Raw genomic sequence first — 72,089 nt, 5'->3', positions numbered from 1 at the left:
CTCCACAAGAGCAGGAAATTTTGAGATTTTTCCAATGGTATCGGATAACTAAACCAGTTTCTTTATATGAAAAAACCCATTACACCATTCTACATCAAAAAGAGTGACCGTGGTATAATAAATAATACAGAGCCATCAGTGGAGACCTGTGGACTGAATCTGAACAAACTTTAATCAATAATAGGTGACCAGAAGTGAACAATTTTTCATAGCTCTGCCATATATGTCAGGGGTCCCTAGTAGTGATGGTTGAACCCTAACTGTAAGTTCGGGATCCATACAGGATACCTAGTGTCCGTACACGGCCCCCGAACATGGACTTATTAGGGAAGTCCATGTTACTTTTCAGATTCAGCCACCCGGATAAAAATTAAAGAAAAAAGGAAGCAAAATGTGGATTAAAGCAGGGCAATTATATTCTACAAGTTTCCATGTGGATGTCATACTGCTTCCAGGTCCGCTCATTAAATCTCACTGCTTCCTGAACCCACCCTCTGTGACAGCGTCTGTGATTCGATGCAGTCACACTAGCTGTATGGGTTCCCAGAGTGAAGTGTAAATGTAACTAGAAAAAATTCCAGTAAAGGATCACGTTGAAATATAAGATAAAAAAATCACCTTTTATTATAAATATATTTAAAAAAACAAAACGTACTGAAGTAATCCTGGCAATGCGTTTAAATGCATTGACCATGGAGTGCATTTAACGTATTGCCAGGATTAATTCAGTACTTTTTGTTTTTTAAATATATTTATAAAAAAAGGTGATTTTTTTTAATCTTATATTTCAACGTGATCCTTCGCTGGATTTTTTTTTCTGTTGCATTTTCACTGCTGTGCCCCTTCTGAGCGTGGATTACTAAAGACTGAATTCCATCCAAATGATTGAACTGGTGAGCTGAATATATTTTTCTGTTTATTTCAGAGTGAAGTGTAAAAATAAATAATTGGGAAAAAATGGTTAAGGGTCCCCTGCAATTTGATACCCAGCACAGATGAATCAGCCAGTGTGAGACTGCAGCCCACAGTTCTGTTATCTTTGCTATGTATCAAAATATGAGGTAACCCGTGCGGCTTTTTTTTTATTATTTATTTAAATAAAAAAAATTGGTGTGCGGTTTCCCCCCTCCAATATTGATACCAAGTCAAGATAAAACAGTTATTGGGCCCTACCCAGTCTACAAATAGCAGCCCGGAGATGCAGATTTCTGCACTAAATCTGCATTTGGCAGAAAAATGCCGCAAAAAATGTGAGGCGGTTTTGATGCATTTTTTTTTGCCAACAGATGCTGATTTGGTGTAGAAATTTCTGCAACCAAATACTCAACATGCACACATAGCCTAAGCCAGTAATCTGCCATTGAGTTTACCTCAGTGAGTTCACCTGAGGTGAGTTCTTGGGGACCACCAACTGTGACTTACTTGAGGTGAACTTACGTCACCACTCTCACAGCTGCGTCTCAGTCAGTGTTCCTGACGCTGCAGTGATAGGTCACATCTCTAATGGGAGTTAATGAATTAAAGAAAGGTTGTTTTGTTTTTAAACAAAGGATTTTTCTGTTTTTTTTGTTTTTTTTCTTTTTTCTTTTTACATTACACAATCAATAATGGGTGGAGGGACTCATAAACTCTTACCCATTACTAACCTCGGGCTTGATGACAGATGTCTTTTTTTTTTTTTTCTTTTCTTTATAACAATTTGCAGCTGTCATTAACCCATTTTATTAACCCGATTGCCACAGCTTCAGGGCAGTTTGAATGAGAGGGGTAAAGTGCCAGGATTAGCGCATCTAATGGATGTGCCAATTCTGGGGCGGCTGCAGGCTGCTATTTTTTTGCCTGTAGAGGACCAAATAACTATGGGCCTTCCCAGCTTCAGAATACCAGCCTCCACTTTGGTTATTAGACAACTACTATGAGGGCAACCAATCACAGATGCTGTCACAGAGAATTGGTGGGGGAAGCAGTTGATATTCATGAGCTTTAATGAGCGGACTCGGAAGCAATATGCCAGCTGCATGGAAACTGAGTATACTTGTCCTACTTTAATCCCCATTTTCTTTGCTTTTGCAGCCCCTAGCCCTTAAACCATTTTATAACACTTAAGTTCAGGTCCCTTAGACTTAGATGGGGCTCAGAATCCTGGGTCAAGTCTGGTCCCAAAGTGGACTTTTTTTTTGTTCCATAAATCGGCTGAACCCAAACATCTGCGTGGTCGCCCATCTCTAGTCCCGAGCCTATGGCTTGGGAGCCATATGTGGCTCCTGGGCACGTAATGCATGGATTGTGACTGTGCCAGCATCGTGCATTAGCACCTGGTAGAACAAACTGCTATGAAGAGAAGGTCTGCAGATGGTGAAGAGTAGATCAGGATGTACATATAAATTGCAGATAGGACGATATTGCCTGTTAGAGCAAATGCTTGAAACTGGATGCAATAGTTTGTTTTGTGCACTTGCTGCACTTGCTGTAAGAATACTGAATGGGGTAAAGTGAACAATGTCAGATGTAAATACCCTGCTTATGAAGGACAGGGGCACCAAGTCACAATGTGCTTTTTGTGAGGAAGCGTACGCTGTCTATATACAAGGGTCTCATTGTTGTCTCTACTGTGGGGGGAGAGGGTGCAGAATGTGGCTCACAACCTTTTTTTTTTTTTTTCTCCTTTCAAAACTGAATGTGGGTCCTGCAGTAAAAAGATGGGGGGCCACTAAAATGTGTATGAGAACCTTTCTCTTCTAACATCAATCAGAACATTAAAGATAAAAGGAAGCAGGGCTCTGTTTCTGTACCACTTAGAGAGAATTTTTCACATTTTCTCCTGCAGTTTGTAAGATATAGAGGATCTTTGAGAACGGGTTAAAGTGTTACACCAATCTTCTGAGGAGAATGACTGTTGTAATTCAGTTTCCCAAGCAGTTTTAAAAATAAAGGATGCTTTAGTCCACCTCTCTCTTAGGAATACATAGAGTAGCAACACTTTATGGGAAATGGGATAGTTGTGTCATATAGTTTTAAATAATGATGTTTCTTGAGAGTAAGATAATCATGGTGACAGTTTTAGAAAGAAAATTACACAGTTGACAGTGTAGTAGAAGCCAAACTTCCTTCTTGTCCAACTGGAAAAACATCAAGGGGTGTCACCCTACCTTCTTGCATGAAACATCTGACTTGGGGAACCTCTAATTCAGATAGACTCAAAGTGTGACCATCCCATCTGTTTAAAAAAACAAAACAAAAAAGTATATTTACTTGCCATTGAACCCTTTCTATCAGCCTTCGCCTCAGTTCTAACAATAGAAATAGAGTTCGATCTACGTAAATGCCTCATGTTCTCAGATGATATTTTGCTTTTACTCACTGTGACAACTCAGCGTCTGGCCAATTGTTTGGGGGGGGTGAACTGTTCTTAATTAGGCCAGACATATGGTTCCTTTTTTAGCTAAAGCAAGATAAGTTAGGCATTCTCTCATCAGACTGATCGGAGACCTATTATCTGTTACATACGGATTGTGTGTTAAATGTGTATTGTCTCAGTGTCTGTGCCTACATAATTCAGAAGAAAATTATGCAGATGAATTGAACAATCGATTAGTGATGGGTGGACCCGGACTCTCAAAGTCTGGATCTGAGTGGTACTCAGGGAACTCCGGGTAACAATCCTGGTCAGGCAACGCGGGTAATTTAAAAAAAAAAAAAAACAAAAAAAAAAAAAGGAGGTAAAACAGGTGCATTATACTAACTGAGTTTCTCATTTGGCTGTACACTTCTTTCGGGGCTGCTCATTAACCTCATACATATGCAATGCTTCCCAAGCCCACAGGCAGCCCCCGTGTCTCTGGTTGCAATTAGACACGCATCCACCCTGTGTGACAGGAACCATGATAAAACCAACAGCTGGAAGCTGATATTGTTAGGCTGGGGAGACCCATGCTTATTGGGCCCCCCAGCCTGAAAATAGCAGCCCACAGCTGCCCAGGATTGTTGCATCGCTTAGATACGACAATCCCATGACTTTATTCAACTCGTTCTGAATGCACTGGTGCAGTGGCAATTGCGGTAATAAAGAATTAAAAACAGCTCACAGCTGCCACTAAGCCCTAAATTAGTAATGGGAGGCATCTGAAACCCTCCATTACTAATCCTTAAGTGAAAACAAACACAACTGAAAAAATCATTTATTTGAAATACCACACAAAAAAAACCACCTTCTTACACCCCTTTATTAACACCCCAAAACACCTAGGGCTGACATAATCCACACAGTCCCATGACAATTCCGGCTCTGCTACATTACTGTAGGCACAGCGTGCGGGAATAGAACAGGCAGAGACTGAGTCACGGTGATGTCACTCAGGTTATTAGTGGTTACAGCTGGAGGTTCCCACGGTCCTCCACCTGTGACCACAAGTAACCTGACCTTAGGTGACCTAATTGAATTAATGTCAGGTGAGGTCACTGAGTTCACAAACCTGCATCTCTTGATCGAAAACCACTTTTTTTGCCAAGAAATGCAGATTTGGAGCTGACATTTCTACACCATATTCCTGCACCCAATCTACACCTCCTGTAAAAAAAAATGCATCAAAACACCATGCCTTTTTTTTGTCAGAAGGTGTAGATTGAGTGCAAAAAATATAGTGTAAAAATCTCACCACCAAATCTGCATCTCTTGGATAGAAATGCACAAAAACGATGCAGACACTTACACCTCCAGAAAAGCGCACCAAAATGGTGTAAAAAAAAAAATGTTTTTGTGCATTTTTTTGGCCAAGAGATGGAGATTTGGTGCTCAAATTTTTACACCATATTCCTGCACCCAATCTACACCTCCTGGCAAAAACAAAATTGCATCACTACAGCATCAAAACCGCATGGTTTGTTGATGTATTTTTTGCCAGGAGGTGTAGATTGGGTTCAGGAATCCAGTATGTAGAAAATTCAGCACCAAATCTGCATCTGTTGGCAAAAAATGGTGGTTTTCTACCAGGAGATGCAGGTCTGAACTAAGTGACCTCACCTGAGGTGCGGTTCATCGTTCAATGAATTCACCTGAGGTCAGGTTACCTGTGATCATAGGTGGGGGACTTTGGAAACCTCCTGCTGTGACCGCAAATAACTTGAGTGACATCACCGCTCGTAACAGTCGCTCAGTCTCTGCCTGAAGCTCACAGCTGATGTTCATCTTCTATGTCCGCGCTCTGTACCTTCAGTAATATAGCAGAGCTGCAATCGTCGAGGGACTTTATGTGAATATGTTGTACCTGGGTGTTTTGGATGTTAATGAAAGGGTGAAAGAGGGTGGAATTTTTTTTTTTGTACATTTTATTTTAAATAAAGGATTTTTTCGGTGTTTATGTTGATTTCTTTATACTTACAGATTAATAATGGGGGTCTCATAGATGCCTCCCATTACTAATCTAGGGTTTAGTGGCAGCTGTGAGTTATTAATCCCTTATTACCCCAATTGCCACCGTACTAGGGCAATTGGGATGACCTGCGTAAAGTTCTGGAATTGTCGCATCTAATGGATGCTACAATCCTGGGCGGCTGCAGTCTGCTATTTTTAGGCTGTGGGGGTCCAAGAAGCATGGGTCTTTCCAGCCTGAGAATGCCAGCCCCCAGTTGTTGGCTTTATCATGGCTGGGTATCACAACTTGGAGAGACGGCATGTTTTTTTGTATGTTTTTTTTTTTTTTAATTATAAGAAAAAAAAACAAAACGCATGCGGTCTCTTATTTTTTTTTTTATAGACCGCCAAGATAAGCACACAGCTGAGGCCTCTAGCCATAAGCCTTATCTGTGCTGGGTATCATAATATGGCGCCAATTTTTTTAAATTTATTTTTACAGCAATAGAGACACACACAGTGCCTCTGATTGAAAGCAGTCAGACATGCTGTATTCCAGTCTCTTTTTATTTTAATACACCCATTATGTAGCAATCATTGTGATGTCTGTCCCTCCATGTTATTTAAGATGTGTGTCTGTGCCTCTCCATGCTAAAATATAGTACTTTCGACTTACAGAAGGCATTTATCAGCTGCATGTATTGGTATTGGCTATCTGGGAGTGTGAACCTACTTTTGATCTCCTCTGGTGAGAGAGCCCACTTCTATTACACACTCATCAGATCCTTTGCTGTCATGATGCTCCTTTGCCACCACACCCTCTATTCACCATATAGGACCTTCATGTGGGCCAACAAAGGCATACCTTTAGAAATATAAAAAAGGGAGTCTACAAACTCTGAGCCTCTTCCCTTATGTCTATGTTGTCTCACAAAAGGGCTGAACATTTAATCAAATGAGAAAGATTTGCTACCTGTGTATGGAGTTACATAGGTTGAAAAAAGACCTAGGTCCATCTAGTTCAAACTTCTTCCACCAGTTCTACATTTGGTCACTAAGTCATTTATAACCAACAATGTTGTGTACTGCGGAAATCATCCAGCCCTTTTTTAAAAGCTGTTATAGTAACTGCCATTACTACCTCTTGTGGTAGGGCATTCCACAGTCTGACTGCTGCAACTGTAAAAAACCCTTTCCTATTTAGTTAGTGTCAAGGGGATGCCAACACTTTCTCTAAGGCCCCCCTTCACATGTCCGTTGCTCCGGTACATGTTTGGTCCGTTCCTCACGTGTTGGAGACATGGGCACACGTAGACTCATTAAAATCAATGGGTCTACGCGCACGTGCGTGTTTTGCTATGGACCGTGTGTACGTGTGCAGCATACGTGTGCCCATGTGCTCCACACGTAGACATGTCCGTTTTTCTTCGGCATCACGGGTGTCACACGGAACGAATGGATGTGATCCGTGTGACACGCACTGTAGAAAACACACGTGTTTGTAAAAAAAAAAAAAAATTCTATACTCACCTTCTCCAGCACTGCTGTCTCTGCCGCTGCTGTCACTTGCTTCTGAGCCCCGCTCATTATGCTCATTGCATATTCGCTCCACTGTGGGCCAGAAGCAGCAGCAGCGGGCAGTCGGCAGGACCGGAGACCGAAGATCAGCACCATGGACAGCAACGCCAGGGACAGGTGAGCAGAAAGTTCCCGTTCTCCGTGTGTTATCATGAAGAACACACGTTGTGCCATAAAAACGGAACGCTGAGGACAATGCGCACCTTTGACACGTCCGTGAAAAATGTGCGTGATTTTCACGGACGTGTGAAGGGGCCTAATTCAGCGTTTGAGAAATAGGTAATAACATGGATCCAGATGACATGTCTGAAAGAAACTAGCTAAATTATAGCTCCTAACATTCGGAAATATTAATCCTCCTTATGGTTGACATAACATTAGTTTTTTCAATCCTATGCAAGGTCTTTTGTTTGCCTAAATAAAGCATGTAAATGTATTTTTCTGTTCGGAATAGTGATGGGTAATCCAGAACTGTAACGTTCGGGATTCGTAAGGGATACCTAATATTTGTGCACAGACCCTGAAAACTGCCTGCTCAGGAAAGTCCTTGTTACTGTTTGGGCTCAACCACTTGGATAAAAATTAAAAGAAAAAAAAGTTAAAAGGCAGCCAAATGGAGAATTACACTTAGGCTGGGGCCACACGGGGACTACTGCGATCCACTTGCATGACACTTGGCTCGTGCTGGCAGTACAGCAGAGTCGAGTGTCATGCTTGTGTCCTTGCAACTGAGGTCCGTTCGTGCGAGCAGACCTCAGCTGCGGGGGGCAGGCCGGCACTCAGGAGGGGAGGGAGGGATTTCTCTCCCTCTCTCCTGCGTAGCCGGCTATTGCCATTCTCGCACTGCACTACTGGTACACCGGTGTACCTCGAGTGCAGTGCGATTTTTCTCTCGCCCCATTCACTTGAATGGGTGCGAGAGAAAGAGTCTTGCATTATAATCGCAGCATGCTGCGATTGTTTTCTCAGTCCGATTAGGGCTGAGAAAATAATCGCTCATGTGCGCTGACACACAGGCTAGAATTGGTCCGAGGGGAATGCGATGTTTTATCGCACTCCATTCGCACTGTTTTTCTCGCCGTGTGGCTTAGGCCTTACCGAGTCTCCGCGCAGCTGTCACACTACTTCCAGGTCCGCTTAAACTCTCATGTATATTCACTGCTTCTTCCGCCCACCCTCTGTGGCAGCATCTGTGATTGGCTGCAGTCAGACTGCTGGTGTCTGTGACTGGTTGTGGAATGTACAAATAAATAAATTTGCCTGTTTACAAATAGGTCAGTACTTTGAAGGCTCCATAGGTCCATTAACTGTTGATAGATCATTGGATTTAGGGCCCGCTCGCCCTGTCTTAGACGACTGTGACACAGGAAGTCACCCTTTGTGTTCTCTTTCCCCTTTATGTGTAATCCTGACAATGAGAGGTGTCTTTCTTCCGTTATTGCCATCAGACGCCTTGCGGCACAATGTAGGGATGCCAAATTTTAATGAGCCCATATTTGCCACTTATGACTACACATAATTATAATCTTATTAGCATATATAAAGCTATTGTTTATGCTTTGATTCTAATGCTATGGGCTCCTCATTGGTGACCCATTTTTCTAGCATAGTCTGTTTTTGTTCAGTCTAGGGAGTGAGGGACAGTTTCAGGGTCAGGCGTTGGTGAGTAGGGGTGCCATAGTGACATTTTAGGGTGCCAACCTCCGCTAGCAGGTAGGATTGTTTATTAATGTATAGTAAGTAGTGCCCTTTTTGACTAATTGCCTGTCTGTATTGTTCTATGCTATACTACCAACCCAACCTGTAGGAATACAGGCTGTCCTATTGGTCCATCCCTACTCCATTGCATTATTTTCTTTGCACTAGTCACTTTTTTGCACTAAATTTCACTTTATAGTTATCGGATGCTTTGAATATGAGTAAGTAAATTGCTGTTTTTTATTGTATATAAGGAGTTTTGCTATCTGTAACAAGGAAATTTTCCAGGTATGAGATTAATCAGAGTATCCTGTTCCCGACAGTGCGCTGTCATCTCCGCTACTACCTTTGTGAAAACTCTCTTGGCCATTAACAGACCGAAGTTCAAAGCCCTGAACTGAAAATGTTTGACGTGGTTTTTTAGACGTAGGACCACCCTTAGCTATTTATGATCCAGAGTTTGGATCAGTACATGGTAGTAAGCATTCTTCAGATCGAACACGCTCATGTAGCAACTTGGAAACAGTAGTTTTAACCCTAGAACGCATACCTGGGGCCTCGCAGGCCTGCTAGGTCATTTGTTTTTTATGGTAGATTGAATTGCTTGCGCGTTCTAGGGTTAAAGACAATTTTTATTGACTCAATTTTTTACGATCAATATACCAGGAATCTGTTCAGTCTCTTTAAATTGATGATAGTTCTGAAGGAGCCGTCTGGCTTCCTTATCAAGATTGGTGGAGAATCAAACTGCCTTCCTTCTTCTTCTGCTGGTACCTCTGTGAGTACCTGCTTCCAAATCAGATCCAAGACTTCTGTCTCCAGGGTCGACTGCTGTACCAAAGATCTTCTGGGGGGTGTTACAACAAATGTCCGTTGAGGCATCGTCTGGAATTCCAACCTCAGCCCTGACTCCACTATATTCAGGATCCAACCACCACATGAGATCTTTGCACAGGCAGGAAACGAGGGAGAATCTTCCTCCAACCCAGTGAACAGCATCACTGAGAAGACTTTTTTTCCCGCCTGAAGAGAGACCACCACACATGAAACCTCTGTTTTTACTTCTATTGTCATCCCACTTCTCTTGATCTCTAGGGGGGATTTTTTGCCAATATCTTCTCCTCCAAAGGGATCTCCTATATTCTGGGGCAGACAGGTTAGTAAATTCCTTCTTTCCATCACCTGATTTGTTCAAGATGTCATCCAGAACAGGGCCAAATCAGTACTCTCCATCACATGGGATAAAACATGATTTGGTCTTAAATTTAACATCCCCAGGCCAACATTTTAGCTATAGTACCCTATAGGCAGCATTAGATAGGCCCATTGATCTGGCAGCAAATATTACAGAATGCTGAGTCCTACAGCAAAAAGGCTGCTCCTCCCTACAGAAGAGGGAGCGAGTTCAGGATCTTATCCTTCTGCACATTGTTTCTTAGGCTGCTTTCACACTTGCATTGTGAGGCATCCGTTGCAATCCGCCACCTTGAGGAATTACTAGGTAACCGTTGCAGGAATCCATTTATTCCTCATAGGCTTAGGGCGGATTGCAACGGATGGTCTAGTGTTGCATCCGCCCGGCGGCACATCAGTTGTTTTATCGGTGACAGTCAGTGACCGTCGGGCGGAGGGAACGCAGCATGTAGCGTTTTTTTGAGCGGCGGAATCCTTTATTTTTTCACTGCGCATGCTCATCTTTTTTTATTTTTTTTTTAATTACAGAAACTTTAATTTGTCTCTCGGTGGCCGAACGATCAGCTGATCACCCGGCGGCCGGCTTTTGAGAGCGCTCAGCTGATCAGCCGTCTTTTGAGAGCACTCAGCTGATCGCCCGGCAGCCGGGTGATCAGCTGATCGTTCACAATAGTCTGTCGCCGGTGAAACAGTAAAAAAAAAAAAAAACAGATTCCGTTGTTTTGTACGATCCGTTGCATCCGTTGTGCCACTATATGCAACGCATCCATTGCATCTGTCACACAACGCAATGCTACGGATGCCGTTCAACCCAGCTGATCACCCGGCGGCCGGCTTTTGAGAGCGCTCAGCTGATCAGCCGGCTTTTGAGAGCGCTCAGCTGATCGCCCGGCAGCCGGGTGATCAGCTGATCGTTCACAATAGTCTGCCGCCGGTGAAACTGTAAAAAAAACCCAAACAGATTCCGTTGTTTTGTACGATCCGTTGCATCCGTTGTGCCACTATATGCAACGCATCCATTGCATCCGTCACACAACGCAATGCTACGGATGCCGTTCAACGCAAGTGTGAAACTAGCCTTAGTTGGCTCTCTAGCTAATCTATCCAGATCATCATGGATCTAGATGTGCAGGTTGCAGAGAGAGCTGGTTTCAGGGAACCTGCTAAGGACTCTCACGTATGTTTAAAGGGAACCTGTCACCAGTTTTTTGCCCTATAAGCTGCAGCCACCATCACTGGGCTCTTATATACAGCATTCTAACATGCTGTATATAAGAGCCCAGACCGCTGTGTAGAACATTAAAAACACTTTATAATACCTAAACCGGTTGCTGTGGTGGATGTGGCTCAAATGGACGTCTTTGCCCTCCGGGGCTGGCACCTCCTCTTTCGGTCATCTTTATCCTCCTTCTGAAGCCTGTGTGCATGACATGTCTATGTCATACACCCTCGCCGGTCCCGCACATGCGCACTACAATACTTTGATCTGCCTGCCCAGGGCAGATCAAAGTGCACCTGCTCAGAACCTAAATGCAGGCGAGTGTGTAAGACCTCGGACGCGTCATGCACCGCGGCTTCAGAGATGGAGGACAAAGATGGCCGAAAGAGGCGGCACTGGCACCGGAGGACGAAGACGCTCATTTGAGCCACATCCACTGCAGCGACTGGTTAAGGTGAGTATTAAAAAGTGTTTTTTATGTTCTACACAGCGGTCTGGGCTCTTATATACAGCTTTCTAACATGCTGTATATAAGAGCCCATTGGTGGTGGTGGCCGCAGTTTATAGGGCAAAAAAACTGGTGACAGGTTCTCTTTAAGGTACCCTTTAGCCTCTCTGGCTATGTGCCCACAGGAGAAAATACCTGCGGATTTATCTGCGGAAAATCCACGGATTTTCTGTATTTTCCAGATAAATTCGCAGGTTTATGCAACTATAGACATTCCCCATGTTATCCTATGGGACATGGGGAGTGCTGTGTCCACGCTGCGGATATGTGCAGCTGCGGAACATGCTGCGGATGTCCTGCAGCCGCACGTAATTGCATGTCAATTATTTCTGCGGAATTACCTGCGGAATTCCCAGCCCTCCACTATGCAGATAGAGGCCAGGATTTCCACAGGTAAGCCACATGAATGTCCACAGGTTTACCGCAGCTTTTTCGCTGTACTACCGGGGAGCAGCTGCGGGAAACCTGCGGACATACCTGCGGATATATCCACAGGTACAAACTCCCGTGGGCACATAGCCTCAATCTAAGGGATTTTTCAGGATTCCAATGTCTTTAAAAGGTACTGAAGATTTTCTGGAGGACTTAGCCACTGCCATATCTACCTTCAGTACCTTTTCCCAAACAGCTATTGTTAAGGAGAAAATCCACAGTTTCAGGTAAGAAATCTCCTCCTTAACAGTGAATGTCTGTTAAATATCAAATTGAAGGTCACTGAGAGCTGGCGGAGAAATTCAGACCACACTGGCATAAATTCCTTTCTCAGTAAGGTGCACATGTGACGTGCTTTATTATTACAAGCCATTTTATAGAAAAGTAATGGGTTAATCTTTTAGCAAAATTCCCAAGTTTGCCATTGGTTATATTAAAAGCATATGCAGAAAGCCTGTGATGTTTGTTCATTTTTAGGACTTCCTCTCCAGCCACTCCTGTTTTCTGACTCACCATAACGTGCAAGGTCCCTGTCATGTAACTCACGTCATAAATTTAGACTTGCGCAGATGCAGCCGGCCATTGTTATCAACATCTTCATTCTGTTCCCTTGTCCCATGACATCAGCTGCTGACCTTGATGTACACATGCTTACAAGCTCTATTTTCTTACTCGGATAGAAAAAAAGCTTAGCTATAGAAAAGTATATAGAAAAATATATATTGCATTTTCACAGTAGAAAAGAACATAGAAAAATATATTGGATTCTAACACTATCTCTTCTTCCTCAAAGAGGTATTTGTTTTTGACGATGAGGGTAGGTCACTCTTTTATCCTGCCATTCTTTTTTAATGACATCCTCTATTATTTCTTTGATGAGGAAGGTTTGCTGTTTCTTGTGTACTAATTACCCAGACATAACATATTGTACTGATCAAAGGATTTTAATTTCTGTGATGGCCATAGCGGCCCTTACAGCCTTGGATAAAATGTGTGTCTTCGACAGGGAAGGAAAGGCCTTCCCCCGGCACCACCATCAGAGGATGAGGAGGCGTAAGAATCCAACTCATATTCTCCCTCTGATTTCTCTATCTCGCTAGATTCAGAAGACACCAACTTGGATCTAGCTTTCCGCCACTTATCCCTTTTCTGATAGACCAGAGCTTTAAGGGAATTTTTAATCTCTGGGTTTATGACCAATGTCGTTTATTTAAATAATTTTTTGAAAAAAATAGCGCAGGATCCTCTCTATTTTGATATCAATGCACAGTGAAGTCCACAGGTGGGGGCTGCAGCCTGTAGCTGTTCTTTTACCTCTGCTGGCTATCAAAATATGGCGGGAGCCTATGTAATTTTTTATTTCTTTTACACTACTGTACAGCAAACTAACTGCAACCAATCATAGATGCGCACACAGGGTGGGGGGTGGGTATAGCAGTCTGCAACCAATCACAGATACTGGCACATGGGGGGGTGGGGAAGCAGTGAATATTCATGAGCCTTAAACAGCGGGCTCAGAAGAGTCTGACTGCAGTGTGATCCTCCGGGCAACACACTATGTATAACTATCCTGCTCTTACTACCATTTAACGTCCATTTGTAGCCCCCCAGCTCTTTCTATGGCCAATTTATAGCCCGAAACTTCTTGTCCCCATTGACTTCTATGGGATTCGTTGTCCGGGGTCAAATTCGGAGTCAATTTCGGCTGCTGAACCTGATTATTTATTATTTTTTTTACTTCGTGCTGGTTCAGGGAACCTGAATATCCACGGGTTTGGTCATCACTAGTCGCTGGCACCAGTCTAAAAACAGCAATGAAAAGTGATTAAAAGGAAAGCACCAAATTAAACAAAAAAAAATCCTCTGGTTGAGACGGGGTAATTTCAATTTCCTATAAATATTTCAAGTAAGACCACAAATAATCTCCATACAGAGCCAAGGGTAAAGCTCCAGGGCCACAACGTGCAGGCAGTGACCCCCAAACAGTAATCTATGGACCCTCAGAGCTTTGTCAGTGTCACGTGACTAAAGATAGCTAGCAACAAGGAGACTGAGCTCCACAACTCCACCTCAGCAGCACAGCTAGAAGAGTCAGACTCCTCCCACACACGTGACTGATCACATGGGCCTGACATCATCAAAGGTCCTTTATCCCTGCTCCCGTCAGTGATAGTGAGGCGTGGAACGCAGACAGGAAGTTTGTGAGCAGATAACATCCGGTGTGGAAGTTATGCTAGAAGCTGGAGCTTCGATGAAATGTCTCCTCCATTCAGGGGATCCTAAATAGCGGGGGCTGCAGGTGAGAGTGTGCGGAGGACCGCACCGCCTGTGCAAAGTGCAGCACGTCCTATACACGACATGTAATGTGCCTCCATCACACTGACTGGATGGACTTCTCACTGATCATTGTCTCCATAATGTGTGTGTACATTATACACAACACTGTGCACATTATTATGTATGTGTACATTATATACATTATAACGTGTCTGCATATTATACAGTGTAGTGCAGGTTATAATGTGTGTCCATTATATACAATGTGTCTACGTTATATACAATATAGTGCAGGTTATGTGTGTCCATTATATACAGTATAACGTGTCTGTACGCTATATACAGCATAACGTGTCTGTACGTTATATACAGCATAACGTGTCTGTAATATACAGTATAACGTGTCTGTACGTTATATACAGCATAACGTGTCTGTACGTTATATACAGCATAACGTGTCTGTACGTTATATACAGCATAACGTGTCTGTACGTTATATACAGCATAACGTGTCTGTACGTTATATACAGCATAACGTGTCTGTACGTTATATACAGCATAACGTGTCTGTACGTTATATACAGCATAACGTGTCTGTACGCTATATACAGCATAACGTGTCTACGTTATATACAGCATAACGTGTCTGTACGTTATATACAGCATAACGTGTCTGTACGTTATATACAGCATAACGTGTCTGTACGTTATATACAGCATAACGTGTCTGTACGTTATATACAGCATAACGTGTCTGTACGTTATATACAGCATAACGTGTCTGTACGTTATATACAGCATAACGTGTCTGTACGTTATATACAGCATAACGTGTCTGTACGTTATATACAGCATAACGTGTCTACGTTATATACAGCATAACGTGTCTGTACGTTATATACAGCATAACGTGTCTGTACGTTATATACAGCATAACGTGTCTGTACGTTATATACAGCATAACGTGTCTGTACGTTATATACAGCATAACGTGTCTGTACGTTATATACAGCATAACGTGTCTGTACGTTATATACAGCATAACGTGTCTGTACGTTATATACAGCATAACGTGTCTGTACGTTATATACAGCATAACGTGTCTGTACGTTATATACAGCATAACGTGTCTGTACGTTATATACAGCATAACGTGTCTGTACGTTATATACAGCATAACGTGTCTGTACGTTATATACAGCATAACGTGTCTGTACGTTATATACAGCATAACGTGTCTGTACGTTATATACAGCATAACGTGTCTGTACGTTATATACAGCATAACGTGTCTGTACGTTATATACAGCATAACGTGTCTGTACGTTATATACAGCATAACGTGTCTGTACGTTATATACAGCATAACGTGTCTGTAATATACAGCATAACGTGTCTGTACGTTATATACAGCATAACGTGTCTGTACGTTATATACAGCATAACGTGTCTGTACGCTATATACAGCATAACGTGTCTACGTTATATACAGCATAACGTGTCTGTACGTTATATACAGCATAACGTGTCTGTACGTTATATACAGCATAACGTGTCTGTAATATACAGCATAACGTGTCTGTACGTTATATACAGCATAACGTGTCTGTACGTTATATACAGCATAACGTGTCTGTACGCTATATACAGCATAACGTGTCTACGTTATATACAGCATAACGTGTCTGTACGTTATATACAGCATAACGTGTCTGTACGTTATATACAGCATAACGTGTCTGTACGTTATATACAGCATAACGTGTCTGTACGTTATATACAGCATAACGTGTCTGTACGTTATATACAGCATAACGTGTCTGTACGTTATATACAGCATAACGTGTCTGTACGTTATATACAGCATAACGTGTCTGTACGTTATATACAGCATAACGTGTCTGTACGTTATATACAGCATAACGTGTCTGTACGTTATATACAGCATAACGTGTCTGTACGTTATATACAGCATAACGTGTCTGTACGTTATATACAGCATAACGTGTCTGTACGTTATATACAGCATAACGTGTCTGTACGTTATATACAGCATAACGTGTCTGTACGTTATATACAGCATAACGTGTCTGTACGTTATATACAGCATAACGTGTCTGTACGTTATATACAGCATAACGTGTCTGTACGTTATATACAGCATAACGTGTCTGTACGTTATATACAGCATAACGTGTCTGTACGTTATATACAGCATAACGTGTCTGTACGTTATATACAGCATAACGTGTCTGTACGTTATATACAGCATAACGTGTCTGTACGTTATATACAGCATAACGTGTCTGTACGTTATATACAGCATAACGTGTCTGTACGTTATATACAGCATAACGTGTCTACGTTATATACAGCATAACGTGTCTACGTTATATACAGCATAACGTGTCTACGTTATATACAGCATAACGTGTCTGTACGTTATATACAGCATAACGTGTCTGTACGTTATATACAGCATAACGTGTCTGTACGTTATATACAGCATAACGTGTCTGTACGTTATATACAGCATAACGTGTCTGTACGTTATATACAGCATAACGTGTCTGTACGTTATATACAGCATAACGTGTCTGTACGTTATATACAGCATAACGTGTCTGTACGTTATATACAGCATAACGTGTCTGTACGTTATATACAGCATAACGTGTCTGTACGTTATATACAGCATAACGTGTCTGTACGTTATATACAGCATAACGTGTCTGTACGTTATATACAGCATAACGTGTCTGTACGTTATATACAGCATAACGTGTCTACGTTATATACAGCATAACGTGTCTACGTTATATACAGCATAACGTGTCTGTACGTTATATACAGCATAACGTGTCTGTACGTTATATACAGCATAACGTGTCTGTACGTTATATACAGCATAACGTATCCCTATATTATGCAGTATAGTGCAGGTTATGTGTACATTATATACAGTATAGTGCAGGTTATTACGTGTGTACATTATATTCACTGTGTCTATACAGTATAGTGCAGGTTATTACGTGTCCATTATATACACTGTGTGTATACATTATACAGTATAGTGCAGGTTATTACGTGTGTACATTATATTCACTGTGTCTATACATTATACAGTATAGTGCAGGTTATTACGTGTGTACATTATATACACTGTGTCTATACATTATACAGTATAGTGCAGGTTATTACGTGTGTACATTATATACACTGTGTCTATACATTATACAGTATAGTGCAGGTTATTACGTGTGTACATTATATACACTGTGTCTATACATTATACAGTATAGTGCAGGTTATTACGTGTGTACATTATATACACTGTGTCTATACATTATACAGTATAGTGCAGGTTATTACGTGTGTACATTATATACACTGTGTCTATACATTATACAGTATAGTGCAGGTTATTACGTGTGTACATTATATACACTGTGTTTATACATTATACAGTATAGTGCAGGTTATTACGTGTGTAAATTATATACACTGTGTCTATACAGTATAGTGCAGGTTATTACGTGTCCATTATATACACTGTGTCTATACATTATACAGTATAGTGCAGGTTATTACGTGTGTACATTATATACACTGTGTCTATACATTATACAGTATAGTGCAGGTTATTACGTGTCTATACATTATAGTGCAGGTTATTACGTGTGTACATTGTATTCACTGTACATTATACAGTATAGTGCAGATTATTACGTGTGTACAGTATATACACTGTCTATACATTATACAGTATAGTGCAGGTTATTACGTGTGTACATTGTATTCACTGTACATTATACAGTATAGTGCAGATTATTACGTGTCTATACATTATACAGTATAGTGCAGGTTATTACGTGTGTACATTATATACACTGTTTATACATTATACAGTATAGTGCAGGTTATTACGTGTGTACATTATATACACTGTGTCTATACATTATACAGTATAGTGCAGGTTATTACGTGTCTATACATTATAGTGCAGGTTATTACGTGTGTACATTGTATTCACTGTACATTATACAGTATAGTGCAGATTATTACGTGTCTATACATTATAGTGCAGGCTATTACGTGTGTCCATTATATACACCTGTGACTGGTCTTTCGTGCACTGCTTCAGGCAGAATAACAAGTTCAGCATTATATAGTGAATGTACACAGCTGACCATCATTGGTAGGGTTCTGGTTATACATAACTCATTAATGTTGATAACTATTTGCCAACAGGTTTACTCGTCCTCTAGAGACAATCTGCTACTTATAAAACTGATTTTTAGCAACACTGCAGCAAGCAGCCCATCGCTAGATGCGGGGTGTCTGTCTGTACATCATGCTGCTTTCATTGGGTGGCAATAATCTGGTAATTGACTGGTAATATTGGCGTTTAGATGCAGGGTGTCTGTCTGTACATCATACGGCTTTCATTGGGTGGCAATAATCTGGTAATTGACTGGTAATATTGGCGTTTAGATGCGCGGTGTCTGTCTGTACATCATGCGGCTTTCATTGGGTGGCAATAATCTGGTAATTGACTGGTAATATTGGCGTTTAGATGCGGGGTGTCTGTCTGTACATCATGCGGCTTTCATTGGGTGGCAATAATCTGGTAATTGACTGGTAATATTGGCGTTTAGATGCGGGGTGTCTGTCTCTACATCATGCGGCTTTCATTGGGTGGCAATAATCTGGTAATTGACTGGTAATATTGGCGTTTAGATGCGGGGTGTCTGTCTGTACATCATGCGGCTTTCATTGGGTGGCAATAATCTGGTAATTGACTGGTAATATTGGCGTTTAGATGCGGGGTGTCTGTCTCTACATCATGCGGCTTTCATTGGGTGGCAATAATCTGGTAATTGACTGGTAATATTGGCGTTTAGATGCGGGGTGTCTGTCTGTACATCATGCTGCTTTCATTGGGTGGCAATAATCTGGTAATTGACTGGTAATATTGGCGTTTAGATGCGGGGTGTCTGTCTGTACATCATGCGGCTTTCATTGGGTGGCAATAATCTGGTAATTGACTGGTAATATTGGCGTTTAGATGCGGGGTGTCTGTCTCTACATCATGCTGCTTTCATTGGGTGGCAATAATCTGGTAATTGACTGGTAATATTGGCGTTTAGATGCGGGGTGTCTGTCTCCACATCATGCTGCTTTCATTGGGTGGCAATAATCTGGTAATTGACTGGTATTATTGGCGTTTGAATTACCAGTTGTGATAAACTCTCTCTTCTCTACTGTGGATCTTAAAGGGAACCTGTCAGATACAATATGCACCCAGCACCACGAGCAGTTCTGGGTGCTTATGGCTAATTCCTGCCTAGCAGTCCCAGCCTATAGTAGCATAGCTAAAGGGATCTTTTCAAAAAGTATTTCTAAAGATCCCATAAGCATGCTAATGAGGCTAGCGACTAGTCGCAAGGGTGTTATTTCACTTGGCTAGTCGAGCCCCTTAGCATATAAGCACTCCCCTTTTGGGTGTGCTAACCTGCTAATTAATGGGCGGAATCAGAGTCATGGTCACTCTCACCTAGGTTGCCACGGATGGTTTTCAGCTCAGTGCACATGGATCAGAATGCCTGGCACTTCCGGTCATGCGCACTATGCCAGTTTGAAGCCGAGACGAGTACAGGCATTCTGATCCATGCGCATTGAGTTGATAACCAGCGTTGGCCACGATGAGAGTGACCATTCCTCTGTTGCTGTGCCTTCATTAGCATGCCCACCGGGGCGTGCTTACATGCTGATGGGGCCAACTAGCCAAGGGAACGAACGCCCTTGTGACTAGTCCCTACGCTCTTTAGCATATAATAAAGATTCTTTTGAAATACATTTTCTAAAGATCTCTTTATCTATGCTACTATATACAGGGACGGTTAGGCAGGGATTAATAATATGCACCCAGAACTGCTCATGGGGCCGGGTGCTTATTGCTCCTAACGGGTTCCCTTTAAGGGAGCAGGAAAGCTAGTTTGGGTCCCAGACAGTGTTAGCGTCACTTTTTTTTTTTTTTTTTTTTTTTTTCTTTTCTTAAACTGTATTGAAAAATATAATTTGCTGTATTCGTCTGTGCAGATAGATATTGTAATAAAATGTTCACCAATCACAGCAGTTGGTAGACTATGGATGCTGGTACAGTGGCATGTGTTGCAGTTTCCATTGGGGGTCTTTGCGTCATGTTATACTGATGTGAACAGAAGCCTAGATTGTAGGTGGCTTTTTCTACTTGGAATATATTTTTCCTTGCTCTGAGAAGGGCTTCATGGGGCTCTGAGATTGATGTTCTTCTAATCATTTGTGTGTCTGGTGCCCCTCCACCCCCCCCCCTCCCCCTCCCGTCATCCTCGTTACGTGACCTTTTTCTGTTCGTAGGTGTCAGCTTGATAGAGATCTGAAGGTGCGTCCTGAAGATATCTTATGTGTCCAGTGATAATGGACAAGGAAAGCAATCATGTGACGAAGATGATATTGAAGCTTACCTTGGAGATCATCTATCTGCTGACTGATGAGGTGAGGGATTCTCTCTGTCACAGTCACTTACCTTCTACTGGGTGTGGAGAGACAGGGTTCAGTGGGTGCTCTCTTCTGCTGGCCCGGCCGCCTTTTAGAAACACTGCATGGACCAGGGCTCATCCCATTTGAACGCCCAAACTCCATACCATTGGGCATACTCAGACAACACAGGGTGCGGGAACCACAATAATTAGACCTTATTGGATCCCCAATAGTCAGAGACATATAACAAAACAATGAAAACCACAACAGGCAACAGAGTCTCACCCTTCCGCTGGCTCACCAGGGACCAGACTATTTTTGCCTTCAGAGCTTCCAGGGCCACATACCCGAAACCAGCAGCACCCTGCTTTTGGCAGGCACCCACCGGGAACAGGAAAGTAACAAATGTAGGAAACTTCACGACCACAGCAAAGTCCGTAGCCAGGTAACCGAATCATCCGCAACCTGGGCTTCTTCCAGCTGAATCCTAGAATCCTTGGCTGTGCTCCTGCACAATGTAATCCAGTTTCAGACTCCCTAGCTAGCACCGAAGTGCCTAGGCTGGATAATGGACTTCCAACCTGGATCGAAACCCCTAGATTGCAGCCATGTAGCAAAAGAACAACCTGGTTGCTCCAAGAGTCCCTTTTTATATCTGGGTATGTAGTCTCACCGGATTGGTGGAATAAGGCTGTGCTCTGATTGGGTGGCATTTCAATCCGCATAGGTAGTTCTCATCTCAGTTAGGGTACTGTCACACTTTAGCGACGCTCCAGCGATCCCACCAGCGATCTGACCTGGTCAAAATCGCTGGTGCGTCGCTACATGGTCGCTGGTGAGCTGTCAATCAGGCAGATCTCACCAGCGACTAGTGACAAGCCCCCAGCGACGCGTGGAAGCGATGCTGCGCTTGGTAACTAAGGTAAATATCGGATAACCAAGCGCTTGATTACCCGATATTTACCTTGGTTACCAGTACAACACCGCTTAACGCTGGCTCCCTGCATTCCTAGCCAGAGTACACATCGGGTTAATAAGCAAACCGCTTTGCTTATTTAACCGATGTGTACTCCGGCTACGTGTGCAGGGAGCCGGCACTGGCAGCCTGAGAGCGGCGGACGCTAGTAACCAAGGTAAATATTGGGTAACCAAGCAAAGCACTTAGCTTGGTTACCCGATATTTACCTTGGTTACAGCTTACCGCAGGCTGCCAGAAGCCGGCTCCCTGCTCCCCGCACATTCAGATTGTTGCTCTCTCGCTGTCAAACACAGCGATGTGTGCTTCACAGTGGGAGAGCAACGTCCAAAAAATGAACCAGCACTGTGTGTAACGAGCAGCGATCTCACAGCAGGGGCCAGGTCGCTGCTCAGTGTCACACACAGCGAGATCGCTAATGAGGTCACTGCTGCGTGACTCGGCAGCGATCTCGCTAGCTATCTCGCTATGTGAGAAGTACCCCTTAGATAGACAGACAGGCTGGGGGAAGTTACATTAACTTAGCAATCCATGTTCTCAAACAATGGGAGGCTCTGAAAGTTCTGGGGGAAACAATGACTCAAAAACACTAGGTAACACCACAAGGATTCATGTCTAGCCAATTAAGAACATTAAACCCTTACAGACGTTTTACAGGGCTTTGTCTTCACACTGGGAACGTAGTGAATGGCAGTGCATGTTCTTTACATCTATTATAGGAATATACGCTTGTAAAGAAATTTGGGGAGTATGTGTCACTTAAGTCCATATTGGATCCTGAACTTCCATCGTGGGCACATGAGAGGAAGAATGATCAGAAGATCCTGGATCTCACCAAGAAGATCACCGAGCTGCTGACTGAAGAGGTGAGAGCTGCTGTGAACACTGGGTTGTTACTTAGGACCACTGAGGTGTTTGGATGGTAATTTGTTTTCTTTGGGTCAGGTTCCGGTAAGATGTCAGGACATCATGGTCTGTTTCACTATGGAAGAGTGGGAGTATGTAGAAGGACACAAGGATCTTTACAAGAACATCATGATGGAAACTCCTGAACCCATCCCACCTCCTGGTAATTTTGTTACCACAATTAAGATCTTTGTAATGAAAACATATCCACAACACTCCTGAAAGGAATTTTTTTTTAGTCTGAAAATGCTCCTTTAAATGATACATCGAGGCAAGTGTTAGTGATGGACCAACAACTCCCCCTCGTTAATATCAGCAATTAGCTGCACTCAGATATCCCATTAACCCTTTAATGACATCTGACCAAATATATGTTGGATGCTGATCCCTGGTCTGTTGTGTACATTTTCCACCAGTTTGTACATGTACAAAATGCTGTGATGGACAAGGTAAGATGCAAGCAGTAGGATTTTGTGCATTATACATGGGTATACTCGGCAGTATGTCGTCTCAAAGGACGATATGTACGTCCGACATACTGGATGTTACACTTGTCATGTCATTACATAAATAACAAAAGGGCTGCTGCAATTTAAAAAACAATCTGATCTTCTATTTTGTACTATTACGAAAACCCAAAGAAATGGATTTCAAATTTGTATACATGCAATGTGTACGAACATGTACACACTGGCCATTAAACAATAGGACAAATTATTTACAAGCTGATATGCAGATATTTGATATTTCTATTATTTTTTCCATGTATTTATTCTTTTGTTAGTGTCCTTCCTAGGATGCTCCTTTTACAGTACATTTGATTGTACTAGATGGTAAAAAAAAACTATTTTATAAATTAATTATAATAATTCGTCTCAGACTAGTTGAGAGGATGTTGGTTTCCCCAGACTAGTCATTTCACTAATCCTGTTATTACACCCTTGTGGGAGTGATAACCTGATTTGCAAGAGCCAGCAAAGCCTTCAGCTCTTTGCAAATCTCGCGCATGCACACAACTTTTGTTCTGTCATGTCCGTGTGCGATGAAGCCTGGTGTACGGTCCCCCGGCTTGATTGGCTCACTGCTCATGTATGGGGAGCACAGGCTACTGCCACTACTGATACCGGATTACCTTTAAGCGCCACCTTTTTGCACAGGTGGAACTGACAGCGGAGGGTCGATGTGTGAGATTTGCAAGGAGGTATTTGCTAGAAGATTAGAAAATGTGGTGATCCTGAAACGTGCAGACAGCGTCATATGTGCAGTATAGAAATGACAACCATTTCTGGAGTACTGCTGTAATTAGGGCAGCAGCCCATAAATATACAACTCATTCAGTCTCAGCATTGCATATTGGGGCTCTGTTGATTTTTCAAGTCACAGTATGCAAACGCTATCCTAATCCAGTTATGGTTTTGTGTCTTGATAGTGGACATAGCCTCTGTGGATATATCTGATGCATTGAAATCCGTTCCTCCATGCAAGAGCATTAATGACCAGGAATATGCTGCAATAGAAGGTAAGAGTTTGGGGATAATCTGCCTATAATGAGCATCGATCACTGTAAGAAGTAGTTTACTAACACTTGTTTACTTAAGCCTGCTTTACATGTTACAATTCTGCATACGATATCATATGCGATCGTAACCACCCCCATCGTATGTGTGGCATGTTCAATTTTGTTGAATGTGCCGCACAAACGATTAACCCCCGTCACATGTACTTACCCTTCCATACGACCTCGCTGTGGGCGGCGAACGTCCACTTCCTGGAGTGGGAGGGACGTTCGGCGTCACAGCGACGTCACGCGGCAGCCGGCCAATAGAAGCGGAGGGGCGGAGATGAGCGGGATGTAAACATCCCGCCCACCTCCTTCTGCATTACCGGCAGGAGCCGCAGGACGCTGGTAAGTTCTGTTCATCGTTCCCGGGGTGTCACACACTGCGATGTGTGCTACCCCGGGTACGATGAACAAACTGACGTTCAATTCATGAGGAATGAACGACGTGCGTGCAATGAACGTTTTACCGTTCATTCGCAATCGCACGTAGTTGTTACACACTGCAATGTACCTTACAATGCCGGATATGCGTCACTTACGACGTGACCCCGCCGACACATCGTAAGATACATTGTAGTGTGTAAAGCGGGCTTTAGAGTCAGCTGCTGCATTAAATGGAATCTGTCAGCAGGTTTTTCCTACCTCACCCGAGAGCAGCATAAACTAGGAAAAGAGACCCTGAATATCGTGTGTGTGTGTGTGTGTGTGTGTGTGTGTGTGTGTGTGTGTGTGTGTATAATGGCTCAATAATAATATTTATCTTTATTATTGCTGATTTTATATATATATATATATATATATATATATATATATATATATATATATATATATATATATATATATATATATCTATATCTAATGTTTTGTTATTTTCTTGTGAGTTGTGTATCTTACTAAGTGTTCATTGGAACCTTTGCTTCATTGACATGGTTACATACACAGTGTGCAGAATTATTAGGCAAGTTGTATTTTAGAGGATTTTTTTTATTATTGATAAACAACTATGTTCTCAATCAACCCAAAAGACTCCTAAATATCAAAGCTTAATATTTTTGGAAGTTGGAGTGTTTTGTTTTTTTTTAGATTTGGCTATCTTAGGCCCCCTTCACACGTCCGTGAAAAACACGCACGTGTGTTACAAGCCGTTTTTCGGGTCCGTGTCCCGTTTTTGTGTCCGTTTTTATGGTCCGTGTGGCACCTGTGTGAATTGCGTATGCTAGCCGTGTTTGTGTGCAGAACGTCCGTGTGTGCGTGTGGAATTAACGTGTATGTGTACGTGTAATGTCCGTGTGTAATGTCCGTGTGTGTGATGCACAATGTCGTTTATAAATGTCGGCTGACAGCAGACAGAGTTGCGCGATGAGAATGAACTCGGGTGAACTTCACCCGACTTCATCCTCATACCGCGGCTCTGTCTGTGTCGAGTACTGATTAGCGGTCACCTGTGAAGGATTCACCAGTGACCGCTAATCCCCCGATTGACTGAAGTTTCCCCCCTCTCTCATACTCACCGTTCCTCGATCTCCGGCGCAGCGCTGCACGGCATTCACACTGCTGCGGCGGCTTTTACTATTTTGAAAAAGCCGGCTGCTCATTAAACAATCTCCTATTCCCTGCTTTCCCCGCCCACCGGCGCCTATGATTGGTTACAGTGAGACACGCCCCCACGCTGAGTGACAGGTGTCACACTGCACCCAATCACAGCAGCCGGTGGGCGTGTCTATACTGTGCAGTAAAATAAATAAATAAATAATTAAAAAAAAACGGCGTGCGGTTCCCCCCAATTTTAATGCCAGCCAGATAAAGCCATACGGCTGAAGGCTGGTATTCTCAGGATGGGGAGCTCCACGTTATGGGGAGCCCCCCACCCTAACAATATCAGTCAGCAGCCGCCCAGAATTGCCGCATACATTATATGCGACAGTTCTGGGGCTGTACCCGGCTCTTCCCGATTTGCCCTGGTGCCGTTGGCAAATCGGGGTAATAAGGAGTTATTGGCAGCCCATAGCTGCCAATAAGTCCTAGATTAATCATGTCAGGCGTCTATGAGACACCTTCCATGATTAATCTGTAAGTTACAGTAAAAAAACACACACACCCGAAAAAATCCTTTATTTCAAATAAAAAACACACACAAATTCCCTCATTACCAATTTATTAACCCCGACAAACCCTCCATGTCCGGCGTACTCCACGGACCTCCAGCGTCGCGTCCAGCTCTGCTGCATGGAGGTGACAGGAGCAGCAGAAGACACCGCCGCTCCGGTCACCTCCACACAGCAAATGAGGTGAGTAGCGCGATCAGCTGCTGTCAGTCAGGTAACTCGCGGCCACCGCTGGATCCAGCGGTGGCCGCGGGTAACCTCAGTATTTAACCTCAGTTAAAGTATTTTACAAATATTGATGACTTTTTTTCAAATTGCTAAAAGATGTCATGTGATCACATTTTGTCTTTGTATAATGCTGCTCCTCCCCACACACTCTGGTTCCTTCATTCTCTGAGTTTGTTGGTCATTGATTATTGGGTAATTATATCCCTGCTGCTGGTCTTTCTTGGTATCTAGATTTTGGTGTAATGTATTTTTGTTGACTATTAAATGACTGGCAGTCAGTTGTAGCCGGCCGCAGACACATATCACTCATTTTAGCTTTTTTTTTTTGTATTCCTATATAGATGATTCAAGGAACACAAGTATGTCAGATGTATGCGAGAGTCCACCATATTCCCTCGATTGTTCAGTGGACGACTTCGATATTTCACAGGACAGCGATGATAAATATGGAAGTCAACCATTTAACCAAGAAATTGATGACAAAGAAGTGGAACAAAGTGATTATATTTCACAACTGAATAATGAAGAGGATCACTACGCCTCTGATGGCAGTGGAGAAGATGAGACCAACTCCTGTGACTGGAAACTGGAAGATGATTATATTCTAAAGGATTCTAAGGTGGAAGTTGGGGATCTAACAGAAGCCTGTAAGGAGGAAATGAACAATCTCATAGAGGCCTGTAAGGCGGAAATGGATCATCTCACAGAGGACTGTAAGGAAGAAATGGAAGAACTCACAGAGAACTGTCAGGAGCAAACGGAGGGTCTCGGAGGGGACTGTAAGGAGGAAAATGAGTATATCGGAGGGGACTATAAGGCGGAAACTGAGGATCTCAGACAGGATTGTAAAGCGGAAACAGACGATACCAGGAAGGATTGCAAACAGGAAAAGGCAAGAAAACGTAGGGACTGTAAATATGAAGATGATCCGGTTGAACAATATTTTGAGGTAGAGAGGAATATAGAGTATATCCTTTCCGTAGTGATATACCATGATGTCGGCTGTTGTCTGATGTGATCTGCAGGGAAATCGCGTTTTAACCATGTTTGGCTGTGTAAGTGGTTCAAAGACTCTACAGGAAGAAAATGGTTATATTATTCTTCCTGTAGCCGCTCACTTCCAGTCATCAAGGCAGTGCACTAGGATGTCAGTCGCTGCTTACTACACAGCCTACATGTGCATATATGTACAAGCATGCTGTCTGTGAAGGAGCAAAGGGAATTATAACATCTTCACTGTGTAATGAGCAGTTACTGTTACAGCTCCATGCTTCGCCCTGATAACTGGAAGAGAACAGAAGCTGCAGGGAGAATATCACTTAATTTTCTCCCTTAAGCCTTCTTCCAGTTACACTGCCAGACTTGATAAAAATGCTATTTACCTGCAGCTTACCAAAGATTTTCCAGGTAAATAATGCTTTTGTAGGTGACAGGTTCTCTGAAACTCCTTAGTGATCTTCCTGAAGTTTTTGAGTGTTTTTAATGCCTTGTATTGATTATGGTGCAGCAGTGATTTGGTTGCCGGCTGTCACAGCAGTGTGTGTGTGTGTGTGTGTGTGTGTGTGTGTGTGTGTGTTAGCCAGTGCATGACAAAAGTGAGTGCATCCCTCAAATTTTTGTAAATATTTTACATCTTTTGCGTGAGACAACACTGAAGAGATGACACTTTGATACAATGTAGTCAGTGTACAACTTATATAACAGTATAAGTTTGTGGTGCCCTCTAAATAACCCAACACACAGCCATTAATGTTTAAAGCACTAGCAACAAAAGTGATTACACCCTTATGTGGAAATGGCCAAATTGTGCCCAATTAGCCATTTTCCTTTCCCGGTGTCATGTGACCCATTAGTGTTACAAGGTCTCAGATGTGAATAGAATGTAGGTGTGGTAAGTTTACTGTTATCTCTTACACACTCTCATACTAGTCACTTGAGTTTCAACATGGCACCTCATGGCAAAGAAATCTCTTAGGATTTGAAAAAAAAAAAAAAGTTGTTGCTCTACATAAAGATGGCCTAGGCTATAAGAAGATTCCTAACACCCTGAAACTAAGCTGCAGCACAGTGGCCAAGACCATACAGCAGTTAAACTAGACCCGTTACATTCAGAACACGCTTCACCATGGTTGACCAAAGAAGTTGAATGCATGTGCTCAGCATCATATCTAGAGGTTGAATTTTCAAAATAGACACATGAGTGCTGCCAGTATTGCTGCAGAGGTTAAAGGGTTGGGGGGGGGGTTAACCTGTCAGTGTTCAGACCATATGCCGCACACTGCATCAAATTGGTCTGCATGGCTGTTGTCCCAGAAGGAAGCCTTTTCTAAACACGATGCACAAGAAAGGCTGCAAACAGTTTGCTGAAGACAAGCAGACTAAGGACATGGATTACTGGAACCAGGTCCTGTGGTCTGATGAGACCAAGATAAACTTATTTGGTGAAGATGGTGTCATTGTATTGATGGCAACTACGGTTGGTGACGAGTACAAAGACAAGTGTGTCTTGTTTACACTCAAGCATGGTAATGGGAGTCTCATGGTTTGGGGCCGCATACGTGTTGCCAGCTGTGGGGGCTACAGTTCATTGATGGAATCATGAATGACAACATGTACTGTGACATACTGAAGCAGGGCATGTCCCCTCCCTTCGGAAACTGGGCTGCAAGGCAGTATTTCAAAATGTTAAGAACTCCATATACACCTCCAAGATGACGATTACCTTGCTAAAGTGAAGGTAAAGGTACTGGACTGGCCAAGCATGTCTCCAGACCTAAATCCTAATGAACATTTGTGGGGCCTCCTGCAATGTAAGGTGGAGGAGCGCATGGTCTCTGTCATCCACCAGCTCCTTGATGTGATCATGGAGTGCGAAAGGATCCATTGGCTCCTCAAATCTCTACTGAACTCCATGCTCAAGAGAGATAAGGCAGTGCTTGAAAATAATGGTGGCCACTCAAAATATTGATACTCTGAGCACAATTTAGCCATTTTCACTTAGGGGTATACCCCCTTTTGTTGCCAGTAAGTTAGACATTAATGGCTGTGTTGGGTTATTTATAGGGCACACCAAATTCACTGTTACACAAGCTGTACACTGATTCCATTACATTGTATCAAAGTGTCAAATCCTCAGTGTTGTCCCATGAAATGCTATCCTGAAATGTTTACAGAAATGTGAGGGGTGTATCACTATACACAGTCATATGAAAAAGTTTGGGCACCCTTATTAATGTTAACCTTTTTTCTTTATAACAATTTGTGTTTTTGCAACAGCTATTTCAGTTTCATATATCTAATAACTGATGGACTGAGTAATATTTCTGGATTGAAATGAGGTTTATTGTACTAACAGAAAATGTGCAATCCCTTTTTCAAGCATAATGGTAACTCCCGCTAATATTTTCAAGAGGAATAACTGCAGAATAGATTGGGGAATTCTACTACACTACTTACAAAAAGTCAGGAACATTTGACTTTTGGGTGAAATTTATGTAACACGTAAAAAGTTCACGCTACAGTGATACTTTGTCATGAAAGTAGAGTATTATTTAAGTAAGGGCATTCAATGGATGATTTCCTCATCTCAAATAACTTGACTGAGACAAAAGCCACCAACAGTGGTGGGTATACCCCCCAAAAATATCAATGTCTCAATAACTTGCCATGTGGCTTGAGCATCAATTACAGCTTGATAACAATTCATGCTGTTCTTAAGTGGAGTTATTGTCTGCTGAGGCATGGCATCCTACTCTTGAAAGGTGACCGTCAGGTCATTGAGGTTCTGAGATAGTTATGAGCCTCTACATGGCAACTCATCTGATCCCATAGGTTTTCTATGGGATTCAGGTCTGGAGAAAGTGCATGCCACTCCATTTGAGGTCCCCCAGTCTCCAACAGCCGTTCTCTAATGATGTGACCTTGATGAGCTGGAGCATTGTCATCCATGAACATGAAATTAGGCCTGTGTTGTTCATGCAGAGGCACATGACTGCATTAATGATGTTATTCAGGTAGTAGGTGCTTGTCACAGCACCTTTCACAAAGTTTACAACAGTTCTGTACTGACAAGACACACTTGCCCACACTGTAACACCACCACCGCCACCAAAGGCTCGTCTGGTAGTAACAGTGTCTGATGCATAGCTCTCTCCCTGACTTCTCCAACATCGTTGCTGGCCATCATTTCTGCTCAGCGTAAATTGACTTTCATGAGTGAACAGCACTGAGGCCCGCTGGTCCCTCATCCAGCTAGACAGTGACTCCTTCCTGTGCCTGGTGGTTTGGTCGGGTACCCTTGCAGGTCATCAAGCACACAGACCATATTGATGTAAAAGGTTTTGAATGGTCTAACGTGACACTTGGGTGCCTCTCGCCTCTCTTAAATGTGCCTGGAGTTGTGTGACATTCATAATCCGGTTCTGAAGGGCATTATTCACAATGAATCTGTCATGCGTGTGGAATGTGGCGAAATGATGTACGCTTCTATGCCTTTCTGTGACTCTTCCAGTCTCTCTGTATCTCTGTTAAAACCTGCTGATGACACTCTGTGAGACTCTAAGCTCAGTGGTTACTTCCATTCGAGAACATCCTGCTTGAAGTCCCGATCCTGCTTGAAGTCCCGCAATGACGAGGTATTGTTGATCAATTATTAGGTGTCATCTTGGTCTCATGATGTCAAAATATGAACAGCATGATGAGTAGGACTGTTTCAGTTCTAATTGAGCCCAGAAATGTATTGGGTGATTCATCGATTAAACACCTGTTGTTAATTTTGCCATTAAGATCCTTGTTGGAGAACAGCAAGTTTTGCAAAAAGTGCTGAACCTTGAACAGTAGGACATGTGCATTCAAATATTTAGAAAAGGTCACATTAAGTTCTACTGAAAGGGTTATAGTGCATTTTAGGATCATCCTGAATGTCACCCAAAAGCCAGATATCTCTATTGTTTTGTGAATAGTGTATTTACTTAAAACGGACATGTTAGGAGTGGTGGCAGATCCTTGTAAAGAGGGAAAGGCTTAAATACAACTGAAACGGTTAAAATACCTTTTTATGTTCATTAGGAAGAGATGTTAAAACATGTGAAAATTGAGGTGATATCGGATGATGATTGGGAGGAAGAAAACTCTTGGTGGGGTGAATCAGGAAGAGATCTCTTCATTGACGAAAATCCTGAAGATGTCCGCCCAGGTCGGTGTTCATTTCATTACTATCACATAAGTGTGTTACATGGTGTACTCATGAACCTCTGTGATAAATGGCTCCAAATATAATTCCGAAGAATAATTACAGTATGAGGCAAATAACTACTGATATACTAATTGATTTGGTCAATAAAGAGCTAATCTAATTTGATCAATGATGGATCTAGATATATTTTTCATACTATAAGACACACTTTCCCCAAAAAAAATTTAGGAGGAAAGTGAGGGGTGCTTCTTGTAGTCTGGATGTGCCTGGCTTGCTTTGGGTGGGGGAGAGCTACAGTGGTGGTGGAGCAAGTCACAAGAGGTAGGAGCGCAGGAAGCGGCAGCTAAGGCGCTGCCCCGCTTACACACCAAAGTCTGTTTCCGGCATCAGAAGAGGACGCCGAGCATCGGGGAAGCGGATGGAAAGTGAGTGGAATAGTTTATTTTTATGTGTATGGTGTAATAGGAGGCATATATACCAGGATGGGCCCATGATGGGGGACATATATACTAGGGTTGGGGACATGTACCATGATGGACACAGGATAGGGATCATATTCATACCAGGATTAGGGACATATATACCAGGATGAGGGACACTCATATCCCCCATCCTTGGCCCCTTCCAGGTATTAGTACAGACTTGAAGGACATTACCCTCATAACCGCGTCATCAGCAGATTTTTCCATACGCAGACCAAAGAGATCCTTTTCTAAAAATTAGGTTTAAGGTGTGACATTCAAATATGTTGGCCTGCAGTCTCACGCAAATTTCCTGAAGAAAAAGGGCACAAAAACAAATGCTAAACTCAATTCTAATGGTCATGTCACAGCGACGACGACGTCACTGCTAAGTCACCATTTTCTGTGACATAGCAGTGACCTTGCTAGCGATGTCGCTGTGTGTGACATCCAGCAACGACCTGGCCCCTGCTGTGAGGTCGCCGGTCGTTGCTGAATGTCCTGGACCATTTTTTGGACGTTGCTCTCCCGCTTTGAAGCACACATCGCTGTGTGTGACCGCGAGAGAGCGGCGATCTGAATGTGCAGGGAGCCGGCGTCTGGCAGCCTGCGGTAAGCTGTAACCAAGGTAAACATCGGGTAACCAAGCAACGCGCTTTGCTTGGTTACCCGATATTTACCTTGGTTACTAGCGTCCGCCGCTCTCAGGCTGCCAGAGCTGGCTCCCTGCTCCCTGCACACGTAGCCAGAGTACACATCGGTAAATAAGCAAAGGTTTGCTTATTAACCCGATGTGTACTCTGGCTACGAGTGCAGGGAGCCAGCGCTAAGCGGTGTGCACTGGTAACCAAGGTACATATCGGGTAACCAGCGAAGCATTTTGCTTGGTTACCCGATATTTACCTTAGTTACCAAGAGCAGCATCGCTTCCACGCGTCGCTGCTGGCTGGGGACTGGTCGCTGGTGAGATCTGCCTGATTGACAGCTCACCAGCGACCATGTAACGACGCAGCAGCGATCCTGATAAGGTCAGGTGGCCCGTCGTGATCGCTGTTGCGTCGCTACGTGTGACCCTAGCTTAAGGTACAGACTTGTCAATACATAACCTGAAAAGTGAACAAACCAGATCCTATATAGGTTTCCTTATTGTTCTTTTGCTAAACTAATATATTCTTCTTTTTTTTTGTGTGTGTAATACAGATGTATTGAATAACAAAATGATTGCTGATCAACTTTCACAGAAATTTTACCCGCACTCTCAAAAAGGAGATGGCAGTGTATCTCGGGATTACCAGGTAATCCACTTATCCAGAACGTATACCGGTAATCACTCTTCTCATGGCTTTGACTCTTATAGCATGAAGGCGGACGCCTTAACCTTGACCACCTTTTAGGACATTTTTTTTTCTTAAATGCATGCATTTGGAACTTTATTTTTGTAACTAGTTTTCATAAAAAAGTGTGCTGTTTTGACTTCTATAACCTTTGTGTTGCTCTTGCTTATTGCTGGCTGAAAAATAAACTAAATGAAAATGCATCTGAGCTTATTCTGATGGTCATATTTGAACGTTTAGAATTTTTTATTTCTTCTTCTGAACGCATCCCAGCTGATTTACTACTATAGACCACATCACAGTTGAATGTGCAGGGGAAAAAAAGCCTGTACTAACCAAACGATGCCACCATTTTTTTTTCTGAAACCCAATCGCAAAAATTATTTTTTTTTATCCCAAAGACATGTATTTAAAGGGGTATTTTCAGGTGGTCTCTTGATCAGCTTAGGTAGCGCTCACATCAGCGGTAATTTGCCACAAAACCGGATTCGTCATAAATGCATTTCAGTTCCATTCATTTTCAATGGACTCGCGGCAAGATACGGTCACATGCGGTTGTGTATGCCGCATGTAACTGCATCTTGCCGTGATTCCATTGTAAATGAATGGAACTGAAACTCATTTGACGCATCCGGTTTTGCAGCAAAATACCGCTAATGTGAGAGCGGCCTTACAGTTCTGCAGTCTCCTTATTTTCTGGGTTCCAAATGGAACTCAGTCGGATGGAGATAGTTGAATGGTGTGTTAGTCTCCACCGATGCACCCAGTGTCTGACATTGGATTCAGTGTTACTGTCATGTTGACAGAACAGCTGGTGTTCTGTCAAGGTGAAGTCAGGGCCGTAGCTAATGCCAGACACTGGAAAAGAAAGCATTGGTGGAAACTCGCTGGTGGAGCTATGCACGATGAATACTGTGTTTGTCTCTTTATAATAACCTGCAGCTGAGGACATTCATTTTTTGAAGAACAACTTCATTAACTCTCCTCTTGGAATGTAACTACTACATACACTTGACCAGGGTCTTGACAGGCAATAATGGCTGAGCATCATTGAAACAAGCTGTACACTACGTAAGATAAAAGCTCTCCTATCGGAAGACCCACAGCAGGTAGAAGAAGCAAGTCAATTGCAAAATTACCGTATTTTTCGGACTATAAGACGCACCTGACCATAAGACGCACCCTGGTTTTAGAGGAGGAAAATAAAATTTTAACCAAAAAATATGGTCATGACACACTGTTATGGGGCGAGGATCTGCTGCTGACACTGTTATGGGGGTAATGTCCCCAAATTCTCTACTAAGGTACCCCATTCTGATAAGGATCCTCCTGCCTTGTATATGATCCTGCTCATATACCCCCCATCCTGCTAATAATATACCCCCCATCCATCCTGCTAATAATATACCTTCCATCCATCCTGCTCATGATATACCCCCATCCATCCTGCTCATGATATGCCCCCATCCATCCTGCTCATGATATGCCCCCATCCATCCTGCTCATGATATGCCCCCATCCATCCTGCTCATGATATGCCCCCATCCATCCTGCTCATGAAATGCCCCCATCCATCCTGCTCATGAAATGCCCCCATCCATCCTGCTCATGAAATGCCCCCATCCATCCTGCTCATGAAATGCCCCCATCCATCCTGCTCATGAAATGCCCCCATCCATCCTGCTCATGAAATGCCCCCATCCATCCTGCTCATGAAATGCCCCCATCCATCCTGCTCATGAAATGCCCCCATCCATCCTGCTCATGAAATGCCCCCATCCATCCTGCTCATGAAATGCCCCCATCCATCCTGCTCATGAAATGCCCCCATCCATCCTGCTCATGAAATGCCCCCATCCATCCTGCTCATGAAATGCCCCCATCCATCCTGCTCATGAAATGCCCCCATCCATCCTGCTCATGATATGCCCCCATCCATCCTGCTCATGAAATGCCCCATCCATCCTGCTCATGATATGCCCCCATCCATCCTGCTCATGATATGCCCCCATCCATCCTGCTCATGATATGCCCCCATCCATCCTGCTCATGATATGCCCCCATCCATCCTGCTCATGATATGCCCCCATCCATCCTGCTCATGAAATGCCCCCATCCATCCTGCTCATGAAATGCCCCCATCCATCCTGCTCATGATATGCCCCCATCCATCCTGCTCATGATATACCCCCATCCTGGTAAATGGCGTGTATCCTGTGGCACAGGAAAAAAAAAATAAACGTTTATACTTACCCTTCCTCACTCCCTGAAGCACCGATCTCTGTCTCAGCTGCAGCGCCGCTGTGTGGAGCCGTCACCGTGTGTGGAGCAGTCACTGTTGTCTATCAAATAGGTCATAGACAAAAAGGGGAAAATTAAATTTTTGCAGTTTTATCATAATGAAGACAATCACAATCCCCTGTACGGACAATAATATAGAATATACTCCCAAACAATTGAAATTTAGTGCAAACACACTTAAGGAGACTGATTCCAATATAAAATCTAATTTTTATTCAAAGATAGACATACAGTATAAAAAATGTGCATTTTCCATATAGTCAATAATGAGGTAGGTGGATTAACTTACACCCACCCACCTAGGAAACCAGCCACATCAACCCATCTTTGCTCCATGAGCTACATAGTGAATACTAAGTCTAGTGAGCTTATGATGGAGGTACACTACGGGATCAAATAGTCCAATATAGAGACAAATAGTTCAAGACTTACCCATAGTATAAGAATAGAGGGTCTAAGCTGGCAGTCCCAGAGTGGGTGAATGAGCAACCTTTCTCCCGGACGCGCGTTATCGCAAATGCTTCATCAGCGGGGTACAGGCAGGTGACCGTTGTCTGCAGCATCGCGTCTTCCAGTCTGTGCCGGCGGTAAGCTGATCGATTCTGGTGGATACTAGCGGCGCGCACAGCGATGACGTTATCGCGGTGCGCGCCGCTAGTGTCCAGATCAGCTGACCGCCGGCACAGACAGGAAGACGCGATGCTGCAGGGGGGCGGCTCCACACACGGTGACGGGTGAGTACACTGATTCACTGCACCCCGCGCTGATAATGATGCACGGGGGGCAGTGAATACAGCCGCACATGATCACTCCAGGCTGTAGTTGCCAGGGGTGATCACGGCCAGCTGCTAATTATGCACACCCCCCCCCCCTTCCCGCCCATCACCCCGCCCACCTGTCAGCGCCGGTTTCGCTGAGAGATGATGGGCGGGAGGATGGGCGTGCATATGTAATGAGCGGGCCCACGTGGTCACGGCAGGCTGCTGCAGGCTGCTACAGCCTGCTGGTGCCGCCGATGACCCACTCCACTGCGGCACCCTCATTCCCCGCACCCGCAACCTTATAGTCAGACCATAAGACGCACCCCCCACTTTTCCCCAACATTTGGGGGGAAAAAAGTGCGTCTTATAGTCCGAAAAATACGGTACTTATTTTCGTTCTAACTAAAACAATTTAATAACTCAAGAATACCCCCTTTTTTTTTTATTATTATTAATGTCCCTAAAGGTGGACAACCTTTTTTTAAATAAGCTGTCGGCAAGCCAATAGAGTGAGAATAGACCGTGCGGCTGAATCTTTGCCTTTCTGCAGGGCTGCAGCCATTGACCAACATAGTGGGTGCAATTTTAGCAATGTAGCTACATCGTGTGGTCTCATCCTATGGATCTGTAATATGATGATTCTTACCATTTTTCTAACTCTTTTTTTTTTTTTTTTTTTTTTTTTTTTTTATTTGGTCTTAACAGCTTCCTGTTCTGCCTGGAGAACGAGCAAATAAAAGCAATCCACAGACTATGCTGAATTGTCACATGAATAATGGAACGGCAACACTAAATAATGTTAACACAAAAAATTGTGGAAAAACTCTTCCTTCTTGTCAAGTTGAACTGAAGTCCCAGTTCAGCGTTCCTGCTTCTCAAGATTATGTCCATATCGGACAACAGCAAAAAAATATTAACACTGCCAGAAAAACTACCTCAGATATTCAGACACTACAAAATTTTTTGAGTGAAATGAATGAAAATAGAAGAATTGAAGAAATGCCTCACACCGAGCTGGATACACTGCTTTCAAAATTTATACTGGTGGTGAAACGCAAAGATGGCAATGAATATGAGCCCCACACCCTCCGCTGTATGGTCGGAAGTATTGACCGTTTCTTGAAGGAACACAGCTACAACCACACCATCATTTATGGGAACAGCAAAGATTTTCCTTTGACAAAACAGTCGCTAAATGCAAAAATCAAATTTCTCAAAAAAATTGCAGAGAGCAATCCACCAATCAGGCAGGAGGCATTAACTGATGACGACATAGCCAATCTCTACAAGACTGGAACACTGTCCTTAGATAATCCAACGAGTTTACTAAACTTGGTATTCTTCAATAATGGTATTCATTTTGCATTACGAACAAAGGAACAGTACGCCCTCCAATGGGGTGACATCAAGTTAAAAATCGATTCCAGGGGGAACCAATACTTGGAGTATTCCGATCGGCAAACTGAAGCTCTAGAAAATCGCAAAAATGTAAGGCAACTGAAACCCAGGATATATGCAACTCCACATATTCCAGACAGGGACCCAGTAACCGCTTTTTTAAAATATCAAAGCTTCAGGCCTGGTTCCATGATGACACCAGATTCTCCTTTTTATTTGGCACCAAATGTGAACTACAATCCAGCATTTTCTGAATGGTACAGATCGACAAAAATAGGAATACAAAAAATTCGAGCCATGATGTCAACTATGAAGATTCGAGCCTCATTGCCAGAGTCAAAAAGGAAAGTAACCTACATAACAAAAAGAAGACTAGCCGAAAGGTTGCCACAGCACACATTGGCTTTAGGGGCAATGGTGTCGACAAGTCAACAAAATCATTTACACAGTTTTAACAACAAGCCGACCGTCATAGGGGTAAAGCAACATAAGCCAGGAATTATTATAAATAATTTACACACGACTTTGGCACGGCCATCACAGGAAAGGCAACCCATCGCGAGCAGCATCCAACCCCACCATTCAACCAGCAGATATGAGGAGTTATCTCATAAAAGAAGCTTTTTGGCGGCACAGATTGCCCAACAGCGTAACTCAAACATGTACCTAAACCACTACCGGTACCTAACTTCAGAGGAGCCTGCAAAAAGGCACAAGCCTATGTATGACTTCAAAAAAGAATAAAGTCCCTCATGTTTCGCTGTAGTGTAAGCCTCCGGCACATCGGACCTTTAGAAAGAACTTTTGGAAGTAGTTGGACTTAATTTGACTTTTCTAATTTAGTCTAACTGACGTGGTTTTTCATAAAGCTCTTTAAGCTATATTTATTCAACTTTTTAACTAAGTTGTTCAATGCTTATTTAAAAGAAATTTTACTTATTTCTACATGTTTTTTTCTGAGTTTTTATTATTTAATGGAATTTAAAATTGTGAACTTAACTTTTCTCAGGCACTAGATTATTTTTTCCCCCCCATTGTAATGTAAGTTGATAAAATTTAAGAATCTATTTTTCCATGATTTGGATTTTAAGAACTGTCCTGTATGAACTGCAGAAGTAAGTATGAGTTAAAGAAGTATGATTAAGTGGTCTATTTCATCATGCAATAAAAGGACAGCTATTCATGTGAAGTACAATGAGGAAAAGTTGTGATAAATTAGATTAGTTGCAAAATCCTGTGTTTTCTTTCCCAACTTTCTGAAGGCCCATATTCTAGAAAATGTTCACTACTATGTATTAAGGATCATGGAGCGAGGGCTCATCAGTCCTACATTTAGGGTATGTGCACACGTTGCTTTTTTTTCCGCGCGGAAAAAAACGCACCCTCTGGCAGAGGGGAGAATTGTAAACAATGCTTTCTTTGTCGCTCCATTGGGAGACCCAGACAATTGGGTGTATAGCTACTGCCTCCGGAGGCCACACAAAGTATTACACTCAAAAGTGTAAGGCCCCTCCCCTTCTGGCTATACACCCCCAGTGGGATCACTGGCTCACCAGTTTTGTGCTTTGTGCGAAGGAGGTCAGACATCCACGCATAGCTCCACTGTTTAGTCAGCAGTAGCTGCTGACTATATCGGATGGAAGAAAAGAGGGCCCATACTAAAGGGCCCCCAGCATGCTCCCTTCTCACCCCACTCTTGTCGGGTGTTTGTTAAGGTTGAGGTACCCATTGCAGGTACAGAGGCTGGAGCCCACATGCTGTTTTCCTTCCCCATCCCCTAGGGCTCTGGGTGAAGTGGGATCTTATCGGTCTCCAGGCACTGAGGCCGTGCTCCATCCACAGCTCCTGGGAATCTGCTGGACATGGAGCGGAGTATCCTCAGGGACATGGCCCTGCTACGTTAAGGTACTCTGTGTCCCTGTGGGGACCGCGCACGGACACACGGCAGCATTGCTGGGTGTGTTAGTGCGCCAGGGACGGCGGCGCTGCCCGCACTAGTGCCATCGCACACTACAGCTTGCTGGGTGTGTTAGTGTATTAGGGGACTACCGCGCTAACCGCCGTTGCCATTTTTATTTCGGGCGCGGCTGGGACTTGTGGTGCGCCGGGGACTTCCGCGCCGACCAAGGCTTATATGCCGGCCGCGCTTATCACTCGAGTCCCCGGCTTGCGCGGCCTAGTCTCACTTCGTTTCCGCCCACAGACCTGCCAGTCAGGGTAGGGGCGTAACGCTGCACAGCACGGCAGCGCTGAGAGCTGGAGTATGCTTTGCATACTCCACCCCTCTCACTGGATGCACGGTGAATCCGGCAGCGCTGAGAGCTGGAGTATGCTTTGCATACTCCACCCCTCTCACTGTGTACACTGTGAAGCCGGATTCCCGCACTTTCTCAGGCACGCCCACGGCTTCTTCCTCTGCACAGGACGCCGGCAGCCATTCTTGTCAGTGTTTTCTGTAGCGACAGAAGAGACAAGTTTAGGAATCCCTGGCAGGGATTCGGATAGTCACACAACCGCTGTGACCAGGCGTTAAGCAGCACCTGTGGGGCTGACTCCACTAGTGCCGAAGTGCACATATACATATATGCTTATTCACTATGCATTGCACTGTTTGGTGGCATTTTTGTATATACCCTCCTTGATTGTGCGGAGGACATAACAGCATATTGTCTGTGTAAAACAGAGGTGCAGAAGCACATGTTTTCTATGCAGCCGGTACAGCATGTATGGCTATATGGCCGGCAGTGTACATAGACCCCCATTGTATACTACGGAGTCTCTGCTAACCGTCCAGGACATGGGGACGGTGCCTGCAGTATTTACTGACAGATTTTCTGAGACTATGGCTATGATACTAGAAGCCTTGCAGTCCAGACAAGTCTCTCAAATCCATGGCCACTGTTCACATTATCCATGGTCCCCCTCAGTGGGAACAACTTTGAGCTCCGAGGGGTCATGTGCTTCCCAGAGTGACGGCTCTGACACGGACGACAGTCCCAGATAGTCTGAGAGGCTCACTATGAGCGGCCATCGACTTCATCACACTAGTCAGGGTCCCAGCAGGACTCTCTGTGTGATGTGGCGGAGATAGCTGCTCAAGATCTAATCCTGAGACCGCTCTCAATCTGGATACACCTGATGGTGACGCCATAGTCAATAATCTCATAGCGTCCATCAATAGAATGTTAGTTATTTCTCCCCCAGCTCCTCCAGTGGAAGAGTCAGCTTCATAGCAGGAGAAATTCCATTCACGTATCCCAAGCGTAAATTAAATACTTTCCTTGACCACCCTGACTTTACACAGGCAGTCCAGGAACACCACGCTTATCCAGTTAAGCGCTTCCTCAAACGGCTGAGGATACACGTTATCCCTACCCCCTGACGTGGGCAATGGCTGGACCCAGTGTCCCAAGGGGCATCCTCCAATCTCCAGCTTGCAGCTAGATCCATAGTTGCAGTGGAAGATGGGGCTGCACTTAAAGATGCCACTGACTGACAGAGGGATCTCTGGTCGAAATCCATCTATGAGGCTATCGGCGCGCTGTTAGCTCCAGCAGCCGTAGAGGCACCCCAAGCTACTTCAGCTTGTCTTACACAGATGGACACGGTCACACGTACATCTGTTCCGCAAGTGTCATCCTTAACCGCTCAAATGTCTGCATTTGCGTCTTAGGCGATTAATGCTGTCCTGGACTCTACGACCCGTACGGCAGTGGCGTCCGCTCACTCCGTGGTTTTACGCAGGGCCTGGGTGTTAACTGAATGGAAGGCAGATTCTGCTTCCAAAAAAGGGCTTAACCAGTTTGCCTTGTTCTGCTGACCGACTGTTTAGTGTGCGTGAGATGTAATCATTAAACAGTTCAAGAGTAAGGATTCTTCCTTACCTCAGCCCAGACAAAACAAACCCCAACATACCAAGGGACAGTCGGGGTTTTCGGTTTTTTCAAGGCTCGGGCAGGTCCCATTTCTCCTCGTCCAAAGAGGACTCAAAAGGATCAGAGGAGCTCAGTTTCTTGGCGGGCTCAGTCACGCCCAAAAAAGACAGCCTGAAAACCTACTTCCAAGAGGCTTCCTCATGACTTGCGGCCTCCTCTCTCCGCATCCTCGGTCGGTAGCAGGCTCTCCCGCCTTGGCGATATTTAGCTGTCTCAGGTCAAAGACCGTTGGGTGAGAGACATTCTGTCTCACGGGTACAGGATAGAGTTCAGTTCTCGTCCTCCAACTCAATTCTTCAGAACTTCTCCACCTTCCGACCGAGCCGACGCTCTTCTGCAGGCGGTGGGCACTCTAAAGGCACAACGAGTGGTGACCCCCGTTCCTCTTCAGGAACAAGGTCACGGTTTTTACTCCGAATTATTTGCGATGCCAAGAAAGGACGAGTATTTCCGTCCTGTTCTGGATCTAACACGGCTCAACCAGCTCGTGAACACCAGGCGGTTCCGGATGTAATCCCCCGCTCCGTCATCGCCTCAATGTTTCAAGGAAATTTCCTAACATCGATAGACGTCAAGGATGCTTATCCCCACGTGCCGATTGATCCAGAGCTCCAGCGTTTCTACGCTTTGTTATAAGACGCGAACACCTTCAGTTCGTAACCCTGCCTTCTGGCTGGCGATAGCCCCACGGGTCTTCGCTAAGGTCATGCCAGCAGTAGTACCAGTCCTGCAATCTCAAGGTCACTCTGTGATCCCGTGTTTGGGAGATCTACTTGTCAAGGCACCCTCTTAAGGAACATGCCAACACAGCCGAACGTTGCGCTGGAGACTCTCCAGAGTTTCGGGTGGATCATCAACTTTTCAAAGTCAGATCCGACCCCGGGCCAATCACTAACATATCTAGGCATGGAGTTTCATACTCTCTCAGCGATAGTGAAGCTTCCGCTAGACAAACAGCGTTCACTACAGACAAGGCTGCAATCTCTCCTTAGGATCAGTCGCACACATTGAGACGCCTCATGCACTTCTCACGTAAGATGGTAGCAATGGCGGCAGTCCCTTTCGCGCAGTTTCATCTGCGTCCACTACAATGGGACATTCCCCGCCGATGAGACGGGAAGTCGACGCCCATCGACAGAGACGTCTCCCCTTCTCAGGCGGCCAAAGAATCTCTACGGTGGTGGCTTCTTCCCACCTCATGGTCAGAAAAAAGGTCCTTCCTACCCCCATCCTGGGCGGTAGTTACGACAGGCACGAGTCTATCAGAGTGGGGAGCAGTTTTTTCTCCGCCACAGGGCTCAAGGTACGTGGATTCAGCAAGAGTCCACCCTTCAGCTCAATGTTCTGGAAATCAGAGCAGTGTATCTTGTCCTACAAGCCTTCCAGCAGTGGCTGAAAAGCAAGCACATCCGAATTCAGTCGGATATCTCCACAGCGGTGGCATACATCAACCACCACGGAAGAACACGCAGCCGGCAAGCCTTCCAGGAAGTCCGGCGGATTCTAACGTGGGTAGAAGACACGGCATCCACCATATCCGCAGTTCACATCCCAGGCGTGGTAAACTAGGAAGCAGACTTCCTCAGTCGCCAGGGTATGGACGCAGGGGACTGGTTTCTTCACCCGGACGGGTTTCAGGAGATCTGTCGCCGCTGCGGGATGCCGGACGTCGACATAATGGCGTCACGGCACAACAACTTTGTTCCGGCTTCATAGCACAGTCTCACGATCATCGAGCTCTGGCGGCGGACGCCTCAGTTCAACATTGGTCGCAGATTGGCCAAGGAGGTCGGGGTTCCCGGATCTGTGGTACCTCACGGTAGGCCAACCGTGGCCACTACCAGACCGACCAGACTTGCTGTTTCAAGGGCCCTTTTTTCCATCTGAACTCTGCGGCCCTGAACATGACGGTGTAGCCATTGAGTCCTGGATCCTAGCGTCTTCAGGATTATCTCAGGAGTGGTTGTCACCATGACGCAGGCCAAGAAGCCAACGTCCGCCAAGATCTACCACAGATCGTGGAAGATATTCTTATCTTGGTGCTCTGCTCAAGGAGTTTCTCCCTGGCCATTTGCATCGCCTATTTTTCCTTCCTTCCTACCATCTTGGTTGGAAAATAGTTGGTCGCTCAGCTCCCTTAAAGGACAAGTCTCAGCGCTATCTGTATTTTTTCAGAAACGCCTAGCCGACTTCCGCAGGTATGCACGTTCCTGCAGGGAGTTTGTCTTCTCATCACTCCATACAAGCGGCCATTAGAGCTCTGGAGTCTGAACAAGGTTCTAATGACTCTCTTGAAGCCGCCTTTCGAGCTTTTGAAAGTTGTTTCCCTTTCCGTATTTCACAGAAAGTGGCCTTTCTAGTAGCGGTCACGTCTCTTCAGAGAGTGTCCGAGCTAGCAGCGCTGTCATGCAAATCTCCATTCCGGGTCTTCACCAGGACAAGGGGGTTCGGCGTCCGATTCCGGACTTTCTCCCTAAGGTGGTATCCCACTTTCATCTCAATCAAGATATCACCTTACCTTCTTTGTGTCCTCATCCAGTCCATCAATTTGAAAAGGATTTGCATCTGTTGGATCTGGTGAGAGCACTCAGGATCTACATTCCCGCACGGCGCTCCTGTGCCGCCCGGATGCACTCTTTGTCCTTGTCGCTGGTCAGCGTAAGGGGTCGCAAGCTTCCAGATCCACCCTGACTCGGTGGCTCAAGGAACCAATTCTTGAAACCTACCGTTCTGCTAGGCTCCCGGTTCCCTCAGGGCTGAATGCCCATTCTACCAGAGCCGTGGGTGAGTCCTGGGCATTACGGCACCGGGCTACGGCTCAGCAGGTGTGCCAGGCACCTACCTGGTCGAGTCTGCACACTTTTACCAAGCATTATCAGGTGCATACCTACACTTCGGCAGACGCCAGCCTAGGTAGACAAGTCCTTCAGGCGGCGGTTGCCCGCCTGTAGAAAGGGGCCGTTTTACGGCTTTATTACGAGGTATTATTTTACCCACCCAGGGATTGCTTTTGGACATCCCAATTGTCTGGGTCTCCCAATGGAGCGACAAAGAAGAAGGGAATTTTGTATACTTACCGTAAATTCCTTTTCTTCTAGCTCCAATTGGGAGACCCAGCGCCCGCCCTGTTTTCTTAGGGTTTTTTTCGGTACACATGTTGTTCATGTGAATGGTTGCAGTTCTCCGATGTTTCTTCGGATTGAATTGGTCTTTAAACCAGTTATTGGCTTTCCTCCTTCTTGCTTTTGCACTAAACTGGTGAGCCAGTGATCCCACTGGGGGTGTATAGCCAGAAGGGGAGGGGCCTTACACTTTTTAGTGTAATACTTTGTGTGGCCTCCGGAGGCAGTAGCTATACACCCAATTGTCTGGGTCTCCCAATTGGAGCTAGAAGAAAAGGAATTTACGGTAAGTATACAAAATTCCCTTCTTTTGAGAAACAACGCATCGAAAACGCATGCGTTTTTCATGCGTTTTTCATGCGTTTTTCATGGTGCGTTTTTTAAGACTTGTCAGTGTTAATAAAGTTGGTTGAACACAGACCTTTTGGAAAAAAAAACCTGTGATGTCATTTCCTTCTCCACATTCTGTTTGGATAAATAGGAGGGCTTGGAATGGAAGGAGCACCATTTGAATTTTGGAAAAGTTGAAATAAACTTCGCGCACCAAGCCCCTTAGGTACCTATACGTCAGAAAACCCCCACAAGTGACCCCATTTTGGAATCTGCACCCATCAAGGATTTTATTCAGGAGTATATTAAGCATTTTGAATCCACAGCTACTTCACCCAAAATGTTGCTGTAGCAACAATATTCTCACTTTTAGGCCCGTTTCACACGTCAGTGTAAAACACGCACATGTCCCTCCGTGTGCCGTGAATCACGGCACACGTGGGTTGTCTAAGTGCAATCCGGGCTCCGTTCTCCGTGGCCCGTGATTGCACTTAGAGATTAACTCACCTGCACCCACTCCCGCTCTCCATGGTGCTGATCGCTCCCGCGGTGCAGCATCCGGCCGGCGCTGACCCCCGCAGCAGCTGCTTCCGGGTCGGCTGTGTCGTGCATCATGAATATGCGCGACAATAATGAGCCGGCTCAGAAGCAGCAAGCTGCACGGGCTGCAGAGGACATCGCTGGACGTCGGGTGAGTTAAAATGATTTTTATTTTAAAAGCACGTTTTTTTCTGGCACGTGTTTCACGGATCACACCACTGCGTGGTCCGTGGAACATCAGTGATGCCAGAAAATGCGGCAATCACGCACACGCGGGTACGCTGCACGGAGACACGTGCAGTGAAAAATCACTGACGTGTGAGCATACCCATTCATTATAACGGGTCTGCGTATGTCAGTGATCCTGGTACGTTTAAAAAAAAGCACAAACGTACCAGAATCACTGACGTGTGAAAGGGGCCTAAGGCTATGTGGCCATGATCCAGCGACATGGCGTATAGTACACAGTGCCAGCCTTCCTGCAGCTGCCCATGCCCACGATTTGGGTTCAGGCTGCTGTGGAGCTCTATGCTACCTGCAGAGAACACTCTCGTCTCCGCAGCATAAATTGACATGCTGAGGCTCGGGAAGCCACGCTACCGGTCAGTTTATGCTGCGGAGAAAAGAAGCACAGTGGGCATGGGATCTCCAAAAATCCTTCCACTGTGCTTCTACTGCACAACGCAGCGTTATGGACGCAGGGAAAACACTCAGCGCCCATAACGCTGCAAACCCTGATTGTGGACACACAGCCTAAAAAGAGTCAATGGATGAAGGGATGTCAAATATATAGAACGTCCCACCCCCGCCTGCATATTCTAAGCTGGCACCTTTAGTACCTTTCATGTGGCACTAAAGGGTGCCTAGCTTAGTATTTATCCAATAAAAAAAAAAATAAAAAAATGAAAAAAATGGCGTGGGGTCCCCCCTATTTTTGATAGCCAGTCAGGGTAAAGCAGACAGCTGTAGCCTGCAAACCACAGCTGGCAGCTTCATCTTGGCTGGTGATCAATTTGGAGGGCTCCCCAGGCTTTTTTTTTTTATTTATAAATAAAGAATAAAAAAAAAAATAACATGGGGTCCCCCCAAATTAGATCACCAGCCAAAGTGAAGCTGACAGCTGGGGTCTGGTATTCTCAGGGTGGGAAGAGCCATGGTTATTGGACTCTTCCCAGCCTAAAAATAGCAGGCCGCAGCCGCCCCAGAAGTGGCGCATCCATTAGATGCGCCAATCCTGGCGCTTCGCCCCAACTCATCCCGCGCCCTGGTGCGTTGGCTAACGGGGTAATAAATGGGGTTGATACCAGATGTGTAATGTCACCTGGCATCAAGCCCAGCAATTAGTTATGTCACAGCGTCTATTTGATACCAGACATAACTAATTGACAGTAATAATAAAAAAAAATTGACAACAAAAAAAAAATTTATTTGAAAAAACACTCCCCAAAAACATTCCCTCTTTGGCCAATTTATTGAAAAAAAAAAAAAAATCAAGTCCCTGCTGTAATCCATTGGGAAAGTCCCGCGGCGATTCTGGACCTTCTAGAATATGGGGGGCACGTTCAGGGAACGTATCCCCCATTTTCTAGGAGTGCAGACCCTCCATTTGGGGAGAGTGGGTGCAAAGAATTTGCACCCACCCTCCCCGGGTCACAGCTGCAGACTCTGTGCAGCAGCAGCCAGCGTCTGAGTCACAGACACAGGAAGCTGACAGCCGCGCTCTGCAGTGTGACCGGCGTGCACTGTGAAGGAGGAGGGGGCCGCGGGGGATCAGAGCTGGTAGGTACGGGGGACACCGGGGAACACCGGGGTGGGGATAGGGGGTGACTTGGCAGGGCCTGGGGAGCAGGTTTCTGTTGTATGTGTCATAGCACATGCGACAGAAACCAGAGGAACGGGGGGAAAGCGGCCGGCGCGCTGCTGTGCGCGCCGGTATGTGCAGCGCCATGTTGGATTCTCGGGAGGAAGGGGGGGTGGGGGGACACTTTAGTGACACCGGGGGACCGGAGAGGACCGGGGGAGGGGATTTATCTCCCATCTGACATGTTTGTTTATGCCAGATGGGAGATAAATGATTTTTTACCGGCGCGGTCATTTACTGTAACCTGATCATCGGTATACGGTGTATACCGGTCATCAGGTGAGCGGGGACCGGAAAAAACGGCCAGAATCATGATCTCCAGGGTCTCAGCTACCCTCGGCAGCTGAGACCCCGGAAATTTTCTGACTCTGGGGGGCGCTAGACCCTTTTTTCCGACCGCCGTTAAAAAGCGACGGATCGGAAAAAGTACCCTAATTTGCCGCCGTTAAAAGGCGTATCGGCGGTCGTAAAGGGGTTAAAAGACAGCTCATACAGCTTGTTGTGAAGAACGGTGTACCATTATCATTATTTGCACGACCAGCTTTTACAGCTCTTAATGGAGAAATGGCCTGCAAACTTGGTGTTTCTCTGGGTGGTTATTAGAAAATTAATTAAAATTAAAAATAAGTATTAGAAAATTAGTGATTGAAGAAACCGTTAGACAAAAGGAAGATCTTAAAGACTCTCAAAAGACGCTTCATGTTTCTTAAAATGGATGCCTGCACATGTCACAGAGTGAACTATTTTATGTTTGTGACAACAAAGAAATTGTTACCAAGTCACTGGCAGTAAAAGATACTAAAGCTCATCACACCAGCCAGTTTGTCCAGGCCTTAGGGGAAAAAGTTCTGCAAGATTATGAACTCAAAAAATAACAGGTTCTTGCTATTGTAACGGACAATGCTTCAAACATAAGTACAATTAAACTGATGCATGAGAATAATGAACAACAGCTAGAAGAAAATTTAGGATTTAGTATGTTTGAGATGGAAGACCACAGTGCTGTTCATGTAACTGAGGAACAAACAGATACATTCATATGAAAAAGTTTGGGCACCCCTATTAATGTTAAGCTTTTTTTCTTTATAACAAATTGGTTTTTTGCAACAGCTATTTCAGTTTCATATATCTAATAACTGATGGACTGAGTAATATTTCTGGATTGAAGTGAGGTTTATTGTACTAACAGGAAATGTGCAATCCGTGTTTAAACAAAATCTGACCGGTGCAAAAGTATGGGCACCCTTATCAATTTCTTGATTTGAACACTCCTAACTACTTTTTACTGACTTACTAAAGCACTAAATTGGTTTTGTAACCTCATTGAGCTTTGAACTTCATAGGCAGGTGTATCCAATCATGAGAAAAGGTATTTAAGGTGGCCACTTGCAAGTTGTTCTCCTATTTGCATCTCCTATGAATAGTGGCATCATGGGCGCCTCAAAACAACTCTCAAATGATCTGAAAACAAAGATTATTCAACATAGTTGTTCAGGGGAAGTATACAAAAAGTTGTCTCAGAGATTTAAACTGTCAGTTTCCACTGTGAGGAACATAGTAAGGAAATGGAAGAACACAGGTACAGTTCTTGTTAAGCCCAGAAGTGGCAGGCCAAGAAAAATATCAGAAAGGCAGAGAAGAAGAATGGTGAGAACAGTCAAGGACAATCATCAGAGATGTGAAGAAAATAACCGCAACATCAGCTGCTGTGCCGGATGAACTTTATTCAAACTTCACTGCAGAGTAAAATCAGCGGTGGGAGGAGACCTGGATACCGGCCCCTCACTGAGGACGACGGCCGTTTCGCCTGTAATTAGGCTTCTACAGGTGAAAACTGTTTTTGCCACTTACATAGTTTATTACATATTGTCACAAACACCCGGGGGAGTCACTCAGATATCCCACAGCTGTTTGCTGATTTGTCACAAACACGACTACTCTCTAGCACCACCCTTGTTGCCAGGCCACTTTTGGTACTGCAGGACAATGCCGAAAATGAGGCTGCTGAGCTAATAATGCCAAATATTGGAGGTCTCACAGCAAGGGTAAATGTATATATCACCGATTCCCGCTAATGGAATATATATATCTCGGTACCCTTAATGATCGCACTCCAATAATTCTATGCAATAATAATTATGCTGCCACCACCGGACGTTTCACAGGCAGTCCGGGCACCCGTTACAGATAGCATAAGGCCCTTCAGGTTTTTGGATTCATATATAAAGCATGAGGACGGAAACTATTAAATTTTATATATTTAGTCCGAAAATAGACAGTGTTTAAAAAGAATATACAAGAATTTACAAAAGGGAAAAATACAAATACAGTATAGACAGTTACATAAAAATAAAAGGTATAATCGTGAAACTTACTAAAGTCGTGCCATAGAAGTGACGTCCGAACTTAGGGAGGGAAGGTCTCCAAGAGAAAAAGATGATAGAATTGGCCAGCATCACCACTTACTGATGCCTTCCAGTACAGCCTCCCCCCCAGAGAGGAGCTAGTCGCTTTTATGCCCTCAGGTAACCCCCCTCTCTGTGACCTCATTTTACAGTCTCTTGTGGGCTGTGCCGAGATTGTCACAAAGTTCTATAATTCTAGCTTTTTACAAATCTTTGCCCCTGGGCCACACAGTTGAAAGATATTAGCGTCATATTTTATATCTCGATTTTACATTTACATAGATATCAAACACAACACATGTAGTATGATTTTACTGGCCAATACTCATTTGTTGCCCTATCAGGGACAAAAAGAAAGATTGGTATCCGCTCACCTGTAGCCAAAGGAGGGGTCACCGTATCCAGGACTCGTGCAAGGGAAACGGTATACTGGCAATCCAGATTGTAGACAGAGGGTAATCCAGCAACAAAGTCCAAGGGATATTAAAATCCAAAAATTTTATTAAATCAAATTAAAATCCATAGAAAAAAAAAAGGTCCAACAGGGTATAAACATCTGTCAGAGAGGATGCATTTCGAACCCAATGGCTCTTAGTCAGTCTTTTTTTATTTTTTTTTATATGGATTTTAATTTGATTTAATAAAATTTTTGGATTTTAATATCCCTTGGACTTTGTTGCTGGATTACCCTCTGTCATTTGTTGCGCTACCAGCGATCTTCCAGTGGAGCTAAACGGTGTGCTGGGTTCAGCGCGCCACAGGGATTCTGGCAATATGCTTTGAATTTTTCTAGCATTAATGTAGCGCTTAAAAACTGTTTTAGGAGTTTTCCCTCCAATAGAACAAAGGATTGTCTTTTCTATGCATCCTTTGGCTGCAGCTCTACCATCACTCAAAGTCATAAATACCTAAACTTTCAGGCTGATCAGATAATCGTCATGCCGATCTTTGGCTGATGGCAAAGAGGGGGGTAAGGACCCTTCAAGAGTTTTACATGACACCTCCCCCTTTTTGAGGTAGCATGGGAGATTGATTTGCCGATCGTCTCCTAAGCCTACCTCGCTGGCATCCCCCTGCCAGGACAGCCCGTCAGCGTTGCCATGCTCAACACCCTTGTGTTGAATGGTAAAATCATACTGCTGTAGTGCCAAGATCCACCGCAGTAGCTTTCTAGCTTTCCATTGTCGCCGGCCACCCGGTGTAGCCAGCTGAGAGGGTTGTGGTCTGTTACTATGGTGAAGTTGTGTCCATATAGGTAGGGCTGCAGCTTCCGCAGGGCCCACACTATAGCGAGGCACTCCTCCACAGTGGCGTAGGCCACTTCCCAGGATAAGAGCTTGCGGCTGAGAAACACCACCGGATGCTCTTCTCCCTCCCCATTTACCTGGCTGAGTACTGCACCCAGGCCAAATGCACTGGCATCTGTCTGAACTATGAACTGTCGGGTGAAGCCTGGGGCTTGTAGGATTGGGGAACTGGCGAGGGCAGCTTTCACTGCTCTGAAGGAACGTTCACAGTCATTTGTCCAGGTGACTACTTGCGGTAGCTTCTTTTTGGTGAGGTCCGTCAACTGCTTAGAAAGAGCACTATAGTTGGGAATGAACTTCCTATAGTACCCTGCTGTACCCAAGAAGGACATCACCTACTTCTTTGACTTGGGGTGAGGCCAGGAGGTGATGGCCTCAACCTTCCCTGGCTCCGGTTTCAGGGTCCCGCCATGCTGACAGGGGGTGGGCACGTCTGTCCCATCCCTCTGACAGACCGTGGATCCAACTTTCCCATCATCCGGGCCGGCTGGGAAAAAATCCTCCTAACTATCTTGGCATGTTTTGGGTTCTGCGTCCCCATCACCGTGACAAGTAGGGAGCACAACTTTCCTATCTCCCTGGTAGGTTACAGGGGCTGCCTGCCCCTCCACCTGACAGGCACTGAGCACCATACTCTCATACTCCATACAGGCGATGGGCACAGCTTTCCCATCATCCTGACCGGCTGTGTGAGACACTTTCGCACTACCATGACAGGTTATGGGGTCGGCTTTCGCATCACCCTGACAGGTAGTGAACACAACTTTCCCATCGTCCGGGCAGGTCATGGATACGACTGTCCCATCACCCTGTCCAGCTCATCATATCGTACCACAGAATCAGTGCTAATCATGTAGCAGCTACCACCGTCCATGTCACAGTCCATCGTGACACTGACAAGCTGCACACAACCACCTTCCTCATGGCTGCCGTGCCTGTCTCCATCTCCCTTAGCAACAATTCTTACAGCTGTGAGGGGATCGTCAGCCACATCACCCCACAGTGTGACATGGCTGAGTTCTCCTGTACCATGAGATGCATCACTCTGTGATACCTCAGGGTCCGCGCTATTTATGAGGCAGCTACCACTGTCCATGTCACAGTCCGTCGTGACACTGACAAGCTGCAGGTGACCACCTTCCTCATGGTCCCCATGCCTGCCTCCATCTACCTTAGCGCAGACACTCACTGCCTTGGGGAGGTCCTCAGCAGCGTCACCCTGCAGTGCAACATGGTTGAGGTTCCCTGCACAGTCATCCACTTTATTTTCATGCACAACATTAATAATCACCTTCTGATCATCATTATTCGGGTCACATGACTTATCATAGCAAAATCTGAGACCAGAAAGATAGTGCCCAATAGTCCAGTTAAGCAGAGATAATAGTAAGGACTAAAACTTAACTTTTAATTTAATTAATAAAATCGATATTTATTTCACAAAAGTGTAAATAGTGCAGTAAAACAAACGTGCCAAATGGCTACATATTAGAAGGATCTCACCCAGATCTTTTCCAAGGGTAAGGAGACACACCGATCCATAGTTGGTCATAGGCTGGAAGAACCAGGGTAGAGCGTTGGGAGATGGTATAAAGACCCCTGTCGTGCCCCTGTAATTGTACTTCCGCCCTGACAAGGGCAGCACCCAAGTAAGTTGTCTGCCCCGTAACCATACAAAAATAAACAGATAACGTCCTCCCGACGCGTATCCCTCTGAATAGCCAGAGTTTCTCAAGGGAGACAAAAAAGAGAATGATCAACCTGCAATGGCAGGGATCACAGATCTGATCCACCAGTAATGGCAGGGATCAGAAAAGTAACCTATGTGTCCAGGTAAACGGTGGTACATGAACACTGATCCCTCATTCCAATAAATACCCCTCTACCAATCCAATTTACCTTCAGCTGTGCAGTAGAGATTCACATGCACGATCCTCCATTAGCACTCACTGTAACAGCGTCTGAGGTCACTTCCGATCACGTGACCCATAGACTTCCGCGTTCCACTTTGGAACGCATAGGATTTCATTGGATAGGAGAGAACAGCAGGTACTGCATATGTGAGGTCATATCCGGTTCAGCGGACCTCGCAGATCCATGTCTCAAAACACTCCCCATCCAATTGTATAGTACCAGAGGCGTGCCACCGCAGGTCAAGTGACACGGCCTGTTAAGGCCCGATAAGCACCGCCCATACAGCGTGCAGCAACAAAAATATAAATAGACGCCGCACATCAGGGCATGCAAATTAGCTACCGATTTAAGTAAAGGCAAAACGCTGTATATTAAATGATCTTGCAATATGCAACACATACCGCAAAATAAACAAAAGAGGCTGCGGAGGCAAGGAGGGAACAGAGCACCAAAGCAGGGAAATTTAACTCCGTTGAGGCTCATAGAGAAGCTGAAAGTGAATGGGATAGCATAAAAAAAGGGGGGGGGTCCAACATCATATATTAGATATCAATTCATTAGATGCGCTATTAAATGATGTAGAAAGGGTACCAATCTATAATTGAGGAGAATACAGTGACAAACAGATTCACTGCACAAGATAGAATATACAAATAGGGGTAGAGGGGAAAGAGAAATGTCATTCCCATGTTAGAACACACTGGACCAAGGTTCACAAGGAAGGGTCCAGTAGTATTCCCCCTTTCTTTTGGGTCTAGATATAGCTTATAATAAAGTGAGGGCCCACCAAGGGCTTAAGAGTAAGTGTGGTCAATGAAAACGATTGGCGCTCAAAGAGGACACGACGACTAGCGACTGCAGAAGGCTAAGATTAGATGAAATATCCATAATTAATTTGGTCATTGAGGCCATCCGGATGACAGGTCCTCAGACGAAAAATCATCCTTGCCTCTTTTTGTAATAAAATGCGATCAAGATTCCCACCTCTAGGGGATAGTTTAACTTTCAAAATGCCCATGAAGAAAATGGCCTCTCTGTTCTGACTATGACGTAGGTTCATGTGCCGCGCAATGGGGGTATCACGATCGTTTCTGATATCCCCCATATGCTCGCCTATCCGTCTGCGAAACTCGCGTATCGTTTTGCCAACATATTGTATACCACAATGACATGTAGCCAAATATACCACACCTTTGGTTTTACAATTAATAAAATCCCTGATGTGAAGGGATTCACCCGTAGATGTACTGGTGTAATTCTTCCCTGTCTTGATATTCTTACAGGAAACACACGAACTGCACCTAAAGCAGCCATGTGGTTTATTTGGAATCCAGGTAGTTCCCTCAACGGGTGGCACAAAGTGACTGTGGGTCAGTCTATCACCCAATGAGCGATTTTTACGGAAGGTGATACTTGGCTGTGGTTTAATATAATCGGCAATGTCCCGATCCATGCCAAAGATCCCCCAGTGTTGTTCCAAGACATGTCTGATGGCAGGGGCACCTTTGGTGTAGGTTGTGATAAGCCTTACTAAACCTCATCACTGCGTTTTGATTGTGGGGTCAAAAGTTTTGTCCGGTCCTGATCCAAAGAGTACCTGAAAGCCTGTTTAAGGACACGATCTGGATAACCTTTGTCCAAAAAGCGGGACCTCAGGTCAGCGGCATTTGCCACAAATTCACCCCGAGCAGAGCAATTCCTTCTCAGGCGAAGGTATTGTCCCTTCGGGATACCCCGCCTAAGGGGTAGAGGGTGATGACTCTCCCACCTGAGGAGCGAATTCGTGGCAGTCGGTTTCCTATAGATCGTCGTCCTGAGTTTACCTTCTAGATCGATTGTCACCATCAGATCCAAAAAAGGCAAACTAACAGGATGGATGACGTGGGTGAAGGACAGTCCCAAAGAGTTCATGTTCAGCTTGTCCACAAACTTAATGAACATATCACGGGGACCCTTCCATAAGAGGAACACGTCATCAATGAACCGTACCCACAAATCAATCATGTCAGTGAATGGTGTCATGGGTTCTTGAAAAACAGTGGTGTCCTCCCACCAGCCCAGGAATAAATTAGCATAACCGGGAGCACAGGGGCTTCCCATTGCCGTACCCCTGAGCTGGTGATAGGTGGAGCCATCAAACAGGAAGTAGTTATTTTTTGTCTCCCTTGAGAAACTCTGGCTATTCAGAGGGAAACGCGTCGGGAGGACGTTATCTGTTTATTTTTGTATGGTTGCGGGGCAGACAACTTACTTGGGTGCTGCCCTTGTCAGGGCGGAAGTACAATTACAGGGGCACGACAGGGGTCTTTATACCATCTCCCAACGCTCTACCCTGGTTCTTCCAGCCTATGACCAACTATGGATCGGTGTGTCTCCTTACCCTTGGAAAAGATCTGGGTGAGATCCTTCTAATATGTAGCCATTTGGCACGTTTGTTTTACTGCACTATTTACACTTTTGTGAACTAAATATCGATTTTATTAATTAAATTAAAAGTTAAGTTTTAGTCCTTGCTCACATGACTTAACAACATTTGCATCACATAACTTATCATCGTCGCGTGCATCACATGACTTATTAATATTTCCATCACATAAGTTATCAACGGCGCTTGCATCACATGACTTAACATTTGCATCAGATGACTTATCAGATTGGGGAAGGTCGTCATCGACGTATTGTGCCACCAACCACCCCAAATCAGTCCCCAATAAAACACATCTTTCCATCCCCTCCCAGCACCCCAGTCCAGGAAAACCCGGACCATTGGGAAAGATTGACGAACACCCCAAGCCCCAGTGACAGTCAGGGTCTTCCCCGGGATAAGTTCACTAGGCAATACGAATTCAGGGCGGATAAGAGTTCGTTCTGCACCAGTGTCCTTCAGCCTCTCAGTGATGGTGTCACCCACGGTAACAGGATGCCAGTTCTCACGGGATCGACCACCCGTCTCAATCACAAAAAGGACATTGGCACTAGGCCCTTGGGCCTCAGGTGTGGAGCTACTCTTCTGCCTCTCTGGACAAGCAAAGCTGAGGTGTCCAGGCTGGTTGCAGGAAAAACACCTGCGAATGTCAGAAGTAGGCCGGGCACTGGTGGATGGTACAGGACCTACGGGAGGTCGGCTTGCAGGGGAAAGGGGGGTAGTAGTGGTAGTTGTCACCTTATCCCCTTTCCAGCTGGCGGAGGATGGCTTCCGCACCTCCGATGCACGGTTGGCCTCATAGGTGTCAGCAATCTGGGCTGCTTTTGAGGCCTTTTTTGGCTCTTGGTCCATAACAAACTGTTGAACCTCCATAGGACAAAGATGTAGGAGTTGGTCCTTCACCATTAGGTCCCATAGCTCCTCAAAGGTTGTAACGGACAGTCCTTGGATCCACTGGTCAAAGGTGGTTCAGAGCCCATCCACCACATCACTGTAGCTGTCGTGTGGTCCACGCTGGAGGGTCCGGAACTTTTAGCGGTACACCACTGGAGTCAGCTGGTACTTCCGTATCAGAGCCAGCTTTATGGCTTCATAGTCTCCACTCTGCTCTTGAGGGAGACTGGCAAACACGTCCAGGGCCTTGCCTCGCAGCCCTGGGGTTAAGTATCGTGCCCATTGTGCTGAGGGCAACTGGTAAGGCAAGCAAGTCTTTTCAAATCCCCTCAGAAAGGTGTCCGAATCCCCGTCCTTTTCCATCACAGGAAAGTGCTCCGGTCGGGGCTTAAAGCTGCTGGCATTATTGGACTCACCATTCAGTGAGGAAGATGTCTGCTGCCGGACTTGGAGGACCTTCAATTCATGGTCTATCTGGGCTTGGCGCTCTCGCTCGGCTCTCTCAGCCTCTCGCTCGGCTCTCTCAGCCTCTCGCTGGGCCTGGCGCTCATCAAACTCACGCTCTGCTTGGCGTTCTTGTAGCACAAACTGTAGCCATGCTCGAGAGTCACATTCTCCCAGTTGCTGCAGAATCATCGGCAAGTAAGAGTCCCTTCCACTCCGGGAGCTGGGGTTGCTGCCAGACCCCTCGGAATCAGACAGTTCTGTGGACCGTCCTGGAGCTAGGTCCGTGGCAAGGTCTCCTGGTGCTTCACTGGTCCCATGCTCTTGGGCCACATCGTGCTGGTCTTTGAGATCATCCTCCACCAAGGCACAGATTAGCATCTCTTTGGTCTTGTTGGACCCATCGAGGCCTCGCTCCTCACACATCTGGATCAGCACAGCTTTCTCATGCTTCTTATAAGCAGCTGCCATTCTAGCAGTCACTTGCCAAATAAGATAGGATAGAAAAACAAGAGAGAAGGGAGGGGGTAACTGCTACAAGTACAGTTTTGTTATAGGTATATTTAAACACTGAGTTTGAGCCTCAAAACTTTTGCAAGTTTTTTAGTGAAAGGGATGATTGCTCAAACCAGGTCACTAATGCTCTATATCCCACCGCTCGCCACCAATTTGTCACGAACAGCCGAGGGAGTCACTCAGATATCCCGCAGCTGTTCACTGATTTGTCACAAACATGACTACTCTCTAGCGCCCCCCCCCCTGTCGGCAGGCCACTTTTGGTACTGCAGCACCAAGGAGGAGGCAGCAAATCAACTTCTCATCTACTGCACCAGATTCCTCCCGTCACCGATCTTCAATATGGAGGTGACTGATCACACCGCATATTATGTCCACATGTTCTGTCCATAGATGTAAAAGAACATCCCAATATACAATTAACTGACCATTCTTTTGTTAGTGCCTAATGCCGACCAACTGCAAAAACCCGGAAAAATATCTGCCATTTCCTTTATATGAAAAAAGACCCGAGCCGCCATCCGTGACACCAGAGCAGCAGAATGAAGTGGTGATAACGGAACCAATGAAGTATCGGGAAGTGAAAGACCTGGAAGAAGATGAGAAAGAAGACAATAAGAAGGAAGAAAAGAAAGATTCAAGAGCTAAACGAGGAATGGTGCAAAATATGACAACAAGCGTTCAGAACCAGCCGGAAAAGAGACTAGTTCAGAACCAGCCGGCACAGAAACAACTAGTTCAGAACCAGCTGGCAAAGAGTCAACGATTTCAGAACCAGACTCCACAGAGTCAACAAGTTCAGAACCAGCCGGCACGGAGACAGGTGATCCGCCAGCAGTCCATGTTCAAATACATGAGCACCAACCTCAGAGGAAAAAGAAACATCATGTGGACCATCCTCCTTAAACCGATGAGACGCTGATGGACTGTGTGGCACCAACATACAAGCTGTAAAAACATCAACAGCATAAAATCTAGTAATAATTATAATAATAATAATAATTAATAAAAAAAAATAAAATAGTAAATATTAGGTTAAGAAATAGGTTAAAAATGTAGAAAAACATTAAAAAGACATATAATAGAAGCAGTAATATAGTGTCTAATATCATAATAATAGCAATGATATAGCAAAGATAAGATAAGATAAAACTTTATTGATCCCACAGTGGGGAAATTTGCACATTACTACAGCTCAATACAGGAGAGGGTGGGATAGAATAAAGAAAGATAAAAACACTATACAGATGTATATATACACATAAACTTGGGGCTAAAATAACATGTTAGTGGTAAAAAATTTAATTGTTCTTTCCTCACAGTCCAATGTTATAAAATCCTGTGACGCACATGTACCGCCCCGCGGCCTCGGCTGCGGCCACCGAGCCGCTCGGGTCCGGTGGCTTGAGCGCCTCCGGACTCGGGGGTCACGTCGCTCTGGAAAGGATGTAGTGGCGGTGCACGCAGCGGGGGCGGGGGGGGGGGTATTTGGGATGTTTGTTTGGTAAAGTTCGTGACGCCACCCACGGGTTGTGGTGATCGTAGGATGGACACCACCGCTGCCGTTGACTAGGCCTCCCGGTGACGGTGTTATGCAGCTTGGTGTTAACCCCTCCGTGGGCAGGGGCGATGGTCACGGGGGCCCGCGGGGAGGATCAAGGCCGGGGTGCATGGCGCAGGGTCATGGTGCAGCGTGGTGCAGTGCCTGGCAGCACTGGTGTACTCACTCTGACACAAAATAACGGAGTCTCTGGTAAACCAAACACGGTAGAATGGATGGGGCCCACAGCCGGCTGCAGTGTTTTCCCTGGACAGGTTGGTGATGGCTGTCGTTTCCCTGCACCTGTCTTGTGTTGTGAGTGACTCCTGTGCCTGGACACTGGTAGTCCGCTCCCCGGCATGTAAATGTCGTAGGAGCCCGTTTGCTCGCAGGCGCTGGCCCTTTGGATCTCTTGCCTTTGGTGGTGGCACTTATCCAGGATGGTTGGGCTGTTGCCATCAATCGGGACTTGGGTGGGAATGAACCCCTGAGGTCAAGACCGCAGTCAGTAAATTCGACTATCAGGGCGGCTTCTAGCCTAGTCTGGGTCTGAGTACCCTGCCTGTTGCTTTGCTCCAATCGGCTCCCCGGTTCGGTACTGGCGGGCCACCGCCTGACCCCGGTCCTACGGTTCCACCGACCATTCGCCAACTCCTGCAGACGGCCACCACCGTCTGCTGACCTTGCTGGAGGTGCCTGGGCTCCGACCTAGACAGTCTGTGGCAGGCCTGGTCCCAGGTCTGCCAGTGCACGTCTTCACTCCTCTCCTTTATCTGACTGTTTTTTGTGTTTTCCAGCCTCCAGGCCTGTGAACTCCTCGGTGGGCGGAGTCCACCGCCTGGCTCCGCCCCACCTGGTGTGGACATAAGACCCTGGAGGGTGGCAACAAGGGTTTTTAGTGTGACTGTTGTCACCTATCCGGGGAAGGGGTGTGTGTGGTGTTCTGTATGTGACTACCTGGCTAGTCCAGGGCGTCACACACATATGGTGTAAAAAAAAAACAAACAAAAAAAAAACTGACGGCACTCCCAAAACTGCAATGTGAACAGGTGCATAACTGAACATTACATAAAATGACAAAAAAAAAAAACCAGACAGTTCCACTCTGAAATGCTAAAGCATGAAAACCATGAATGTAAAAATATACACTGGAGATCAAAATTAGGGAAAAACACAATTTCCTAAATGCTAAGGTCATTGTGTAGACGTATGTGATTTATATCCTAACATGAGTAAATTAGCAGTATTTTAAGCTTATTTCATAAATTGAAATTATTCAAAAGCAGATAAAAATATAAATGAGATAAATGAAAAAGAACAACATGGATCAATATTAGAGAACATTTTCAGATACCTGCAAGTTATTGGTGTTAATCTGGCACCTGGTGCTAATTTCCTTAATTATCTGTCAAATCCTATTTAAGGCCCCTTTCACACGTCAGTGATTCTGGTACGTTTGTGCTTTTTTTTTAAAACGTACCAGAATCACTGACATACGCAGACCCATTATAATCAATGGGTCTGCTCACACATCAGTGATTTTTCACTGAACGTGTCTCCGTGCAGCGTGCACGCATGGCCGTGATTCTGCACGGAGACAAGTCAGTTTTTTTCTAGCATCACTGATGACCCACGGACCACACTATGGTGTGATCCGTGTGTGATCAGTGAAACACGTACTAGAAAATCACGGACATATTAAATATTTTCAACTTACCTTGCCTGTTCAGCCTCTGCTTTCGGCAGTTTCTGCCTGGCTCATAAATATTCATGAGAGCAGGAAAACCCGACCAGGAAGTAGGTGCTGAGAGCGGTGGGCGGACGCTGAAGACCCGAGGAGATCAGCACCATGGACAGCAGCAGTGAAGGCAGGTGAGTAATGTCCATATGCAATCACGGATCACGGATTACACATGGACAACCCACGTGTGCCGTGAATCACGGAACACGGAGGAACATGTGCGTGTTTTACACGTCAGTGAAGAACATCTGTGTTTTTCACTGACGTGTAAAACGGGCCTAACTGGCAGCCTAACTTTCCAGTTTGCACTGAATTTGCAAAGATGGTGTGCCGTTGCAAAGTGACAAACACTCCAGCAGCAGGTTGTCCAGATGAAGGCCAAAGAGGTGACCCTATCAGACATAGCAAGAGAAGTTGGTCCTTCCAAGTCTGTGATTTCGAGAATATTGCAGCTTTACAACATCACAAACTCTTTCAAGTCCCCCAAGAAGGCTACTCACCCTCGCAAGAGAGGACAGGGTAATATGGAGAATCTCCATGGGTAATCATTTCAGCACTGAAGAAGGTAAGGATCTGTCTCATCATATAGTGTTACGATGTTTAAGAGCATTTTGACTGAAAGCCCAGTCTGCAGTGACCAAACCTTTCATTAGCAGAAACAATCAAAAGGCTATACTCACTTTGATGAGGAGCATATTGTGTGGACAGAGGAGAAGTGCTCCACAGTTCATTTTAGTGATGAAAGCAAGTTTAATTTGTTTGGGTCTGATGGGAAACATTATGTTCATTTACAAACTGGCGAAAGACTGAACCCAAAGTGTATTAAGAAGTCAGTAATAGGTGGTGGAGGAAAAGTCATGGTTTGGGGAATGTTTTCTGCAGCAGTAGTTGGACCTCTCATACAACTGAATAGCAGAGTGAATGCAAGTGTGTATCAGAACCTTCTTCAACAACATGAGCTTCTCTACTTGTGTTCATCACTCAATCAGCCAGCAATTTTCATGCAGGATAATGGCCTGTCAGACAGCAAAATTGGTAAAGAAGTTCCTTGAAACAGAAAACATTGAAATAATGAAATGGCCAGCCCAGTGTCCTGATCTAAACCCAATAGAAAACCTCTAGAAAATCCTTGGTGACAAAGTTATGGCCAAGAAACTCACAACTGGCAAACAACTGTGGAAGAGACTGGAAAAAAAGTGGACCAAAATCACACCAGAGTAGTGTGAGGGACTAGTGATGTCCTGTGGCCGCAGATGTGCTGAACTCATTCAAAGCAAAGGCCTGTACACTTCCTACTGATTGGTGACTGTAGTGACCTTCAGAAAATGTACATGTAATCTTTATGCTACAGTCATTGTTGTCCTCTAATTATGATCATCACGTTTTGGGCAAAATAAAGGTTTTATGTTGATAAACTTTGGATCTTTTGTAAAACACTGTTCTAGTGGCATGGTGTATCTCTTACAAAAAAACCTTCAAAACGCAAGTGGTCATACATTGTTCCCTAATTTTGATCTCCAGTGTAGATATGCATTACCGCTAAATTAAATCTAAGAAAAAAATTAAGATATTTAGCATACAAACATGGCCATTTTTATATCTGCCCAGTAGCCACGTCACGGCATATCTCGTATACTGGGCACCTACTCTATACTGAAGCCTGTCTCTGGGTTTAAAAACCTCCTGTGCATGGGCAAGTAAGAACCTGCTATAGAGAACAAAATCACCTGTGGCTAGTGGGGGAGGGGTGCGTGGTCAGAAGGCATGACCCCCATTAATCTAGACAAAGGCTGACGACACTCGCAAGACTGCAATGTGACTAAACAGGTGCATAACTGAACATGATATAAAATGAAAAAAAAAAATAAACAATTTGCACTCTGAAATACTAAAGCATAAAAACCATGAATGTAAGAATACAGACATGTGTGACGCCCCTGGACTCTCAGGTCGTCATAGGGCATTGCACAATCTGCTCTCTCGTGCAATATCCGCCTCCTTCTTGGTTATGGGTCCCCAACTACATGGTGTTGCCTACATCTGCTAATTAAAATCCTAGGTACACTCTGCACCACACCCACCAGACACCAGTGGACGGCCTGAGTGGAATAGGGTCACCCACTTGGGGGGGTTGGTTAGGGGAGGTCAGGAATGTCAGGAGAGGGGAGACGTGTGTTGGAAGTGAAGGAGAGAGGAGGTCAGGAGCAGGGCTCCTAGGAAGCCATCTAGGTAGCAGACAGTGGTCTGGGCCTAGATGAGCTGGACTCCCGGTCGCAGGGGATTGTGACAAGGGGCACGGAACTGTTGAGGACAGCCGGCAGCCTTGTACCATCACTTGGCTGGGACCAGGGCACGACAGGGTACGTGGACCCTAGGTCAGGGAGTAGCTTCAGGCAACCTGACAATTTACCCGACGAGAACAGAGCCTTCAAGATCCGCTCTCCACCAGCTCCAAAATCGGGGTACTAGCGCAATGAGGGGGATAGGACTTTCCACTAAAACGGTCCAGAAAATCCCAAGCGTGAACCCTGAGAGCAAGCTCCCACACTTAGCCACAGTGGGGAGCGGGACCCGGCAAGTTCCATACTACTGGGACCAACAGACAAGTAAACTTAGTGCTAGGAGGCAGGTCACGGATCACCAGGCAGCACCATTGGGGACGAGACCCAAACTAGCTCCCCTCAGCAGCAGCAGTGTCCAGAACTTTGGTTTATGCAGTTGTCGGTGTCAGCTTAATGGACTGAGTGAGTACGCAAATGACCCTTTCACTCCCCACGGCACTCCCTATAAACCTTCACCGAGTCCCGGGACATCTCCCCTACCTGTGGAGGGTACCAACACCTGGCTGCCCCATTCCATCACCCTAGGTACTCCCAACTGCAGCGGTGGTACTCCACATTACCACATAACACATGTGGCGTAATGAACTCTAACACAATCCCCTTGTAAATATCCCCCTTCATTTGAGTGGCCGGAAGACCCCAGGGTCCGGACACCCTCGAGCTACCGCAGATCCGGATCCGAGCAGCACGGTTGCTGACATGGGGGTGGCATACTTCAAATTCCTGGCATCACGAACAGGATATTAGCAGGACCCACTTACCTGGGTGACGTGCGCCTTGGAAGTCAAACCGCAAGTCAAAATAGCCGTTTCCACCATTTCCGCCATCTTCCGCCATCTTTTGGTGCCAAAACGCCGTCTTCACAGAAGCGCGTGAAGTCGAAGCCTCGCCCTTTGTCCTGAGAGTGAGCCCTGAACCGGAAGTTCCCAGAGGGCCACAGGATCGAAGAGAGTGCTGAGTGAAAACCGAGTGGGCGTGACAGCATGTAGCAGCGGAACAGAAGCAGGGACACCAGGACTCTGCCATAACGTTCCTGGACAGCGCAGAGGAAAGATGGCAGAGAGGAGCTGGTCACCGGAATGTGCTGTTCCCGGGATCGCGACCTGGATTGAGGAAGAGACGGAGCAGCTTTGTAGAAGGATGCGGACGCAGTGCCTGTTCATATTGGATCACTGGAGGGAAGAGATGAGGAGCCTGGCGGTGGAGGTGTGAGCCCGTGAGATCGAAATCCCACGTGAAGAGAGGGTAAGCTGTTACCCAGTCCCTACTGATTGCCCAAATCCAGCCACAGCCGCTGAGGGATCCGGACCGCCCCCGCTCGCGGTGAGCACTCCACCGTCACCAACCCCATCCTCGGCGGACGCCGAGCTGTCCACATGAACTCCGGCAGCGGAACCTTCGGTGCCTTTAAGTCAAGCTCCAGCTGCAGAATCCCCAGTTCTGTCCCTCATCCCGGTCACGACAGCGGTCATCCAGACACCGGCCTGACCAGACCCAGCTGCATCACCGGGCCCGTCCTCCGAGGCGGAGCACCCGGACCCAGCAACCACGACTGCGGAGTAGTTGGTTCTTCAGTTTGCCAAGGCGGAAGTGGAGCCTAAAGATCCACCAGTTCCACTGCCGCGCGGCGTCCCAATGGCTGTTGGGGCCGCAAGAGTCCACTTAAAGCCAGAGCCAGCTAGGGAGCTGAGGCGGGACGCTGACGCCCCCTACTGGGAACGACACCAGCAAAAGCTGAAACTGGAGATGACAACCCAAGATCAGTGGCAGAGGGAGATCGTTGCCCGTGCCCGGAGGGAGAAGGAAAATTTGAGGAAAGCCACCTTTCGTGTCCGAGGGCTGCAGCGAAAGGGCCACGTGCGGCGCTTCGACCCTGAGAAGGGGTGGGGTTTCCTCTGGGAAGCGAGCCTCCCTGAAGAAGTGTTTGTCACTCGGAGAGATATAGAGTAACATCTCCCGAGGGACCACCTGGGCCATAACCTGGAGCCAGGGGAGGTGGTCACTTACACGGGGCACTGGAGCAAGCCGGGCTGGTATGCCCTAGATGTGAAACTGCTCACTATAGTAAATGAGCAGGTTGTGCCAGCTGCCGCTGTTGATTACCAGCCTCCCAGTGAGCGGTACCAGTAGTTTGAAAAATGTTGAAAATACCAGTAGTTTAACGATGCCATAGAACTGTCAGGTATCGGTGTTTTCGTTTATTGTTTTCCACAGTTTGTTGTTTTCCATGTAGAAAATGTGAGCAAATAAGTGCATAATCAAATGGTTTAAATGAAAAGAGTGAAAGTTACCTGATTTACAAGAAGATTGTTAAAATGTGTACACCTGGTACATGGACTTCGTTGAATTTATACAGTATGTAGTAAAAATGGACCACGGTCACAGGACTAGTTGTGACCAGCACAAACTTTTGTTATTGTAAATAGTTGCACCTCCTGTGCCCACCAGAGTCATCTATCACAACGCCCGGGACCTTAACCTGGTCACGGACCCACCATAGGTAAGCAGTGGGTCAGGTTGTTTGGGTGGCGGGTTAATGGGATCCGGGACATTGGGACCGGACTGTCGTGGGAAAAGGCTGCAACGGAGCAGGTTGAGTCTCCGCTACCACTGAAACCGGTAACGTCCCACCGTTGGAGAGATGAACTCTAAAAATGTTCAGTAACGTTAAAGTGACGAGCCTCCCTAATGAGGGATGTATGTGTAAATAAATGTTTTACCTTTTTCTTACTTTTTTCTCCAGTTGAAAAAAAAAATAAACCTCTCATGTCCTGTAGCTCGGGGACGAGCTATGTTTAACCAAGGGGGGAATGTGACGCCCTGGCCTATCAGGACGTCACAGGGTATTGTGCAATCTTCCCTTCTGTGCAATATCCACCTCCTCCTTGGTTACGGATCCCTAACAATTGGTGTTGCCAAGAACAGCTAATCAAAATCCTAGGAACACTCTGCACCACACCCACCATACACACCAGTGGACGGTCTGAGTGGAATAGGGTCGCCCACTTGGGGGGTTGGTTAAGGGGGGGGTCAGGAGTGTAAGGAGCAGGAGAATAGAAGTAACTCTCAGAGAGAGAGGAGGTCAGGAGCTGGGCTCCTTGGAACTACTAGGCAGCAGACGTTAGTCTGGGCCTGGTAGGTGCTAGAACCCCGGTCGCAGGAGATCGTAACAAGAGGCACGGACTATCGAGGAGGACAGCCAGCGGCCTTGTGACATCACCGGGCAGGGGCCTCGGCACGACGGGTACATGGACCCTAGGTCAGGGAGTAGCTTCAGGCGTCCTGACAATTTACCCGACGAGGATGGAGCCTTCAAAATCCGTTCTCCACCTGCTCCAAAATCGGGGTACTAGCGCAATGAGGGGGATAGGACTTTCCACTACACGGTCCAGAAAATCCCAAGCGTGAACCCTGAGAGCAAGCTCCTCCAGTTAGCCACACTGGGGATCGGGACCCGATAGTTTCAAGCTAAAGGGACCAACTAGAAGACAAGGTGCCAAGGCAAAGGTCACAGACTGACAGACAACACCGAGGACGGGACCCAGGCGTGCTCCCCACCAGCGGCAGCGGTGTCCAGAACTTTGGTTTACTACAGTTGTCGGTGTCAGCGTTACTGGACTCGCAAGTGTACGCAAGTGACCCTTACCTCCCCAACGGCACATCCCAACCACTATCACAGAGTCCCGGGGCACCCCCCCTACCCGTGGAGGGGTTAAACACCTGGCTGCCCACACCATCGCCACCAGGTCCTACCACTTGCAGCGGTGGTACTCCATCTTACCACGCACCACGGGTGGCGTCACGAACTTTCCACACCATCCCCTGTACGGTTCTAGGAAGTTTTGCCCCCAGCATTTCGCCCCCAGGTACACTTCGCCCCCAGCATTTCGCCCCCAGGATGTTTCGCCCCCGCAAATTTCGCCCCCAGCAGTTTGCCCCCGGATGTTTCGCCCCCAGCAGTTTGCCCCCGGACGTTTCGCCCCCAGCAGTTCGCCCCCGGACGTTTCACCCCCAGCAGTTCGCCCCCGGACATTTTACCTCGGATGTTTTGCCCCCAGCAGTTCGGCCCCGGATGTTTCGCCACCAGCAGTTCGCCCCCGGACTTTTCGCCCCTACATGTTTTGCCCCCAGCAGTTCGCCCCCGGATGTTTCGCCCCCGGACGTTTCACCCCCAGCAGTTCACCCCCGGACATTTTCCCCGGATGTTTCGCCCCGAGCAGTTCGCCCCCGGATGTTTCGCCCCCAGCAGTTCGCCCTCGGACGTTTCGCCCCCGGATTTTTTCGCCACCAGCAGTTCGCCCCCGGATGTTTCGCCCCCAGCAGTTCGCCCCGGACGTTTCGCCCGCAGCAATTCACCCCCAGGATGTTTTGCCCATTTTGCCCCCGCACATTTCGCCAACAGCAGTTCGCCCACGGATATTTCGCCCCCAGCTTTTGTCCCCAGATGTTTAGTCCCCAAATTAGGCAGGGAATTTTAGCCTTGTGTTTTAGCCCTAAGACCTCTTTTACAGTAGGCACTTACCCAAGTGCTAAGCACTGGAAAATCGCTAAGAAGATTGCCAATTTTGAATATATAAGTCAATGGCTGGAAAAGCGAGGTGTTGTTTCGGCGAGCTCTTTTTATTTTATTACAGGAGCTATTTTTGAGCACTTAGCGTTCATCAATAGCCTGTATCTTATGGGTCATTACCGAGAGCACTCACAAAAGCGCTCTCAAAAATGCCAGTAAAGCACGTGATTTGGCGTTCTAAAACAGTGGCAGCATAAGGGTGCTCTCACACTTCCGCTACATATGCACTACAGGCCGCCCGTTCGCTTCTGTAATGCTGCCATTCCACTAACCTGCAGCGGAACGAAAAGAAGAAAATGCTCTTCTTTTTGTTCTGACACTGATAGCGGATTGCGGCATTAAGAAAGCGAACGGGCGGCTGCAGCTCGCGGAACCCAGCCGTTCACTTCTATAGGCAATGCAAGCGGAATCCGTTAGCAGATTCCTGTGAAATAACGGACCCGTTGCATCCGTTTGGCGTCCGTCTAACGGAATTCGTCGGCTCTTTTTTTTTTTTTTTTTTTATTCTGGGCATGCTCAGTAGAAATTAGCGAAATCCAGCGGCGGATTCCATTATAAAGCACTTTGCATAGTTTGTGGCAAAAACCATGCGTTCAAAGAAGCAGCATGTCAATTGTTTGTTGCTAACATTGAAGTCAATGAGAAATGGCAAAAACCAAGAAACTTCAAATTTCCTGCGTTTTACCTGCTTTTTATGTGCAGAAAACAAGCGTATTGAACTACCAAAACGCATGCTTTTTGAACATTATAATAATGATTTCATATGTCCCTTTACACACACATAGTCCGACAATTAAATTTATGAAAATGACTAATTACTAATTTTTAGCTATTTTTGTAATAAATAGTATATTACCGCTATAATTTCATTAAATATTTCTATTTCTTAAATTATTTCTAAAATTCTATATCTGTTCCTTTTTTTTCCTTTTTTCATTGGGTTTGACTGTTTAATCTTTATTTAGCAGTGTCTTGATGTTCAAAACGCAGGTGAAAAAGCAGGTAAAAGCGCTGAAAACGCATCTAAAATACGGTAAATACGCATGCGTTTTCAGCGCTAAAATTCAGAAAAAGGCAACTTTGGTCAAATCAATTAAACCCAAAATGTGCGTCCTGAACTGCAAGTAGGAGAACGCAAAGTGCGGTCGCAGCCTTAGGGCTAAAACACAAGGCCAAAATTCCCTGCCTAATTTGGACCTGAAACATCTGGGGGCAAAAGGCTGGGGGCAAAATATCCGTGGGCGAACTGCTGTTGGCGAAATGTGCGGGGGCGAAGTGGGCGAAACATCCTGGGGGGCGAACTGCTGGGGGCGAAACATCCGGGGGCGAAACGTCCGGGGGCGAACTGCTGGTGGCGAAACATTCGGGGGCAAAACGTCCGGGGGCGAACTGCTGGGGGCGAAACATCTTCTTAGCGATTTTCCAGTGCTTAGCACTTGGGTAAGTGCCTACTGTGAAAGAGGTTTTAAGGCTAAAACACCAGGCCAAAATTCCCTGCCTAATTTGGGGCCGAAACATCTGGGGGCGAACTGCTGGGGGCGAAACATCTTCTTAGCGATTTTCCAGTGCTTAGCAGTTGGGTAAGTGCCTACTGTGAAAGAGGTCTTAAGGCTAAAACACCAGGCCAAAATTCCCTGCCTAATTTGGGGCCGAAACATCTGGGGGCAAAACGTCCGGGGGCGAAACAGCTGGGGGCAAAACATCCGGGGGCAAAACGTCCGGGGGCGAACTGCTGGGGGCATAACATCCGGGGGCAAAACGTCCGGGGGCGAACTGCTGGGGGCGAAACATCCAGGGGAAAACTGCTGGGGGCGAAACATCCGGGGGCGAACTGCTGGGGGCGAAACATCTTCTTAGCGATTTTCCAGTGCTTAGCAGTTGGGTAAGTGCCTACTGTGAAAGAGGTCTTAAGGCTAAAACAACAAGCCAAAATTCCTGCCTAATTTGGGGCCGAAACATCTGGGGGCGAAATGTCTGGGGGCGAAACGTCCGGGGGCGAACTGCTGGGGGCAAAACGTCCAGAGGCGAACTGCTGGGGGCAAAACATCCGGGGGCAAAACGTCCGGGGGCGAACTGCTGGGGGCGAAACATCCGGGGGAAAACTGCTGGGGGCGAAACATCCGGGGGCGAACTGCTGGGGGCGAAACATCTTCTTAGCAATTTTCCAGTGCTTAGTAGTTGGGTAAGTGCCTACTGTGAAAGAGGTCTTAAGGCTAAAACAACAAGCCAAAATTCCCTGCCTAATTTGGGGCCGAAACATCTGGGGGCGAAACGTCTGGGGGCGAAACGTCCGGGGGCGAACTGCTGGGGGCAAAACGTCCGGGGCGAACTGCTGGGGGCAAAACATCCGGGGGCAAAACGTCCGGGGGCGAACTGCTGGGGGCGAAACATCCGGGGGCGAACTGCTGGGGGTGAAAACTCTTCTTAGCGATTTTCCAGTGCTTAGCACTTGGGTAAGTGCGTACTGTGAAAGAGGTCTTAAGGCTAAAACACCAGGCCAAAATTCCCTGCCTAATTTGGGGCCGAAACATCTGGGGGCGAAATATCCGTGGGCGAACTGCTGTTGCCGAAATGTGCGGGGGCAAAACGTCCGGGGGCGAACTGCTGGGGGCGAAACATCCGGGGGCGAAGTGTCCGGGGGCGAACTGCTGGGGGCGAAACGTCTGGGGGCGAAGTGTCCGGGGGCGAACTACTGGGGGCGAAACATCCAGGGGCGAACTGCTGGGGGCAAAACATCCGGGGGCGAACTGCTGGGGGCGAAACATCCGTGGGCGAACTGCTGGGGGCGAAATGTGCGGGGGCGAAACATCCTGGGGGCGAAAGGCTGGGGGTGAAATGTTCGAGGCGAAGTGTACCTGGGGGCGAACAGCTGGGGGCAAAATGCTGGGGGCGAACTGCTGGGGGCAAAACTTCCAACTCCCCCCCTGTACATACCCCCCTTTGTTCGAGGAGTCGCACGACTCCCCGGGTCCGGAGCCCACTCGAGTCACCGCGGATCCGGATCTGAGCAGCCCGGCTGCTGACGCGGGGGTGGCACACATACATAATACATAGAAAAAAAATAATTTAATTAATGAATTTATTTATAAAAATAAATAGAAAAAAAGTGGTAAAAAATAAAAAAAAAAATACTGGCATTATAAATATCTTCAGATGAACATCTGGCTGTCAGGGGAATCCTTCAAAAAGCCAATTATTTCCGACATGTAGCAGAATAATCTACAAAAAAAAGCAGCATTAATATACTAAAAACAAAACATTAAAACCTCAAGCTAAAAACCCAAATACTAATGACTAATTACATGATATATCTCAATTATTTATATAAATATAGGCCTATGGCTAAACCAATTTTTTTAAGAAAGAAATCTACAGAAAGGATGCAAACCCAAAGTTTTCATTCAATCCTTTGGGGGAGACAGTATCTAATCTATATATCCATCGGCTTTCTATTTGGTATAGGGTTTTAAAAAGATCACCACCCCTATTCCCCAAAAAGACTTGATCAATGGCCATAATAAGTCATTTAGAAGAATCGGATTGATGGAATATTTTGAAATGTTTAGCCAAAGTTTTCAAATGTTCAAATGTCTCTGCTGTCTTGGCCTTCTCTATGTCCCGTATAGAGTTGAGCACGGTTCGTGGTTCGAGGTTCTCCAGTTCGGGGCTCGAGTGATTTTGGGGGCTGTTCGAGATCGAACTAGAACTCGAGCTTTTTGCAAAAGCTCGATAGTTCTAGATATGTTCGAGAACGGTTCTAGCAGCAAAAAGCAGGGCTTTTTACAGCTACAGTGTGCAGGAGCCAACGCTGGCAGCCTGCCAGAAGCTGGTAACCAAGATAAACATCGGGTATCCAAGCAAAGCGCTTTGGTTAGTAACCCGATGTTTATCTTAGTTACGTGCAGGAAGCCCACACTTCCCCGCTCAGCTCGCTCCGCCCCCTCCTGCCCTCGGCATGTACACATACACACACACACACACACACACACCCCCACACCCCCCCCCGCTCGGCTTACCTGCGGTGATGAAGTCCCGCCATCCCGACCTCAGCGCTGTCACTGTCCTCCATGGCCGCCGCTTGTCACATCACCTCTCGCTTCCGACCCGAGACTGACTAGCGGTGACGTCACGGACCTCTCGCGATACTTGGTGTGAAGCCGGTCATTGAGCTCAGTGACAGGGGCTGTCGGCAGTGCTGGA

The 72,089-nt window shown here is 45.8% G+C and overlaps 1 protein-coding gene and 1 pseudogene across 2 annotated transcripts; one reads left to right on the top strand and one right to left on the bottom strand.

Moving 5' to 3' along the window:
- Nucleotides 1-14,172: 14,172 nt before the first annotated feature.
- Nucleotides 14,173-39,438, top strand: LOC142311234 (uncharacterized). 2 transcript variants are annotated; one of them, XM_075349454.1, is made up of 9 exons: nt 14,173-14,278; nt 20,656-20,793; nt 22,474-22,620; nt 22,700-22,823; nt 24,090-24,179; nt 26,896-27,503; nt 31,622-31,748; nt 33,410-33,504; nt 37,311-39,438. In XM_075349454.1, the coding sequence occupies exons 2-9, from the start codon at nt 20,701-20,703 to the stop codon at nt 38,745-38,747; spliced, it is 2,721 nt and encodes a 906-aa protein (XP_075205569.1). In that variant the 5' UTR covers nt 14,173-14,278; nt 20,656-20,700; the 3' UTR covers nt 38,748-39,438. The 2 variants fall into 2 exon arrangements, with proteins under 2 accessions (XP_075205569.1, XP_075205570.1); XM_075349455.1 differs by having other exon boundaries at nt 26,896-27,446; nt 37,311-39,436.
- A 12,849-nt stretch (nt 39,439-52,287) lies between these two features.
- LOC142312733 (uncharacterized) lies at nt 52,288-57,651 on the bottom strand (annotated as a pseudogene).
- Nucleotides 57,652-72,089: the final 14,438 nt, after the last annotated feature.

The sequence above is a fragment of the Anomaloglossus baeobatrachus genome, chromosome 5 (assembly GCF_048569485.1).
Source record: "Anomaloglossus baeobatrachus isolate aAnoBae1 chromosome 5, aAnoBae1.hap1, whole genome shotgun sequence".
Classification (NCBI taxonomy): Eukaryota; Metazoa; Chordata; class Amphibia; order Anura; family Aromobatidae; genus Anomaloglossus; species Anomaloglossus baeobatrachus.
This window is presented reverse-complemented; position numbering and strand designations above follow the sequence as displayed.

What these genes read in the sequence shown, in the direction of transcription:
- LOC142311234 (XM_075349454.1), top strand. Translation starts at nt 20,701, where the DNA reads ATGTGTCCAGTGATAATGGACAAGGAAAGCAATCATGTGACGAAGATG. An exon ending in TCTATCTGCTGACTGATGAG is followed by an intron (nt 20,794 to 22,473) that starts GTGAGGGATTCT and finishes CATCTATTATAG; the next exon opens with GAATATACGCTTGTAAAGAA. An exon ending in CCGAGCTGCTGACTGAAGAG is followed by an intron (nt 22,621 to 22,699) that starts GTGAGAGCTGCT and finishes TCTTTGGGTCAG; the next exon opens with GTTCCGGTAAGATGTCAGGA.